The 72,089-nt window shown below is 30.7% G+C and overlaps 2 protein-coding genes and 1 long non-coding RNA gene across 18 annotated transcripts; all 3 read right to left on the reverse strand.

The window, feature by feature from the left end:
• Window positions 1–13,407: 13,407 nt before the first annotated feature.
• Window positions 13,408–17,680, reverse strand: LOC121120735 (uncharacterized). Of its 14 annotated transcripts, none has more exons than XR_011780731.1 (7): window positions 17,570–17,680; window positions 17,311–17,373; window positions 16,478–16,716; window positions 16,282–16,407; window positions 16,061–16,205; window positions 13,977–15,967; window positions 13,408–13,880 (listed from the first exon to the last, which is right to left on the reverse strand). It is a non-coding gene; the product is annotated as an uncharacterized lncRNA (long non-coding RNA). The 14 variants fall into 14 exon arrangements; XR_011780723.1 differs by having other exon boundaries at window positions 17,311–17,467; XR_011780726.1 differs by having other exon boundaries at window positions 17,453–17,680.
• Window positions 17,681–32,939: 15,259 nt separating this feature from the next.
• Window positions 32,940–50,052, reverse strand: LOC121120263 (MKRN2 opposite strand protein). Its single transcript, XM_040715111.2, has 2 exons — window positions 49,466–50,052; window positions 32,940–33,844 (listed from the first exon to the last, which is right to left on the reverse strand). Exons 1-2 carry the CDS (start codon window positions 49,837–49,839, stop codon window positions 33,358–33,360), a joined length of 861 nt encoding a protein of 286 aa, XP_040571045.1. The 5' UTR covers window positions 49,840–50,052; the 3' UTR covers window positions 32,940–33,357.
• Window positions 50,053–68,282: 18,230 nt separating this feature from the next.
• Kap-alpha1 (karyopherin alpha1) lies at window positions 68,283–71,461 on the reverse strand. 3 transcript variants are annotated; one of them, XM_040715114.2, is made up of 5 exons: window positions 71,320–71,461; window positions 70,995–71,173; window positions 70,147–70,566; window positions 69,480–70,080; window positions 68,283–69,399 (listed from the first exon to the last, which is right to left on the reverse strand). In XM_040715114.2, the coding sequence occupies exons 2-5, from the start codon at window positions 71,169–71,171 to the stop codon at window positions 68,999–69,001; spliced, it is 1,599 nt and encodes a 532-aa protein (XP_040571048.1). In that variant the 5' UTR covers window positions 71,172–71,173; window positions 71,320–71,461; the 3' UTR covers window positions 68,283–68,998. The 3 variants fall into 3 exon arrangements, with proteins under 3 accessions (XP_040571048.1, XP_040571046.1, XP_040571047.1); XM_040715112.2 differs by having other exon boundaries at window positions 69,474–70,080; XM_040715113.1 differs by lacking the exon at window positions 71,320–71,461 and having other exon boundaries at window positions 69,474–70,080; window positions 70,995–71,313.
• Between the last annotated feature and the right edge of the window lie 628 nt (window positions 71,462–72,089).

A 72,089-nucleotide genomic window follows, 5' to 3' on the forward strand; every position in this document is an offset into this window, starting at 1 on the left:
TCCCTTTGTTCTTACTATGTGATCTCCCAAATACATATTTACATTTATTTTGTAACACTTGATAGGATAATTATTAAAAATCGTTGTAAATAAATAGTGTGAAAAATCTTGAGAAATGCATTTTTCAATTCGTTAATTTGTGTACCTATGCAAAGTAAAAAATAGGACTCAACAAGGATGCATGTTGATTGTATCCTTCAACAAGAAAAATATATACTTCAGTGATTAATTAATACATTGCTCTTCGTTTAACCTATACATATGTTACATTAAGAACATTTTTCTTATGAATTTATTAGGTAGTTGTAATTCAATTAGAACAAATGAGTGCATTAACCAAAAACCGTGACGATGATTAGTAGTTCACGATTTAATATATTATATAGAATCCGTTAATTATTCATGGCTAGGTAACTATTAGCAAATAAATGTAAGTAAATGAGTATCTTTTAATTCAAAGAATATCAAAAAAATAATAATTGAAAATTCAAATAACTCTATATAGCTACTATGTGGTTTAATCAGATCTTTGTGTCTCCCTTATAATGAATAGATCAAAAAATATTTAGTATCGTGTTATATAATATTGTAATAGAAGAACGAAAAACCTCACAATCATGTTATCTTTGTTGTATTTATCAGCCTTTTCTCTTGAAAGGGTTTGTTAGTATTGCTGTGTTACGGAATCAAAATTTTAGACTGTTATTCATTTTGTACAGCCAAACTAATTTGGTTCTCTTTATCCGGAACGTTCTCATAGAATAACTCGCTTTCGCTCAGTTCTAGAAAAAATAACCGATGTTGTTCAGTCTCATTTAAAACTCGGTAAGGACCAATTTTGTAGATTAGTTTGTAGATAACAACATGTGTCTTTCGAACTTATAAATATCATTAAAGTTTTTCATGTGTACAGCTCAAATGACTGGGGATGGGGAGAAAATCGGCCTATAGAAAGAGACACCAAAAATACCTAAGACTTAATATCTTCGATATCAAAATGATTTCGATCCAAAATGAAGTTCGATCCAGGGCTTGATAGGGTATAAATCGGTGAACAAATAATGAACTAAGACCAAACTAAAAACTCCTGTGGGGAGTAGCACACCCCCTCTCTTCTAGACACACCCAGATTGAGTAGCCCAAGGGGTACAAAAGTCCGTAAAATAGTATCTCAGAAAGGCCAGGTTCTTAGCGGCGTGATGAGACAAAGCTCGGCCTTGAGTTAAAAGAATGTGTGCCCGACCTTTTTCTCTGGCCCAAGGTACCACTTTCTTATGAGTTCAATGCATTGACCTGCTCCTTCCTCTCTACAAAAATGGAAGGGCAAACTCCACAACGGCCAAGACCATGATTAGGGTGGGACTTTTTGGATGAATACATTTCTTACTGAAGCTGTGCCATTCTCTGCTCGTTCGAGTGTCATGTAGCGGGTGTTTTACTTATGCACAGTGGTATCAATGGGGAAATTTTTTTTTATGATAGAATAATTAAACTTTGCCTGAATTTTTGTTGGGCTTATATTGTTAAGGCAACCTAATAATAACTAATTACACAAACAATACTTAGAAGACTAATGCGAGGCAATAGTAGTAGAAACATCGAGAGCTGATAAAAAGAACATAAGATCAATTATCATGCGAGTGGAAAAAAGCCGGGAAAAAAATAATATTAAAATGAAAATTCAATTTTTATTCATGCTTCAAATGAGTTCCATTTGCTTTAAAAGTAATTCAAAATGTAGGGTGCACCCTCAAGAAAAAATTATTATTCGATAATATTAGCATCTTCCATTATAAAGACAAAATAAAATTTATATCAACTCATAATTGAAATTAGTATATCTTTTTAGGATAAATACGTTTATTTTGTAGCGTATTTCTGTATTTTGTCTCAAACTTACAAAAAAGTAATAATAGGGGGTAATGTCAAATCTGTTATGAATTAAGTTATTTTAGATTTATAATTAACATATTAAATAATTTGTACTAGTACCAGAGTATTCATTCGAATTAATTCAATTATGTTACTTCAAAGCCAATAGAGAATCATTTATATATATATATACAGGAGTAGGTTTGCCCGGCGTTGCCCAGGCATTAAGAAATTAAAATTTAATTCTGAATACATGTGCTTCATATTTAAAAATATTTAATATTTCTCACATATTGCATCTTGTAAAAAATGAAATAAAATCTTAAACCAAAATATATAGGGTTTAACTTTAAAAAAATCATTTTTTTACATAATAAAAATATTAAGTAAGGTAGATTTCAAATAAATACTCACAGTGCCCTTCGTCATCTACGATTTCCTTAACACGTCATTTCCAAATACGATCTTATAGCTTGCACAAACACTACTAAACTGAGTATAATAACTAATTTATATAATCTACCTAGAGCATAACAAAACTAATGTACTTTTTGGTTAAACAGATTATATTTCCACAAAATACGAAACAAAGAAAATGATGGCATATGGAGTCAGTGGCCTTTGAAGGGTCAAGTAGGTGTATTTATTTCCCTTAACAAAGGCAAGTCACACATAGCCGTCCAATAACAAACCCCTGATTACGGGGCTATTAGGGAATTGTTCACAGCTTAACAATAATAGACTTTCATTTGTAAGATGGTTTTGAATTACATACATATGATTGAATTGGATTAAATGTCATTTACAAACTAATGGGCTTATGTATATAACTGTTTTATAAAAAAGTTATCATATCAATGAACAATAAACTTACTTAAGTTTATATATATATCATACCTTTGTGGTATGTTAATACAAAAACAATCTTGCACAAAAATTAACAAAAGGGGAAATGTACAATATATTTTTTACATCATCAAATGTAAAGTATTTCATAGACATATATTACTCAATTAAAGGCCTTATTTGTACATTAATGGAATGAATTAAGATACCTAAGAATGTGAACAATAGTTTTAAAGCTTCATTTGATTTATAAAATTTAATTTATATATTCTATCAATGTTTAATTCCTTTATTGTGACGGTCAATTTTTGCTTCGAAAGGGTTAGTAATAGTGATATACACAAACAATAACTAGTTGAGGAGTTACTTAAATCTATTCCATTTTGTGAAAAGTCATTTTAGCTTGCTTTTGTGTGGAGATTTTGGTAAATCATACGTATGAAGTACACTATAACCAAAATCAAAAAGCAAACAACCACATTATCCAGTTTTGATACCCAATTATTTATAAATCATTTTTAAATAAACTTACTAGAACCTTGAAATTGTACATCCTTTATATTTTGTAATCCTTTTTGCAAGTATGTGTAAATATATACTAGATAGGCTTCATGCTTAATCCTCTTTTTCCTTTGTTGTGGTCTTGTGGTAACCAGAGATTCAATTTAAATTCACCAATGCATTAAAAATATAACATTTCATAAATTTCAAAAAATTGCTTTTCATTTTTTTGAAGAAAGTATATTTAAAATTTAACTTTGAGTTAATTTAAAAAATACCAGAAAAGCAAAAATTGTCATGGTAACCCTGACAATTCAAAGAATGTTTGTGAGAAGATAATCCTAGCGGTCGTTTCATAATATTACCTGCAAGTCAAAGCTATGAACTAAGTGGTAAAACAAAGACTACGTGTGAGCAAATATAATTGCCTACGCAAGAACTTTTTTCTACTAGGTGCGTCGAGGGTACTTGAATATTAATCTATAAATAATTATGCAACCTCCAAGGATCCACCAAGGCACACTCACACGTAGTTACTTTATACTTAAATGTATTAAAAAAATCGCTCGAACAATTCAGCAATTGTTCGCGCGATTTTACAACACAAACCGAAAAAGTATTGGCCCCGTATACATTGCAAGTTTTCTTGGTCCCTCCCGATTTGAATGGACGGAACTGAGATCTGGAATCCTTCAAGAAACTACTTGATTGATTCCTTAGAAAAGGTGCAAGACAGGTTTGTGTCGTTTTTTTCTTCATTGGGAGATAACGAGAACTACGAATGATAAATCAAAAAACTTGGCCTCTTCAACTTTGTCTCATAGATAAGCAGTTAAAGATATGATTACACTACACCAAATTTTGAGCAAAAATATTAACCTATCTCTCCCAACCTGGATACTAAATAAAGGCTATCGCTTCCACAAAACAAGACTCTCCACTTAAAACACTATCAATCTACCAAAACCAAAAATTGACATTTTTAAGTATAGTTTCTATTACAGATCTATTAGTCTTTGAAACACAATACCTTTTTGATTTCGCCAGAGAAGTGATTTTTAGTAATTTTTTGTGTTTGTGAGACACTTATTATTTTTTTTCCTCTGCACTGTCACGTTTTTTATGCTTTTGTCCTTTATATTTTAATATTTGTATAATAAATGCATCACTATTATTAAGAACAATAATTGTTATATTTTATACTCTAAGTTGACCTTTATAGGCATTGTTTATAGCTGCTGATAGAAACAAAAAATAAGGGATCTCATAACTTCAGTAGACTTATACTGGAAAATAATAATTTTGTTATAGATATTTCAAAAATTAGTGAGTCGGGAGTTATTTTCTGAATTACTAAATTACTCGTGATCATATTTGAATATCACTCTTGTAAGGATTTAGAATCTCCATATCAATATTTAATAAATAAATTACCAATTACAAAAAATGCTTATGATGTAACAAAACAGTATAAATGATTAAAAACTATATGAAAATAATAGTAATCTCGAAACAGGAGAGTCTATTGTAAGTAGTGCTGTGTCATTCCTTATTTAGGGGTGGAGACTACAGTCCCGAGTTCAGTTTAGTCCTGCTTATCAGTGCCAACAACTTATAAAGTTCGGTCCTTCATGATGTCACTCAAATTATTTTTTTTATTTTTGAATCGGTTCTAGTAATGAGAGACCGAAGAGCCGACAGTCCTAAGGACCGGCCCTAAAAATGGACTGGACCGAATAAATAAGGACTGAGACAACCCTAATTGTGGCTAATGTTTGTCAGGGGTCGATTTTTTTACTGTTTATGTCCATTGATAAACGTTGATTTGTTAAACTCTGATTAAATCTGATGAAACTATTAGTCATATCCTACTATTCAATGAAAAATAACTATACAGTCGGGAACAATTGGCCTGGGATAAAAAGGGATGGTAACAAGAAGGATGTTGTTTTTGTTGGATAAAAAGAAATTTAAAAGAAGTAAATAAATCGACAGCTCTATATAGTAAATATTATATTATTTCTAGAAAAGGCATAAAAAAACTATCAATTATTGTTTTTTGAGGCAGTTTTTTTTTATTATAAACTGTAGGGAAATATATTTAAATCATCAAATAAAATAAATCTCATTTGAATCGAAAAGCATGGCTGTCTTGTATTAATCTACAAATATTGTTACTAAACTGTTGATAGATTTTCAATAATTTTTTTAAAAATATGATGTTTTTTTTGTCTGACGAGTTTTTTAGCGGGCAAAACTGTTACAGTGAGTAACGGGTACTCAAGGGAGTAACGAGTAAAGCTCGTAATTCCTCGAGTATGTTTCTGAGAAACTCGCAAATACTCATCAGTAAAATTTAGCTCAGTGCATCACTAATCATAAGGGTACTCAATCTGACGGAGAGAGGACATTATAAATGTTGGTTTTTTTTTGTTTGATGCAAACATATTACATATCTACTATTTAATTACCAGTGATGCATTAAATATGTCCTCTCGGTATGCAAAAGTAAAATAAACCGAGAACCGACATGGTAAAACCTAACAATTAGAAGAATGTTTGAGAGGAGATTACCTTAGCTCTTATGAAGTTTCAATCAGCTATGAGATAGGGAAAATAAACACAAATCCCACTCTATATATAGAAAGGACATATAGAATGGAATTACTGAGCGTGAAGAGTACGTTGAAAAAGACGGCCTTGTTCATACACATATGGAATTATATGATGCATAAAAAATTTCACATAATTCAAGTTTAATTTAAGAACGCATTTCGTAATTACTAGGACATAATGTACATATAGATATTGTTAAGAAAAAATACTTTGATTTTCGTCATTAGTTCGTTGATTTGAAATGTTGGAAAAGTCAAGGCTGTGGATTTTTTTTTAATGTACAGTCTACATACGTATGCCAAGTCGTAATTATAAAAAAGATATTGAATTTATAAGATTGAAATGGATGGAAGATCCATCTAACTACCTCATTTAAAATACATACTTCGTTTGTTGAACTTTTATTTCTGTCTGCTACAAAATAATGGGTAGTATTAGAATATGAAATATCCTAATTTCATATATTTATTTGTGAATAAATAATATTTTTATGTAAACATACATAACAATTTATTACTACTAGGTATGCGCATATGAAATGAGACTTTCAGCCATTGGTCCCTTGGTATCGCTAATTATTATAAACCGGTCCAAAAATATTAATGCTTATTTTGACAAGTTTATTTAATTCATTGTTTGTATAGTTTTATTCAACAGCGCACTTTTTTCGCTCGTAAAATTGAATAATTTGGTGCTTACAAACTACGATGTTGGGACATCATTGATTTTCTGTTACCAATGGAAGAAAAACGCTTCTGAAGTCCATCAAATCCCTGTGGAGGCTTACAGTAGACATGCTCTAAGCAGAGCACAGCGCTTCAGGTGCGCCAAGGCCAAAACGACTCCAAAGCCAGTTCGCTTCGGAAAGAAGGCAATGCTGTGTGTGTGTTCTAGGACCAGTATGGTGTGACCTTCTACATCCCGGTCAACCCGTTAATGGTGATCGCCACCAACCAAAATTGGCCGATTTGAACCATGCTATACCCCAAAAACGCCCAAAATATGAAGCCAGGTAACACGAGGTAATTTTCCTTGATGACTCTTGCTCATGCGGCTTACTCACCAGACCTGTTGCCTTCCGATTATTACTTGTTTGCATAGATGTGCCACGCACTCAATGATTAACGCTTCGATTCTCACGCTGAATCCAAAAAATGAATCGATGGCTGCTTTGTACTGACAAGAAAAAGGCCTTAAGACTTTACTCTTATCAATATATATATATATATATATCTAACAGCTAGATATTATGTGACAGGCCCAAATATATTTAATAACTAAATATATTCAAGCATATTAAATACAATCTTATTTTAATAGAGTTCCCAATAAAGAGTAGAGTAGCCAATTTCCTTTGCAAGGATCAGATATTCTTCTTCAAGTATTCTACTATTCTCGTCCTTATTATATCCAAACCAAAATTAATTTTACAAATTAAACCATTCAGTAGATATTTTCTATAGTTACTAATTTGATTTGATTCAAATATCATAGTTTTTCTTTGGCCTCAAATTGTAAACATTAATATATTCAGTCAGTTTTCTTTTATAAAGACATTGAATGAAGTTTCTTTAATATTAAATAGAAATTTGTTTATTTTATTTCATGCATTTGTCAACTCTAGGCCTCCAACATGGCGTTGACTTGGTTTATAATTTAATCTGTTTCGTCAATGAAAACATTATATATGTATACATTATTCGTCATAAGAAGCACACCTACCTGCACTAAACGCATCATATTTTTTTTTTTTTTTGAAACTTGGATAATTTGAAAACTTTTCGAGAAATTAAGTAAATAATAAGATTGATGATGATTTGTAAAAAATAAAAAAATATAAATGACAAAAAAAAAGTTAGAAAACAGCATTAATAACAAAGATATTATTAAATAATATAGGACATATCCTTCATATACTAAAAAAATATTTATAATGTACTATTCAATTTTGATATGTTTCTTTGATTAGTTGTACAATCATTCCTATCAATATTTTTCCGCTTATTACATTGCCAAACATGACAGGGAGAATTTTCCCAGCAACCATGACCAAATCTGCATTTTTAGCAGCATATATAAATTGATTACTTTTCAAATATATAAATAATTTTTAAAGGATTGTTTTTCTCAAATGTATTTACAGAAATTACTAGCAAATATAACTACTTTAGATATACCTACAACATTAATGATGATGAAGAGAGACCACCTAACTCTCATAAATATTTTAAGCAATTCAGCAGTAAAGGTGTCTTGGTATTTGAAGGATAAGTCGACTCGGACCTAACTTTTTCAATGTCTTTATCCATTTCCCTCTCTCCTTGATGTTCAATGGGAATTTATTTGAACATAATAGATTTGCCATTTTTTATAAACCGGATGACCTGTACATCCCGGACATTGTACGATCTGGCATTTCCTCAAAAAGTAGAGCCTAAAGTTTAAGAAATGTTAAGAATGGAATAGTTCTGAATAATAATAATGATCCATTCAACTCAAGGGAGTAAGTAAGTTAAGTTATAGAAAAGAAGTAGAGAAGGTTATGACAATTAATTTATAGCTTGTGGAAAAATATATCTTTTGGTCCTATCCTTTTCTCGTGTAATCCGTTCGTAATTCATATCCCCCGATAATTTAACTGTATTGTACAAACTCTTCTTTACCAAAAAAAAAAATATAGAAAAAGTCCTAAAATAAATTGGTGGTTAGCCACATCTTCCCAATTATGGAACCATTTAATTGCTGGGAAGTGTGTGCAAATTAACAAAACTTTATTCTAGTTTAACCAATCAGAACATTGACAAGGGAAAAAGAAGCAGACAAATTGACAGGCAATTATAAAATACATTATACATGATATTCTATAGAGGTCGTGTACTAATTGATAAAAACCTATTTTTCTAATTTCTCACTGAATCTCTCAGCCTCTGTTTGCAAAAAAAAAAAAGTAAAAAAAAAAAAGAGCCAAAAACAAATGGTAGTTCGCCAATTCATCCAAACTCTGAAAGAATTCTACATTTTATTGAAGGTATGTATTTGTTACAGAATAAAAAGTATTTATTTGAATTTAGCCAATCAGACCACTAATAAGAGACCAAAAAGTAGAAAATTCGACAACTTACAAAAAATGTCTGTAATTTTTTTTAGATTCAAATCATTCTGTCAAAGATTTTTAAAACATCCTCATTTCATCAAACAAGTAATTAAGTTTGTATAACATACTTTACAATCTCTTGTATTTTTGTCCAATTCCTCTATTATTATTTATTAGTTACTTGTACAATGTACAACCATTTAAAATGCATTGTTTTTCCAAAAGTGTTAGCAGGAAGTTCATTGTTTTCTATAAACAATGCCATTATATTGTATAAAAAATATTATTTCTAAAACACTTCCGAATTTGAACTTGGCGTGGGATAATTCTACCAAGTCAAAAAAAAAAAAAAAAAATCACAATATTTAAAATAAAATCCGATTATGCAAATATGTTATCCAGTTGTAATTCTGATAGAGTAACAAATAAGAAAATTATTTTACGAAATAGTGTATCAAATTTTATATCTTAAACATATCATGAGCCACCAAATGTTATTTGATTCTTTTTAACCATCTCTTTATGATAAATACTAATAAATATATTACTGTAATTATGTTCTTTAAAACCTTTTTGTTTTGAAAGTCCTTAAAATCCTTACTACATTTTTTGTAGATTTAATTTTGGAATTCAATGTATTATTTAATCATATATACAAAAAGGATCAGATAGGCTCCTGTTCTAATCATGAAGTTGGTAACACACATCAATAAGAATAACTTTTGTGGGTGCATCTTTTAGAAGATAATCATAAAAATGTGATCTATTGGATGTTTAAGTTTTTCTTTGACAAGTATTTAATTTAGTTAGTATTAGTTTTTAAGCGTGGATCCAAGTAAACTTTTGTAGAGTAATAATTTGGAAGATTTATTATATTTCTGAATTAGGGTTGTAGTATGTCTTTTAGATAGTGCTTTAAATTTTTTTATCCTGCTTTGTCTCAAAAGGTGTTCTTGGAAAATATCCCTAATCCTGTAAACAGCTTCTATTAAGCAGCATTAATACTGTATGCCAGGACTTTCTTTGGCGTAACAACTAAGTAATAGACCATATTTCTTTTCTTTTTTAATTTTATGTTTGTGAAACTTTGCAAAATTAAGTTTATAGCTCAAATTTCTATTGCCTCACATACAAAATTTTTAATTTTAAATACAAGTTACGGTAACAGTAAAGATAAGTAACAGGTAAGGTCATCTTATACACTGACTAGCTAATGGGTAGGTTTGTGAGTTGTAACTGACGATTAAAGTAATAACAACATATGATAAAGAATGACCATTTTCTTCATACTCCTTCACATGTCACAAAAAGTACTTGATAAGAATGAAATATTTGTACAATGTACATTTAACTGCGCCTTAAAATATTATTTTTATTGTAAATTAAATCTGCAATTATTACAACGTTACATAAGCAGTGAGAAAAAATCAGAACCGTCATTCTTTATAAGTATATAATTATGATACATATCGTTTTATTGTATATATACATAATCGTACATGCTTTGTTTTGAAGCTTACTTTAATTGACAATCATAATTGCTAAATACCTCACCTTACCTTTATTTGTATCCCTATGACTGATAACTTTTATCTCGTATAAGTAATGCTTATCATACATATTTGCACAAATAGGTGGATAAATTATAAACTGTTAGTGCATAGGGCCGGTTTTAGAGGGTGCTAACTTCAGGGCCCACTTTTCATTGGGGGGGTTATACACTAAAAAAACCATACATATAGACAAGGAAGACAGCTCCAAATTATTCTGTTTTCTTTTTTTTCAAATCTTATTTGAAAATAAAATAAAAGGCCTGTGTTTTTTAAATCAAATATTAAAGAAGGAAAGAAAGAAACAGGGTCCCGCTCAAACTAAAACTGGGCCTGGTTGTACATATGTCTTACATAAAATGCATATATACTAAGTTGATCATATGGATTGATTCTATAATTGTTTTTTGATATAGGTACTCAATAAATAAGTTATACTCCCCTAAGATGCATTATTAATTACCAAAATAAGATTAAATACATTAATATATAAGAATGCCCTTCAATTCATATAAAATGAGTTTACTCATTTTTTATTTAAAATATTATACTCAATTTGTATTTAATGAGCTGCATTAATTAATAGTGACACATGATGAAATCCAGAAGAATTGATTTTCAGTATATTCAACAACATCTATTTAAGTGTACTGGATAATTATAACTAACGGTCCAAAGTTATTGATGCCTTTTAACATTCTCATATTTGTGAGTGTATCTTATTTTTTGTAACATTAGTAAAAAGAAATCCATTATGCAGCCTAGCGAAAAATTTAATTTGTGAACAGCTGTGGATTTTTGATCTTTTTTTAAAAAAAAATTAATTTTAATTTTTTGTGCAAAGGTATGGATTTAAAAAAAAAATCAAAAAAATTAATTTTTGGATTGTTTTTTTTTGTTAATTCCAGAAGCCAAGTTCCTCTCAAAAAAAAAATGTATATATATATATACAGAGTGTGACAGGGAAATTTTTCTCGTCATTAGATTTTTTTTCTCCTACTTAAGGTTTCAGGTGACATCTGAAGTAATGTTCCGATATACATGTTTTGTTTTTCCGTGCGTATTGTTTTAATTTCATCAAAATCAGACAAAAAATTTATTGAAGAGGAATCAACATAGGCAAAATGTTTCAGATCTTCTCGACGCGGACGTTGATCCAAAAATAATTTTGGATATTTTCGGCATGACCGTGAGTATAGTCCGGAACATCAGGGTGGCGAAAGAGAAAGAAAAATGATTCAAAAGAAAGGCAGGAAGTGGAGGAAATTGTTTAAAGTGAGATGAAGCATTTCTCAAGTCCTTTGAGGCCAAGATCAAGGAAGATCCAACCGTATCAATGCGCCACTTGACTGACGAGTTCAAAGTAGACGAGATCACAATCAAGTGGGCAGTTCATAATTACCTCGGCCTTAAGAGCATTGCCAGGATACCAAAACATCTCTACACTGACGGAGTAAAGCCCTTAAGGCTTGAGAGATACAAAAAGTCCTTGATTACTTGAAGAGTCCTCCGTCGACTATGAAGATCTTCTTGCCTGAGAAGATCTTCATAGTAAATCAGATTTTGAACCGCAGTCACAGCAGATTTATAGCAGCATTACATGAGTAAGTCCAGGGATCCTTCAAGGACTAAATATTCAGCCCAAACGATGTGCTTGGGAGTTGTAGCCTCTGATGGGAAGAAAATGGATCCCTTCTTCTTCATCACCATTGAGAAAATTGGTTTGACGCCTACTATTTCTACTACTACTGATATAGAAAATCTGGCCCTGGTTGAAGGCTAACTATCCTAAGACAACTATTTGTGGACCAAAGACGGTTCCCCAGCCATACGGTCTTGAAGACACAGAACTTCTGCAACCAACACTTTGCTGACTTCTAGTACAAGACCTTGTGGCCCTCTTCCAGTCCAGATCTCAATGCCCTCTACTTCAGTGTGTGGAGTGTCTTAGAGATCAAGGCTCGGAAGACATCATACAGAAATGTGCAGGAGCTCAAGGCCAGCATCAAGAAACAATATGCCAATATGTCCGCCGATTATATTGTGGTAACTTGCACCAAGTTTTAACCTCGTGTGAAGGCTGTTAAAGAGGCTGGAGGCGGCCATATTGAATCACTCTTGCCAAGAATGATTGCTAAAAGTTTTTTCATTAATATTTTTCATTATACTTTTCTAATAAAAAGTTATTAAGGGTTTGGTTTTGCTACTTGATCGTGGAAAATTTCCCTGTTGCACTCTGCATATATAATCCTGTGGACGCCCCTGTATTCATTTAAAATATGCCGTGTTCATATTTATAACTTTCAAGAGCGGGGTCTAAGAAAGGTGTCTTTATTGCCGCACCCCCTTAAATTCTTAGTGTAGTGATATACATGTTCATGTAATAATACTTTTAACCCTACGGCCTTCATACTTAATCATACAGAATATTGAACCAAAAGAATATAATCGATTCATATGATAATTGTAGGTGCTCTAACAATCCTTGAAAGAATGCATTTTTACTTACCTATAATGCATATATATCAACCTATGTAGATTGGAGCAATATATTGGTGCTATAATGAATGAGTTCAATTTTCTCATGCAAGGTCGTAACAGTAGTAAGATAGACTGAGAACATTTGTAATACTGTTTTTGAGAAGATTACTCCGAACTGGGTTCACTCAGAATTGTCCAATTTTAACAGAACATATTTATATACCAATATCAGCTATTGTTGGAATATATTCAAAAGTTTATTACCATCCATAGTTTCTCCATCAATTGTATTTGAATGCTACTCGAAGATCAAATGTTGCAACTGATTCCATAGTCTTGGATGGTACCTCAATTTTAGTATGAAATTAAGAAAAAAAAATCATTTTTTATGAATAAATAACTATACTTTCCATAATAATGAACTAAATATTGATATACTATAGTAGATTAAAATATAATAATGTTTATTCTATATATATATTTTTTTTTTGCGGAAGTACAATAACTTTAATCTAATAGGCTAAAAACAATAAAATGAATTAAAAACAACAAAAAATGAAATGAAATATAAACAAACAAAAAAATAACAAAATCAACAATATTAGTATTAAAAATTATTTTAAAAAAACCCTCCCAAACTCAAAAGTCTTCGATAGATTTGTATTATAGATCACTGATCAGGTGTACAGATTGAAAAAAAATCACTCTTAACAAAAAAAAAATGTTTAAACTGACTAAATCATTATAAAAATAATGGGGCAAACTCATAGAGAAAAAATATATAAAGTGACCACGCTGAGCAAAAGCAAAGTATATTTTTTGAAGCCGAAAGTTAGTTGACCAAAATAATAGAAAATATAGTTATGTATACATCAATCCCTCCTGATCTCGTATGGAATCATCCTATATTTCTATAAAAACTGAAGAGTTTTAGAAATAAAAATTTAATCAAATGTAAAATATAGAAAAGGTCGTACATAAAAATATGTGAAATGCACTCAATGTTGTTAACATACCTATTCATTACACCAACAATCTGAAGGTTTTGGTAAACAACGACGGCGTCAACTTCTTCTTCACGTCATCACTCAATATTTTTTTTCCTTATGGATACAGTGTATAACTTTGTCCCGTATCATACTTTCTCTAACCATCTTGAAATTGGAGACCGTGTAAGCAGAAACATGAAATTCAATTATCCCAACGTTTTAATAATATGAAAATAACTTTGCAACATTAAGAATATATTATTGGAGTAGGATCGACTCTGAGTCCCCACCCCTCCCGAATACTCCATAAGAGACAAGCTCAGGACTTCGTTTAAGTAATGAGACCGTTTCATCTACTTTAACGATCTTCCTAAGTCCTAATTGTCGGAATATCTCGAAAAAGTTGAGACCCCTCTCTTTCTACTTCAATAATCTATATATACATACAGTGTACCCAATTATTGTTCTCCAAAAGAAATTACCTCTCAAAAACAGTTTTAATTTAACACTTCGAAGAAAAGTTGACAAAATATCTTACTTTTTGTTACAATAATTTGCGAAATATTATACAATTGTGATGTAAATTTTTTGACGTTTATGAACAAGGAACTGCTACAATTGTTCCAAGTATCCCCTACATGTTCAATATTTAAATCCTTTTGAATCAAGGTAATAAATATTTTAAATACACACAAAAGTTATAATCTATCAATGTCAATAGTCATAATAAAATAATAAATTTCCAATTTAAAAAAAAATGAGGTAGAAAAAGTCCTTGAATAAATATTTTAATTTGCAATTGTTTTTATGTTATCTCTACACACATTATATGCAATTAAGTAACTCCTACACACATCATCTGTAGAGAGGTTCCTCATAAAATATCTTTCGTAATTATTGATGTAACTACTAGAGTTGTAGAAATATGACATGTCGGTATGATAAAAAAAGAAACTGAAAAAAGACATGGAAACTCTTAACGTTTTGAGTAATATTTGAAAGGAGATGAGCTCAGCTGTCAATTAACTGCAAGCAGCTGTTAGATGAAGGAAATTAACAACAATTTTACTCCATATCTAATAAGAACATCGACAGGAATAACTCCGATGTCTTAGATAACTTAGAAGTTTAATTATACTCTGAGTGCAACAAAGCTTACACTTCTAATTTATATATTAACCCTAATGGATGGATGTATTTCTGCCGAATACAGTTTTGTATTATCTCTGCGCCAGGGTAAAATTAATTAGTGCCGGTAATAGATTTGAATGGAGTATTTGTGTTTTATCATTGGAAATTAGAGCTTTATTGCAATAAAAAGGTCCCTAAAATCGTCTGAGGATTTCCTTCTGGAACCCTTGAGATCATTTTTTAGTTCTCAAAGGTCGAGAAATGGTTTCTTCCTCTGTGATTGACTTTATTAGTTGATTACGTAACTTCTGATGTCAAAATTATCTTCAAGGCAATATCAAGTAGTAGGCAAAGTAATTGATTTCTTCCTTCTTTTTTTCTTAAGGATATTTTATCAGCCTGCCCTTCAGATAAACAACCTGATGAATGAAAATAATTACATAAAAATGACATGAGAGACCTTAAATTAATATATAAAGATGATGCTGAGCTTATCTTGCAATGAGTGGTACTGAAAGTCAAAATCGTTTGTGCTTTGGAGCGCTCCTAGCTATATAAAGAAGGGGGTGGGTGACTTCTTCTTCGAAGTTTGGTGCAACAGATACAGGGCAGATCAAACAATGACACATACACATCAGATGTTGAAGAAACTAAAACAAACGAGTGTCAAAGTTTAGCGGCATAACATGAACTTACTTTTTCAAGCCTACACAGGTCATGGGCCATTTTTGGTCATCTGATTAAATGGAAAAATAAACGTGCAATGTGCAGTATGTGCATGGAAGAACAACAAAGCGCAAACCATCTTAATAACAGATGTCCCTCGCTTCCATATGAGAGATACCAAGCCATGCAAGTAGAGGATGAAGATCTTCGTATTCTTAAATCTATGAAATTTACAAAAATGAAATAAATTATTGATAATAACTATAAAATTAAGTAGGAGTTAAGATCAATTTCTGCTTTAGTAGCACATATACCCCTTTGTGTAGTCGTGTTCTTTGTCGTATGTATGGATAGTTTTGTAATGTATGGATATCTGTACTATTTTGTAATGTATGTATGTACTTTGGTAAATAGCAATAACTTCTTCACTAACTTGTCAAAAACGAACTTGATGCTGAGCTAATGAAATTATGAGAGACAAAATAAATTAAATAAAAATATGAATGGCTCCTATAGCAAAATGAAATCCAGTTACCTCGAAAATGATATACGTGTTGATTTGATGGAGGGGAAACTATATTTGGATTGGAAAATATAGAAAATAAGAATCATACAAGGCTTGTCCTCAGGATGCAACACTATATAAAAACATTTTCAAGTACTAGATATTTAACAAGATGAGATTTATTGAATTAATGGCTGTACGAGTGGGGGTGGATTTATAATTATACCTTTTAAAAAATCTGCGGATATACTTTCAATGTTAAAGGGAAGCGAAGGACAGTTTGAAGTTGATGATGCGGCCCTATTCAATGTAGGAGGCTTAGAAAATCTCATAAAGGCAGAAAGTTTCGTTGAAAAAATTATCCGAAATTGTTCATAGACGGATATTACCTGCTTGATGGAGATCATCATGGGTACATATGGAGAAATTCAAAGTTCAAATGTAGCCATCCCTTATCTTTTTAAGCTGGAAAGTGAAGAAGATGTTGAATATTGTTTGAAAAACTAAATCAAGTTTAACCAAATAGTGTCAGGATAATTAAAATTCAAAATAGATCTTAAAAGGAGTTTATTCTTTTAAGTTGTGTTTTTGATGCACTTTAGGAGGTTCTTTGCATTTGTTTACACTTCCGTGAAGATTATATTCATTATAGGAGTATCATGAGTATACCTACTGTGTATACAAGTACCTTTGAAATAATCAAGTGCCTCATACTTTTGTTGTGTGCATATGTACAGTGTACATATAATATGCCATTCACATAAAGAATTATGTATTGCTTATAAGTGTCCGTAGGTACTCCTTTTTCTTTTTAAATTCCCCATTGAAATCTTGTAAAGTGTTAAAATTTTGTATTAAGGTTGTGAATCGTAAGCATTTTTGGTGAGGAAAAAAAAATACATACAGCAAATATTAATTTTCAACTATGACAGTTTGAAGAATGTTTGAGAGGAAAGGAACTTAGCTGCCATGATGTTCATTAAATCAGCTGTAAGCAGCTGATTTAATGAAGAAAATAAACACAAAACATCTGCAATGTATATCCTAAATTATACTCACAGTGAGTGTCCAATAAGGACTTATACTAGATAACCGTGATGAAAATCTTGTGTCGAATGGGCACTTAAAAAAACGAAAATCAACATGATAACTCTGACAATTTGAAGAATATTTTGAGGAGAGAAAGGATACTGCTCATTACGTTTCATTCGATCAGCTGTTAAAAGAGAGGAAGGAGAAAAGGATATAAACAAGGACATTTGCTAGAATTAATCTGCTTTCGATCCCCAATTCTACTCTGAGACCAACAGGGACTCACAACTATGACTGCGCAAAAATTCTTCAGGGTTACGCTCCGCCTTTGATGAGCACACACGAACGTTCAATCAGATTTTAAATATAATTGAATCTATTTAGGAATTGAAGTTCACTACTTAGGAATTAAATAATTGCGAAGGAAGAGAAAACCCATTCTTTATACTACCAATTACAAATTAACGGGCCAGCCAAAAAAAAATAAAGTGGATTTACATCACTGCTTATAACTCTCCAACAAAATATCATTGTTACTTTTCGTCTTTGATGAGAACACACCCTTGTGGTTATACTTGATATCTATAGGTCCTGTCTTAAAAAATAATCTAAACTTGACTGTTCAGGTAGTCAACAAAAAAATCTTGCATGTTAATCAATGCTTAGGATATACAGCACTAACTATAATTGCCAAAGATGTTATAGGGATATTTTTAATCATTAATTTAACATGAGTTTAAAATTTAAAGCACCCTAACGTATAAAATACCAAGAATTTAAGGGAGAGAGAGAAAATTGAATTAAAAATAAAATAAAATAATTATTCTCGCAAGAGATGTGAACAAATTACTTCAAAAATCATAACTTTTGCATTCGTTGAATATACCTTATGTATAATAGTTTGTATTGGACTAACTGTTGATATACATAATTAAGTAACTTTGTTCATGAAATTATTGAAAGTTATTCTAATTAATAAAATCCAAAGTAATTCTGAACTTCAGTTTTTAATTTGATATGTTGTAGAATTTGAGGCCAGACTTGAGCTTTAAAAACTATAAAATTAGCAAGGACATGCAAATGAATGATTTTGCCACACCCCACATGCAAAAACATGCCATGAAAATAAATTGATTAAGCATGAGTAGACAATAAATTTAATTACAAGAATAACTTAAGCTGTACCCAATTAACTAAACAACAAAAACACTTGCGTACTGACTTTTTTCTTCACAGTTTGCCCGACGTAATATTTTTCATGGGAAAATTGTCATCAAGGGAATAGTGACCGTAATTATACTCTAAAAGTAGTGATTCACCTTCCAAGTTTTCCCATCTACATAAGATATTAATCAATAAAATAGATAGTTGTTGCATCTGTATAAAAACTGTAGATGGGACAGATCGGTAGATGAATCACTATAAACATAGAATAATTATAGGCAATTTTTTGATGGCAATACTCCAGAGGTCAATTTTTCTTCGGGGAATCCTTCCGCACGAATAGATGAATGAATATAGTAACGAACCCTCTCGACGAAAGTTGCTACATAAAAAGATACTTAGTAATGTTCAATAGGGTATTTTCTCTTATAGGAAAAAGAAGTATTTAAGAAATTAATCAGATTTATGATGATTGATACAGTTAGAAGAAAAAATGGTTTTGTCTCAGACAGGCAAGAAAAGTTTTATGTTCATCTCCTATAGGATCTTTTGGATAATTTAGCACACGACTGAATGGAAGTCTCCAATTCTATTAAAATGTACATATCATTGAATGTGTTACAATTTTTTCATGTTCTAAGATTTTTAAACATTTGGCATATCGATGTTTATAATTTTATAATGTTTTGAATGAAGCTGGAATGTGTTATAAATAACAAACGGTAACCTTAGAGGAGAAAATAATAGAGGGTAAAGATTTTGAAAATACTAATAAAGGAACTTTATAGTTCAAAAAATACAGAAAAATAGCTCAAAGAGATTAATATGCTCGGTAAATTCAAACAAAGTATAATATTTGTTCTTGATTGTATTGGCACACTAAATAAACTAATATAACACAGATACGTATTTGACACAATTATGAAAATGCAAATAATTTAGCTTTTTAATAAAATGTTGTCATTTATGTAAATTTAAGATTTATTAGTACCCTTGAATACCATATTAATGTGCAGCAATTTGTGGGATGTGTAGTGCTCTTTTTTTAAATATAAATTCTTTGCTGGTGATCCCATAAGGGAAATATTTTAAAATGAAGATATGTCTAGAATTAAAATATTTTATATATATATGGATCATTAACTCGCTAAATACCTAGATTAATACATTTTTTCCCCTTTATAACTTTTTCTAGCGTCATTTCATAATAACAAATGAGAGTTACAAGGTGTTTATGAAAATCATATTTTTCACAATTATTTCGAAGACGGCGAATTGTAGAAAGTCAGCTATATTTCATTTGTACTATTATTTATATTGCATATTGGCTATAATATTACCTTTTTTAGGTAACTATTATTCGATTGTTGTATTTTTTAAGCCTTTGCAATAGTTTTTTCAAAGTACAAAATGGGTTTCAATCTAGTGGTCCCCTTTAGAATACGAATTTATATTTTTTGAAAAGGATACTATTTATGAACGAAGTTCTTGATCTATTATTTGAGAATGAGGGGGAAAATGATGTATTCATTGAAAAAACTGATGTTTGGGACTTAACGGATGATGACTCGGTAGATGAGAACATTGATAGGATCCTTAGAGCCGACAACTCGTCATTATCTCCTGTAGAACTATTTGAAATATTTTTGGAGATGATATCTTTATATATATTTAAATTGAAATTAGTAAATACATCTCATTTGTTACTGAATGAACTTCAACGTAGAGGATATGAGGGAACATGACCCTTACGGGCTAATCGACTTAATAAGCTATGTCCAATCCTACCTCCGAAAGATTTTGATAAATTGCCAAGAGGCACATATGATACAGTTACAGATATATTAATAACTCTCAAATAAGGATTGCAAGATAGAAGACAATGCTTTTGTGACTGCTGCATCCACCAAACCTGGAGAAAATCCGCCAGGCAATGGTTAAAGGTTTTGAAGAAGCATATACAAGTTAAAATACCTCATGTAATCAAAAAGTATAGTGATCATATGGGCGGAACTGATCGTATGGAATAAGAGCTAAAAAATTGTGATGGCCACTTTTTAATTGGCTGGTTGACGCTGCAGTCCAAAATGCATCATGGACTCTATCAAGAGATGATGTTCCAAATTTTGATCTATTGTCATTTAGAATATAATTGTTATGTCGTATCTGCTAGAATATCAATATTGTCCAAGAACTACTGGAAGGAAACCATTGTGGAAACTGGGAGAAAACGAAGCAGCTCGTTATGATCAGGTTGGGCACTTCGAAGAACCAGTTCTCAAAGGTGGAAGAAGGAGATGCTCTTTGGAAACTTGTAAGTCACAATCACAATGCTATAAATGTCTTGAAGGAATATGCATTCAATGTTTTAAAAAGTTTATTACACAGTAATTGTTAGAGATAATAAATAGAACTCCAAAAATATAAATAATATTTTTTCCATTCTTTGCTATTGCCAATAATATAGATACATTCCATCAATAGACTTTATTATAAATGCTAAAAAAGCATTGCTGTTTTACTCATACTCTTCTAGCGGTCCCATACGGAACCATACTGTATTAGCTGAATTATAGAAGTTAAATTATTCAAAAAATATCCTGCCTACATCAATATTAAACAAATGTATTTATTTTTTTCAGGCACATGCATTTTTTTGTTGTTGTACATGCTCTAAGATTTACACTTAGGGAAATGGGATAAAAAACAAAACTTGTTTTTTTAGCTGTTGTTTGGTTGCGTAATAAAATCTCATAAATTATAATAACTGGAATAAAATCGTTATTAAATGCTACTCTCTGTTACTCTAAGAAAAAACATATGCAGATCCTTTTAAAGCTAACTAATCGATGATTATACATATATTGAAGTATTATCCAGCCTCAAACTTTGAGCAAGGGCGGGCAAATTTTCCTAAAAACCTCAATTTTGTCCTTATTCATTTGAAAAATTGAACTATTTTAAGATATTTTGGTCAGAATGATCAACCATGGTCGAAATGGATAAAAAAAGGTTATATCTTAGCAACTTCTTGTACAATTTTACGGAAGCGTTTAAATAGGATAAAATATGTACACTTTCAGGAAAATTCCAGAGCCAGATTGAGTTTATTTCATCAAGTTATTGAATCTTCAAAGTATGGAATAGCATCAAGTAGATTAAAATAGCATCTTGAGTACAACACCCATGGACTAATGCTTTTAAGTAAATGGTGTTACCTAATTATTTTTTTAAATTATATTGTAAGAGTAAACTATTATTCAATTTAAGTAAATGCCCATTTAGGACTTAGATACATATTCAACAATTATTTAAATGTTAAATGCTCTATATATACCCTACTTTTGTATATATTAATAATGGAGGTTTGGCTATTGCCCACGAATTCAGTTTACTTTTAACACTATTAAATAATATTTTACAATACCCATAAAACCAACTAAAACGAAATGTTTAATGGAGCAAAACCAAATAATGATGATTCCTTTTATCTCTGGTGCTTTTACTAGACTGTCCTTGATCCAAAAAGAGTTGAAGTAGGCATTGCTATCTATCATAATAATATTGGAATATATGTATGTATACATGTATTTTTACTATGACTAAATATATTTAATATTATATTTATCATAGATTTCGCAATGGTTGTCGAACCTTAAAAAAAGAGTCATTTCTCAGAGCTATGACACAATATAAACGTTATAGGAATAAAGATTTCTTGTGCCCTTGCTAATATTAGTTTTCAAAAAATATATTTTTGAGTTAAAAAAATTGATAGTAGAAGATTTTGAATAAAAATATGTATTTTCTTTTCGTGAACTTCTCCTCAAAAAAGCAACTATCCTCGAAGACAAATATTCATAATATAAGTTACTTTATAATTATGTAAATTGTGATAATTCCAAATATTCCAACTCTCACAGAATTACAACAGAGTGAACTGAATTAGCTATGTGATGGGTACAGAAAACTAATTGAAAAGATAGAAAACAGGATATATAGGCCTTAAAGAATAATAATTAAGTCTTATTTTTTTGTTTTTGACAATATCACGTCAAAGGTGAACAATGTCTAGAAAATTAAGAAAAATGTGTCAAAATAAATATTGCATGTGTAATTAGCTAATGATAAGCGTCGTTTACTTATATTAGATAATAAAAGAAAGCGACAGAAAAAGAATACAACTCCCTGAATAATAATTTTACTTAAATAAAAAAATTATTTAAGTATGTTACTCACATAAAGGTCCCCTTTATGTGACAATTTTTCTCATCATGTGTTATCTTTTGAAACTAATAGTTTAGATAAAAAGCGACATAATATCACACCACCTTGTGCATAATACATTTATTTATGTTTGGAAATTCTTTTTTTAGAACTAATTCCAATTTTTGATGTTGATCTTCATATTGGTCTTGCTCCCCCTAATAATAAAGCTGGGATAGCTCAAGTTTTTCTATAAATTCATGAAATGTCCAGTTTTGTATGCGCTAAGTCAATTTTCAGGATGTAAAAAGAAAACATGTTTGTGGTAAAGAAGGCCAATTTAACATACAGTAGGAATTTCCTATAAACATAAAACATACAAAATATGGTCCATTAAAAAAAAAAAAAAAGAATAAAAATCAAGTTTTATTTATTAAAATTATATACAAAACAATAAATAAGAGTCAAGATTTGACATATTTTTACTCATTTTCAAATATTTATCCTCTCGAAAACCAAACCTTAAAGAGTCACTAGTCCTTATTTTGGAAATTAGAATATAGACACCCTAGCTAGCTATATCAAGTTTGTAAATTCTCAAAAAGCTGAGTGGCCATGTATCCCACATCCCCTATTGCGCAGCCCCTGCAATGTCAATCCATTCTATGTATTTTAAGATATTGATCTACAACAACAAAAGTCATTATCGACACAAGGGTACTATGATTAGTGTTGGGTCTAATACTCCTAGGATTTTTAGTGGACCAAACTCATTTGGCCCTTTAAATAAGTTTTGTCTGAACCAGTTTCAAAGAAAAATTCAATTTATGGCCAGAGATGTCAATTTGAACCGAAATATCAGTCTGGAAAAGGCACTTAAGAGCCAAAAGAACAAAAAAATCTGTCTTGGAGACAGTCTCATCGATAATTATGATATAACTATTCCTTTAGACCATCTAATACTATACATTGAGAGTGGGCATCTGCATTCCTTCTTTTCCTTCGTCTCCCTTTTTTTTTTTAATGGAAACGTCATTAGTTTTGTCATTCATATTTCTTTTTATTAGTGATGTATGCTGCAGGGTATTTACACTTCCTCTGTATTACATATGAACGAATATACATAAGTATAAATGAAAGTAATGGCTTTTGATATTATTTCACGTCAACTACAAGGATATTTTCATATATTTATTTGGGTATATTATATGACGTACGAGTATATATATATATATATATAAATATGAAAAAGCCTGGGGATCATATTTTCACTTCTTCTTTTCTCAATCATGGAGTAGAGTAATCTGTAGAGCATAAGATGTTTGCTCAATTATAATCATTACATAATAATCCATCAAGATACAACTCATCAATATATATATATATAGAGCTAAATATACATATATATATGTAAATTAACAGTTGATGTTTAGAAGCCTCAAGCAGGTGCTTCAATCGAACCATATTTATAAGATAAAATACTCATTAACGTTTTGAGTATTTAAAATGATGCTATCTAGCTATGGAATAATTATTATTTTTCGAAGACTGCGTATGCGAGTACACATACCTCAAAATCTAATTTACTATTATATATATATACTAAGCATTGCATTAATACTTGTCCAACCGTCCATGACTGGCTATTTTTTTTGACCGATAGGTTAATATAGTCTATATGCTGACCGAATGGCCAGGTGGTCCCAATTAATGCAAACTAAGTTCGTTTTGACATGTGACATAGTTATTTTATCATATGTTTACTATATTTTAACAAATTTAGATGTACAACCATTATTTCTTCCTTACAACTATCCTGCATGAGTAAAACACTTTTTTTTTCAAATATAGGACAAGTAAAAAAAAAAAATGCAAAGCTCTGATGTAATTATTCATTTAAATGTGGTTTCATACCTGTGTATAAAATGGTCTGATATATTCGATTATTTGTACATCTTTTGATCAGAATATATGCAGCTAACTATTCAACAAGTGGTGTTCATTGTTCTAGTGAACAATTTTTGAAGGTTTATACTTTATGTTCTTCATGCAATATTAAATAATTGTCCACAGCTTAACAGTTCAACTAATTCAAATTCAATCAATCGACGTTCAGTATAATAATATAAGGAAGAAGAGATATAGAAATATCGACAACAGACAACAATACTTCATAGTAATGCAAGTACATTAATACCGTATTCCATTATTACAAATGGCGCCCTACAAGGCTTCAAGTTCTATATTGCCATTTTTTTTTGTTTAACCTAGTCATATACCATGGGTATGTAAAAAATTAAAGTGGGAGCTCAATGGAAAAATGTCATATTGGTAAATTCTTTATTTTTCTAAAAAAAAAATTGATGATTTTTTTTAGTATGCCGAAGGTGAATTTGTTGACATTGAAGATTTTTCTGAAAATTACAGCTTTGTAATCCATGATATTTTTTAGGGTTGTCATCAGTATTTCTAACAGGCAAAAATACACCATTTGGTCTTCTAATAAAAAAATAAAAAATGATAACTTGTGTAATAACTCATGTATTATTATTTGCAACTACAACTGCCATTATATCATATCAGTATATTTATTCCAGTGCCAACTAACAACTAATGATATTATGCCATTAGGAAATAATATTAACACATTCATCCAACAATATAACGCTATTATAACATCAAAAACTATCCTTAATACTAAATCAATGGAAGCCTTGAGCTTGTTTCTTTGCAACTTGATAGTACCATCTAGGGCATGTTTTTTTACTCATTCTGCTATCTGCATTAAACTTTAGAGAATGCGGTTATTTCAAAATATAAGACCACTCGACTTGGACTGGAACTACTCTATTTAAAGTTGTAGGAAATAATATATATTGTAGACAATATTAAGTATATGAATGCAAATAATAAAAGAAAGGCCCAGAGAATACATATGTAGTAGGCACTGTACCTTGTTGCCCCTGAAGTCTAATGAGTCAATTAAAAACTATTAACCCGGAAATAATTAACTATTATCTCACACAAATAACATTGTTTATAAATTCGTATTTATACTTGATTTTTTTCTTTTTTTGTCCTACTCACTGTAGATGAAGTGCTAAAAATAAATAATTAATTATTGTGCAACCCGATATAGATTGATTCACAGACTAGTCCCGGTATGCAGACCGGTGGTTAAATTAAGGCACTTGCTATTGAGACTATTTTATAGTAAATATTTTTTAAATCGACAAATCGGAGAGGAGTTATCTCCCACTAAAGTTTGAAGTATCCTTTGTAAAGGCTCAAACTTTGAGATACTCCAAAATAGGCCCTCGTGCTCCCATAAGTAAAAAATTTCATAAATAGTGTTCCTTTGTTGGGATAAACACCCTCAATAAAAATTATGTGTAAATGATGTCCTGGGAGTGTGTACACTTGAGATGAAATACCCATAGTTGAATCTCCCCTTTTTTTTACAAGATCAAATAAGATACAACCACAAATAAAGCTGATTATGAAGATTAAAATTCATTGTTGGGAGGAAAGATATCATTTGAATGATTGATTATGTATCAATCAGTAGTATAATTTTAACAAAATTCAAAACTCAGTCATTTAGAATAAATTTGAAACTTTCTTATGCTACTACAAAAAGCAGAGCCTTTAAGAAAATTGATTACTTATTTTTTACAAACTAAAATAGATTGATAGTTAATTAAGTCCACAATTATTACTTTTAATATTTGTAATTCCACATTCAATTCTAGTAGTACTTGACAAACTGATCATAAATCTCTAATTGGTTATTTTGTATACAATTTGGTTTCAAGAATAATAATTTTAGATCCTTTTTACCCATTTTATAGGGTTGAGACAACTTTTGAGTAAGAAAAAACCAAAAACCCACATATAAGTAAATATGTTATTTTTAAGAATGTTATGTCGATTTCAAATATGTGCTTATACTTTAAATGCGATCATACAATTTTGAGAAAATGCAATTCAAAGGTTAAAAAACGAACAGATTTTAAGGGGTTTTAAAAAAAAAATATGAACGCCTCAATAAATCAATTGCTTGCACGCTTAGGAATTTGTTTCAAGCATGAATAATTAGCGTTACCTTTAAAAAAGAGTATTCGGTACTATAAGTTTTAGTTCAGCATCAATATTGTTTTTTTAGGTGGAAATATGTCGAGGTGAAATGATGAAAATTTTAAAGCTTTGACCTAATGTATTGTAATAAATCAAAGTTTTTCTGTATGTTTGCAATATCTGTACATTGATTTTTTAGTTAATCTTAAATATGAGATCAGGAATCATTTTTAACAAATACCAAGTGTAGTTAAAGCACTTCTGGGTAGCGCTCTGCAGACTATAATACTTCCTGGCCCATCACATCATATTGCATTTATTTTTTTAAGCTGATATTATTATTCTTCCATTCTAAAAGTGAGAAACCCCAAGTATTGAGTAAATACGTGTTATTGGGCTCATAAAAAACGTAGAATAACATTGAGGATTTGTTGGGAAGTTATATTCTATATTATTAAAGTAATGTTAGCACGTTCGTAGACGACAAATAACTCTGTGGAATGCCGAATTTATTTTCCTAATTTCCAACTTAAACTCATTTTGTTTAACTGTTCCGAGTACGGGTACAACATTTGATTAGTCGCATTCCAATGCAGGGAAAATACTACTAGCTGCTATAATCTTGAAATAAAATCTAACAATAGCAGACATTTTTTGGGGCGTTGTGTTCAAATTGAGTGTGTTTGAGTCAAACCAACTCTTATCAATTAAGCCTAAAGAAAAACAGTGTAGCATCTTTTCCCAGTCTTTCTCGTTAATTTTAGTAAATGTAATTCCTTAAGCAACTTTTAATGTAACATTATGATAAAAAATGCATGTTATTATATCCTTAAAAATCTTCTTCAGAGAACTGCAAATAAAATGCATCTTGGTCTCAATAATCTCTTGAGAAAGATTCCCCCCCGCCCACACAATTTTTCCAATAGAATACAAATGTTTTTCCCATATACTATCATTAATTTGTAATTAATGCATCAAGTTACTTACAAGTTCATAGTAACCAAATACGGAGAACGTAGATATTTTGTTACGTTCTAATGGTACTATGTTATTTCTGATTAATGTTTCCAATTGATAGTAGTGGTAAAAAATCGATGTATGTATGTCTCTTACAAAAAATAAGTTTAAAAAAAATAATCAATCACAAATTCATATTCATATTTGTTAGTTAATTAATGTTGTAACTATCAATTATTGAATAATAATTAATTTACTGAATGAATAATAGGATCTGCCAAAGGGAAAACTTAATGAATCAGTGAAAAATCACAATTTATAATTTATTCATAAAAATATTACAATAAATATAAATTATTTTATACTTAATTGAAAGGTGTGTGGCGTGGGCGTTTACATATTCATAGATTTGGAACTCATTCCGACAAATACCCAAAAAGAAATCACAATAAATTTAATTTATAATGAACATAAAAAGTTTGGTAACTATAAAGTTTTAAATGAAAAAACTTGACCCATTGACACTTTCTTGAATTAAAGGTATATAAAAAATCAAAATAATGCATTTTATTGAAATTACTGATGTATGGAATATCAATAAATGGAGATATGCAAATATGACCATTTGAAATTTAAAAGTATTAATAAATATTTGAGTTTATATAAATATTTTCTTATTTATGCCTTCCTTTTCCGATAGTTGGCTTATTTTTGACAGATCCCTTTTTCCTTCATAAGCAAATATCAAAATTTATAACTTTGCAGATATGAATATGTATAAAATGTGAATAATTTAAAGAAGCCATTGCAATTATTTAATATGTACATCACTTATTAAGAAGTAAAGAAGTTCTCACTGATTTTTCATCTACATTAATGAAACAAAGTTTGTCTGTCTGTTTGATTGTCAGACAGGAATTCATTTTTAACAACGAGCGTATGTAGAAATTGTTCATCGTGTGATATTAAAAAAGAAAAGGGAGTAAATGTATGCAGGGATCACTATATATAGTGATCCCTGATGTATAATATATCTTCTATAATTATTAAACAAAGTTTATCTGGATATATGTACTCCGTAATTTCATTTTTGATTGTATATTTTAATACCGCATAGGTATTTGATCTAAGAAACAACAATGCTATCGAGCATGTGCGCTGTATTAAAAAAGAAAATAAAAGGAATTAAATATGTATAAAAATGGTATTAAAAAGTGTTATGGTAACCACATATTTGATATTTATTGTCTGAGAAGGAGAAATCTACCAATTAGGAGTCTCTTCTTTATTGTCTTGATTTTGTGAAATTTCTGACACCTCTTGCTTATTTTTGTTTCTAATTTTGAAGAACCATTCTAGGCACTCTTTATTAGGTTTCTTGTTATAACCCTTATAGACATCAGTAAATGATATAAAGAACTTTCAGTAATGTGTGTATTTCCCCAAACTTGTATCTCCCTCAATTTCTTGATTCATTGTGGACAGTCGTTTGAATATAGAAACTGCAGCCACTATTGGGTGGCTGCTCGTAGCAGTTTTGAATTTTTCTTTAGATTCAATAATTTGGGTTAACTTTTCTTTAAAATTTCTGGTATAACGACAATCTCTCTGAATATTTCTCGATCATTAACTCCAATTTTTAATATTATTTGAACTATCTCTTCTGTCAAATCAACGTTCCTATCGCATTTGTACTTTGTTGAGAAGTAAAAGATAGCCGCTTTGGTTCGAACTCTTGATGCGAACGCTTTAATTGGTTCTCCATGAAATTGTCTCATAGTGAAACAATTTGTTTGTTTTACACAGCAAATTTCTGGTATGATTTCCAGGGTGTGTAATAGCTGACAGAACAACACTTTCATTTTCTTTTAAAAAATTGGACTTGTTCTAAGCAAATCATTTCCCAGTGCAACCTCACAGCATTGAAACAATTGATCTACTCTTTCAACTTTCTTAATTCTTGTAAAACATTCCGATCTAGCTAGAAAACAATTAAAGCCTTTTTCTGTCGTTTCAAATCAATTTTGGGCCTCTCACAAGGAAGTGGATTAGACTTACGAGCCGGTTCTAAGTCCTGGGAAAGTGGTTTATAATGACTCAAACTATGAGTATTGAATAGAGCAATCATCGCCATTGCCTCTTAGTTGCTCTCGATAACTTCATCATCATCTAGGAACGCACTATTGATAAGTCCTGGTGATTTAGACATTATGTTGAATTTGTTGAAGTCCACGAGCAGATAAAATAAATAAATTAAATGTAATCATGAATAAAAATCCTCTTGAACAACCAATATATTTCAAGATGATTACATGCTAAAAGAGATTTACAATTAAATATTACTTACTATTACTTAAATAATCAATACACTTGCTACTAATAAAATATATAATTATGTGAACAAAGCCTCGATATGGAGTCTCTTTTAAAACCGAACTCAACTCCCTTCAGGATTAACTCTCAATCAAATAACCTGTAAGGCTCCAAGTTAAAGTTACAATTCTTCAGTATGCTTTGGTATGACGGACAACAGCATCAGGATAGTCACTAAGACCAAACATTCAACATCTGTGATGATATTGGGGGTTGTAGCATCAACTGTTGAAAAAATGCCTCCAATTTGGTTTCCTATTGGATACTGATTATCCGCGGGCGACTACTCGATGGCGTTGAAGGAAAATGTGGTCCTATAGATCACCAAGACCATAAAGAAATCCAACAAGGCCATGTACGTATTTCAGAAGGACGGGGCTCCAGCCTATACTGTTAATATTTTTACAAGAGTGGATGGGTAGCAACATGAACTTCTGTTCCAAGAACCTTTGCCCCCCGCCCTCAGAGCCCAGATTTGAATTCAATGGCTAACTCCATTGAATGTCAAATTGAGAAGAATAACTAGTTTTGTGTCAGTCCTGATTTATTTGGTCGAGTCCAGTCTTAGGACCATTCCTTAAAAACGTAGGTACTTTAGACTGTCAGCAGTACTAGAAATGATTATAAAAGAAGAAATAAAGTTAAGTGACGTCATCAAGGGGACCAAACTTTTTTGTGGTATAGGACTAAACTTGACCAGACGGAGACTGAACTGGGCGTGTCTGCAGTATTCAGTCCTAAATAAGGATTGGCATAACACTATAAATAACTGAGTGAGAGTGAGATTCTACAGGGTACACACCTAAAAATGGATGGGTCAAATGCTAGGGCCAATTTAAGCCATAAATGACTTTCATTTACTCCCTACATACATAAATGCAATTGTTTTCACGTATAAAAGAAGAAAAAAATTGTCTTACTTCATCATCTGTTTATATTAGGTATGTGTTAGCAAATGACAATTATTTATAAGCTGAAGCTTAACTGATAAGCACAAATTGATTATACATACATTTGTGTGAAAAACAATCTTATTTCTCCACATAATATGTAAATATATGTATATCATATCAAAGGTGAAAGAATAACTTTTAAATGCTGTTTATTAGAGATGTTTATCTTTATATTTTGAAATATTACATTTAAAAAAAATCTTTTATAACAAGGGATTTTTGATTTTGCCCGGAGAAATTACCCCCAATTTTTACACACTGTTTCATATCTGTCCTTAGCACTAACAGTCCCTGTAATGAGTCCTTTAAACTGTTGGTACTTGAACTGTTAATAAACTATATCGATAGATTAGGCGTCTTAAGTCAAATAGGTGATATCAAATACCTAATATATCTTTAAAACATTGCAAATACCTTGCCAAAAATATTTTTGTTTTCAGTATTATGCTTTATCACATGTGCAAATGTTATGTTTACATATTTAAAGAATTATTTATATTAAATATTGGCACAAAGTCTGTATCTAAATTAAAATTAAAAGCATAATTTAAAAATATTGAAATAAAACAACACTTTTAATTATGCTGATTTTTCAATACTAGGACTGGAATGAACAACAGTCCTCCTTCCGAGATAAGGACTAACACAACTCTTTTGTTGCACCTTCTAAAAGCAGCCTAGGAGAGGACTATAAAGTAAGGATAGGCACTTATAATCTGGCAGGGAATTTTCCCTCGCCCTCATTATCAACTCTGCACCTGATATAAACACATGTATATTTTTTTGCAAATTAATTTGATTAACCTCGTTATTAAAATATGTAGATAAATAATATGAATCTATGCCCACAGTTTATGATGCCCTTTTAACAAAAAGAAAACCTGATCTTTGACCTTGAAACCTTGGCATTGAAGAAAGTTTATATAGGTATAGTAATAAAGTATTTAGTTAAATAAGTAGATATCTACTGTTTACCTGTGACTCTGAAGAGAAGAAGTAGACAGAATAAAAAGTAGACAATAATATTTAGGTATGATTTTCCCATGAGCAATGACTCTTTTAAAAATAAGTAAATAGATCGTTGTCAAAGGTCATAAAAGTATATGGTTTATGAATATGTATACCGCAATTAAAGTATCAAATATCTGTTTCTATGAGAGCATTATTTGAGCACAACAGTTCTGAGGGAATTTTGGTAAGTTTTAAGAGCATATCCAGGTTTGAAAGTGAAGCATGAAATTATAATGCGACGTAATCTGTTTCTCTATTTTATTTAAGATAAATTGGTGCAACAGGTATAACAAAAATGGTAAATTAGACAACGTAAAACACCTTGTTCAACTTGCTTAGACCGAGCCACACATATTCTAAAACCGCTTCAGGTTAAATAATAACTATTTTTTGAAATTTTACTACTAAATGGAAAACATATTTTTTATTTGTCCGATTTATAATTTTGAAAATGTTGGGTTGTATTAACTCAACGTTTGTTTTAACTATGAACTTATGACGTCACTGCATTTAGGCTAACTCGAATTTAAGTTGATTTGGTGCAACCGTAGCATATAGTTAGGGGTACAGAGGCTTTATTTTTACACTTAAGTGTGGCATCCGGTCACTTGTCTGCAGTGTCACCATAGAACCGGCGTTGGGACCAATTTATGGATTCTAGGATGGAAAATCATGTGTGGTTCGAGGTCAAAAAAAATTTTCAGAGGCTTTGCAATATTTGTATTTACTACATTTTATATTTTTTAAGGAATTTTGTACTCATTTTTTTGAGAACCCTGTAAATGTTGTTGTGGTGACTTAATCCCCCAAAGCTTCCATTCAACCTCCTCCTCTCTTTAAATCAAGATTGCATGTAGTATGGAGAAGAAAATATGTATCTGTTTATTAGAAATTGGAAAGAAAAAAATAAGCTCATTTGAAGCGTGGAATTTTTGGTATATTTTTCAATTTTTAATTTCCATTTAGAAATAACGATGCACATTTTGTGAGGTAAAATTATATAATTTGTAGATATATAGATATTGTAATGCTTATCATAATAAGAAAGAAATAATATACATGAATTAAGGTAATCTAATTTGAAATTTAAAAAAAGAACATCAAATAAGTTTTTCATAATGTACATACTGGATATCATTAACATTTAGACCGTAAGTACTTAGCTACTTTATTATAAAACACAAGTCAAATGCCTGTTTAAAATCCATATAGCTATGTAAATTGTACACACAAACATTTATCACAATTTGATATACATATTTACACGTCATTTAAAAGCTGTATTAAGACAATTTAAATTTGTATATTTTCCGCCCTTCTCTCCATTACATAATCAAAATATTTCATCTGAATTCGAAATGCCCTTGCGCTCCTCCAAGTGATCATCTTCCTCAACCTCCTCTGTCAGCGTTTTCTCTCTTTTCAATGGCAATTGAATGCTAAAGGCACCTCCACTTTGAATGATTTTCCGATAGAGTGCAATGTATTTTGCAGCCACCGTGGTTTTGGGAAGAATGAATCTCTCACAGAATTTGACCTTGTTACGAGACAAGGAACTGAATGGATTTTGTTTGAGGGCTCTCAGAAAGGAGAGGACAAATTCAAAACAATTATGATTTAGCTCATCATAGGTATCCACTGTCCAAACAGGAGAAGCAGAGAGAAATTCATAGAGGATCATGTCCCAGTATTCACCCCAATCAGGGTCAGATGTGAGCTCTGATGAAATATCGCATAGATCTAGTACAATGCAGCGATTCCATTGCTTGGTACGATCCTGATGAATCCCTTCTTCGTCATACTCGACAACAGTTCCACGGCTGAAAAGGAAGACGGAAAAGATGGATTAAAATATACGGAATTCAGATAATTATCATCTATGAACTTGACATTTCTATATATATATAACTACTTTCCAATTGGAACTGATTAAACATTCAAAAGGTAGATAAAAAGTCATCTTTAGAACAGATGTATCAGATATATATGTGAAGTAACCATTGGTTATATGAAACAATACAACCGATTCAGACTCAAATCCATGGGTACTGAAACCATTCAAAAATGACATCATATAATGATAACGTCCTAATTACACAACTTTTAATTGTCTTTCTAAAAATACTCCCCTTTTCCTTGCGTCTCAATAAACTGTCACTTTAGATTATACTCAAACATAATGCTTAAAACCTCAAAACTTTAAATTTCAGTCTTTAATATGACTCAAAAGATCGCCATCTAAATATACTTTCATACCACAGAATTTAAAATATTGATAATAACTGAGTCAGAGGTGGGATCTTGAACTCAAAGTAAACTTAAATTTTAATAAAAAGATATTTTAGACTCAGCCTGGACCCAAAGTAAAGTACCAAAGGCTAAGACTAGTAAAAAATTACTTGGGGAGAAATCAGCGTCGCAAGAATGTATTTGCAAGTGGGGGCCAAATTAAATGAGCCTGACGTACTTGTCAGTTATAAATTATTAGCATATTCTAATGTGCAATTTTTTTTTTGTAGGGAGCAATATGAACAGTGATTTTTATCTTCCAAAGCTGATACCCTTATTCTTTAATTATTGATCAGAGTCCATTATAAGTATGATGTGATAATGAATGATGGGTAGTGAGACTGATGATTTGTTGGAGAGTTATACATACGAAACTCAAAGTAAAATGGAGGATCGACATCTGAATAGTTATCGCCTATTTTTTTGCTTGATACGGAATGTAATTTGTATTTATTTCCTTACTATAGTAGCTGATTATCTAATGAAACGTTATGACTGGTAAGCTGCTCAACCCTTAACATTCTTCAAATTATCAGTGTTACCATGCTCCATAGGGGATATTAATTTGCAATTAGAATCCTAAACATAGTATCTTACAGAATTAGCAATGAATTTTTTTTTATAACTACATTATTACGAAACTTATTCATAATACTACAAGAATAATCTTGAGCATTCTTATAATCGGTACTGTTTATATATCTGGGGGTTTTTAAAAACCAGTATTATGATAAAGGTAGGAAAAAATATGTAGGTCATTATTAACATTAAAGTTAACTTTCGTATCGCCCCTCACTAAATAATCAAGGGTCTTTATATTTGTTATAATCATTCCCAAGTCAAATTAAAAATTATCCACCGTCGCTTCCCTGAGCATCTAAAAACCCTCCTACTATCACAAAATACACCTCAGCTCTCAGGTTATAGAGGTGAAGTACCAGGCCTCAAGGCAGTTTAAACTGCATCACCACCGCGTCTCTAAGTCTCTTCAAATATGCTACAATACACCTTTACCCACGGGTTTAGGACTGTTGGACCTTGAGGAAAGTTAAATTCTTCCACCGCCGCTTCCCTAAGCATCAAATAACCCTTATAATCTCTGAAATACACCCCAGCCCTCAGGTTGTACAGACAAAGTGCTAAAAATTCTATTTAAAGGCCGCCATGATCCCAAGGACCCAAAAAAAAGGTTACTAAAACCCTTTTTGGAACCATAAAAACCTACATGAAAAATTTCAGCGAAATCCATCCATTGTTTCGACCGTAATTGAAGAGCATACACACACAGACATTCACATTTAATAAATATATTATTATGTATTAATATTCCCTATACATATATGTATGTATGGTTGACTTCTATTAGACTTGAATAATTATATCATGGTATTTTCAAATAAAATATACAGTGATAAATCAACTTGCGAATATTTTGGGATCTGTCAGAGTTGTCAAAAACGAAGGATTCCATGTGTATAAAAAGGATGTGGAAAATGATATAATAACTACAGTGATAAAAAGATATGCCATTGGACAAACTACAACAGTGGACACTGATGTGATAACCATTCAGTTACTAGTGACTTTTCAAAATGATAGCTATAATTATCTAGCTATAATATATTCCATTAATTTTTAAGAAGCATGCACTCCGTCAATTATAGATTACAGACGATGCACGTAATACAAAATAATTCTGTCATTTTTATAAATTCAACTTTGAACAAGACTATACTTATTTTTCAAAAATTTGACTGAATATTTGCAAAACTAGCTTCCCCCATCGTTAATTCCATCCCCAAAGACAGATATATCCTTCTTATATACTATCTGCATCCTATTTTTGTTTGGGATGATGATATTCAAATGTTTTTTGAGTTATTAACAAACTCTAGAATGAGTCATCGAGGTTTCAAATAATATTTTTATATTTACCTTCTACAAAATTTAACACTCTTTTCTCCAAATATTATTTATGATTATAAACTAAAATAAAAATTATATAAAATGTTCATTGGTACTTACAATATCATATGTAAGTACTACTAAGGAAGAGTAATGTTTACATTGTTAAAATATAAATTTTAATATATAGGTGGTAAATCACTCGAAGATGAAATAGACTTGCTGGTGAGACATTCTCACATGATTTAAGGAACATTTTACTAATGAGTTAATAAAATTCAATTTTTCTGCTAATAAATTTATCTGTACGATCAGAACTACAAAAAGAAATAATTTGGCAGCAAAGATGTTTACAAACACACATGAATAAGTAAGTAACTTAAGAATTACAATTACATGTAAGTATAATCTATTGTCGGTACTATTAAATACATAATATAAATATGTATTTGAAAAAAAATTATCTTTACAAATATAATTTAACATATTTTAAAAAATATTATTCAAAAATAGACTGGGGTATTTGTTTGAAAATGACTTTCATATTTAACTAAATAAATATTATTTCATATGGGTACATCGCAAAGCTATAAACCAAGTGACGAAACAAAAACCGTGTGATCAATATTTATCCAAATATAGTTGGCTACGTGAATACGTTTTTGTCCATTAGGGGGCGCCGAGTAAATTTGAATGTTACTCTATCACTAACTATGCAATCTTATTTTAAATGAAATAATTCTGCAAAGGGAAAATATAGTTACATAAATCTTGAGTAGATATTGGAAAACGAGCGCATTCGGCTTGAAAAAATTAACTCATCTTCTTAACTTGTACAAATTGTAGTAGCTTAATGATAAAGTGATGTTATTTGTGGTGTCATAAAAAGTGGCTGCTTTTGTGGGTAAACGGAGTTTACTTCAGCTAATAAATGCGCTTAGCCAAGTTATTTTATGGCTTGAGTACTTTTTTCCTACGTAAGGATGATCATGGGAAATTATATACGATTATAATGTATAATTTACATTATTATGTAGAACGTGGAGAAAGTTTGAACCTTACATAAAAATAATAATGATTCCCTAAGAAATGATATTAATTACACTTAAGATGAAATAAGGGAACATTCTACATAATTTTTTTTGTTCTTAGTAGTATTACGAAATTATTAATTTTTTTTTATATATAATCATGATATAATGACTTAGAACTTTTTTTATAATTCTTCTATTACAGAAAGTCAAGAGTAAGAAATATGTGTACTTTTATAGTATGTATGTAGAAATATATGGATCTTAAGGATCCTCAGATAATATGTTTTTTTTCTTCTTAAAAGCATATTACGTCATAATAAATGTGTAAGTATATCATAGGTAAATCACGAAATAAATTTTGTGTCGGACTCAATTTTATGAGTTGACGAAACCTCCCACCTAAAAATAATTTACATTTCTTAATAAATACTACATAAAGTCTTAATCGTTCTATGTTAATGATAGTTTTAATTAACTTCAGGTTGGTTCTATCAACATCACTCGATATTATAATTTATTGAATGAGATTTTAAATAAGGCATGGTTTACCTTTTAATTAATTTTCAATATTATTGTTCTTTAATCGATATAGAAAAAGTATTTTCATTATTATATCAGAGAATTGATCAGTTCTCAAACCCTGACTTATACGTAAATCATAAATGGACTCATTACAGCCCACAGAGCCCTTGATTATACACATTTTCCCAATAATGTTCCCCTTGTTCACGACTAGACCTATAAATCATACTATGACCCTCGAAGAACAAACATGTGAGGTATAAGTTGATATTTGTTGTCTATTTGAATACTTAAAGAGGTTAATTGTAATCAAAATATACCTGAAAGAATATTTATACATAAGAACAGTACTTTTTTTTTTTGAATTTTTGACTCATTTTCATTATTATCAGGATGCCGCTAAATATATTTTACAAAATATTTCTGTTCAAACACTGCATATTTTTTTTTTTTTTTTTGAAGACATATCATATTTTCCACTTTTTGGGGAGAAAAGGTTAGATTTTGTCTTTTATGGCACATTTAAAAACATTTAGTTTATATAATTTTTTTATAGTGTTTATGAAACTTTCCGGCTGCACTAGCCATACTTGTTTGACTTAGTCTGTGTAGCTAATTTCGCTTCTCGCTTTAACAAAGCTTTAACCCGAAGTGGTTATTCAACGACCACTTGATGAATTTATATCCAAATTGACAATAATACTTTTTTTTCAGTAGGGGCGCTTAGCTTATCATTAATTACTATATAAACAATATGAATTTACCCTCAAAAGATGAATTCTGCAAAGCAGAGGAACAATTCTATGTGTTCAAAGTTTTATAATTATAAAACTAAATATTTGAAATACATTTTATAAAAAAACTATAAGAATGACCGGGACTTTACTTAATATATTCCTAACATATTCTGCTAAAAAAGAGGTCAATCAAGACAATTAATATTTAGAACCCCTGAAGACTATATGTACCCAGGTACCTTCAAACGTTGGCCTTAATACATACTTTACTAGAACTATGTACCTATGATACTCAAACCAGTTTTTATTATGATGTTTCATTTTACGTTGTAGATTTGTAAAAAGAAGAAAAATTAACAACAACCAAGATTTGATTCGTAAAAAAAAAAATCCAAAATACTCAAGTCCTATAGCCCATTCGTTTAAAGTAAAGATGAGGTCGTGTATAAGATTTTTCTTTGAGAGGCAAGGAATTACCTTGCTCAAAATTTTAATAATCGAGATAACAAGTTTAATTTTTATTTTAGGAAAAAATTTTATTGACTTATTTTTTAAAAGAAAGAATTTTAAAGTTTGAGTACAAGTTGTTTTTGGACAAAATAAATTGCTTGGATTACGTTGTTTTAATAAAAGATTTTTTTTTATTCCCTTTGATGATAAAATTTAAACAACATATTTTAATTATTTACTATTTATCATGCATTATTTTGTGTACTTTGACAAAAGAAAATTTGAGATCTTGTTTCTTATTCTTTTCTTTTTTTGGCTATTACAAATGGCATACCACCTGAGAAAATATCAAGATTAGCAAGTACCATCATTATATAATACTTCTTCCAATTGACGCCCCTCTTGAGAAGAAGATATGTTATATAATATTTTGGATGATCTTTTAAAAATAAAATAAAAAGAAAAGACTCAGTTTTTATTTCTGAAACAAGTTTTAAAAAATATATTTTTAATTTTAGTCGGTAGGAGATATTATTCCTTCCTCTCTCTCATTGACGACTTTGTTCAAGCCTCCCCTATCATAGTTTGAAAACCACAGAGCTATAGAGAATCAATGTTATTATATAACAATTGATGTGTCTATAATAAATACGAATGTGATTAGTAGAACCATTCTTCTTTGTACAATATGTTTTTTTTCATAACCAGAATTTATTTCAAAGATTTTGAAATACTTGAAACACATTACATCATTTTACAATAGAGTAATAAAAATGTACAAAAGACAAACAAATACTCATTAAAATATTCAAGATCTAAGCTTAATTGTATTTAAAATGCTAATATAGTTTCTTAGAATATTCATCACCCCACCGTTAAGCTTGGAGCTGGTTGCTTTCATGGTGTAGATGCAGAATTGGATTTTTACGATCACTGCGTGATGATATATTTTGTCATTGGAAGCTAGTGTGAAAAAATCCTTTCTGCTTACTAAGTAATCGAAGCGTTCCTTTACCAGCTCTCCAAGAGTAGAGTAAACAGGTTTTAAAACTGACACTCCCACAGAGGGTGTGAAGCTGTCTCTCTTCCTGAATTTCAGAAATAGCAATTAGGGTTATTTGGTAGGTATCCTGATACCTTCAGTGTTCCTGTCACTACTCCATACGCGAATTATTTATTTTTATTATATGTTTATGAGGTATATGTAAAATGTTAGATTCCCTCTATACTTTACACATATACGAGTATATATTATATAAATATATACTCGTATATAGTAGAGCCACACAAAAGAACCAGTTTCACTATTTTGCAATAAGCAACATTACCATATTATTTAGATATATTCGCATAAAAATAATATGAATTAAAGATGTATATTATACATAGATAGGTCTGCTATGGTACATAAATATATATACGATATACATTTATGTAATAAGAATAGTCATTCTAAAATGCCACTACTAATAAGTAAACGATCTGCAAAGAAAAGTTACAAGTAGGGATTGCAGCCATTTTCAAAACAAGTTGCCTTCATCGAAATAGAGATATTAGTTGAAAACTGATGAAGCTGTTCAAAATGTGTAAACAAATATTTGAGTTGTATTGGTCCTTAATATCTTAATACTTAAAATCGCTCCCGTTCTTGTTATTAGTCATTGAAAAACGTTCCACATTTAAACACCCCTTCAAGAAGACACCATTTCCACTAATATTATAGAAAAAGTGTTTCAGTTTACCATCTGAATGAGTTAAGTAAAACTCTAAGATCTTCAATTTTCCATCATGCTTCCTTTATATCTAATGAAAGTATTTATTATTCTTTTAAACATTGGTGAATAGTGATTGGTGATGACGTCACTGCCTTATATACATATGACGTCGTTTGAGCGAAGATTGTTTTAATGGACGGCTTTTGTGTCAGATTTGGAAGCGTCCATAAGATTTAAGATGGGATAGAACAGACGTCATAATTTTTTGGGACAGATACATCCTTAACACGCATAATTAAGAAGGACCCTAAAGTAGGAAAATATATTGCAAACAAACTCTTTGTTTAAAGCATTTTTGTCATCAGGGCCTAATAAGACTTTGAAGGACTGAGACCAAAGCAAGACCGAGACAAAACCAAGACTGATGGTACGAACTGCATCCCCACTAGAAACGTTTTAGACAGGCTAAATAATGTCTCTGCGACAAACTTACCATGCTATAGGAATTTCAGAATCATCTGTACATAACACAATACGTAGGAATATGAAGATATAACGTTCAGTTATACTTTGTTTTTTTAGTAAACCATAACTATCATAATAAATACACATTTCCTACTACTATACTCTTACAATACTCTCTATAACTATACGCCCACATATTATGTACTTGATTCTAACAGGTCGCTTGAAAAGTTCGCAGGCTAATATAGTAAAACAAATTATTTGACGAAATTGCATTTATTTATTCAATGTAGTTACCTACGAGGGTGATACAACAATTATAGCTGTCATACCCGTTTTTATAGTAGTACTACTCCTTAGTCTCAAGACAGCCCTCAGTTTCATCAACTCTGAACTTTGTACAACGAGCATTCTTTTGAGGTCTGCAAATAGGAAAAAGTTATTGGACTATATTTGTATAATACGATGGATGGGGAAGTAGTTGGTAGTTTAATACATGGAATTTTCCCATCGCTTTCAAAGATTGGTAACATTGGTGAAACAACAGTTTTTATTCTTCAAATGGTGCTGCTTGTATTTAATTTCATCAAAGAAACTATCAATCAATGTTATGTAATATTCGCTATTAATGGTTTGGCCCTTTTTGAGGTCATCAATAAATATTATAACATGCCCATCCCGGAATACTAATGTCTTAACCTTCCCAGCCCACTGTTGCGTCTTTCCACACTTGTAATTCGTTTCATCGCATGCAGTCCACTCGGCTGATTGGACTCTGGAGTGCAGTAATGGGGCCACGTTTCAACCATAGTCAAATATCTTCTACAAAACCGTATTACAGTCGAAATCCCCTAAAAATTGTTCCGAATCATGATCACGTTTAAATTTAGCAACCCATTCTTTAACAGTTGATTTTGCAGGTGCAGATTCCGAATAATTGTTAAGAAGCCAAGCCTTGAATTCAACAGTTATTCTTTTACCAAAAAGCAATGCTTCATTAACACACACCATTAATTTTTATCGATTTTTTAACCATAACTAAAGTTGCTTCACGAACCAATTATCTGATAGCTGACAAAACTAGTAAAGGAATTGTTTGAAGGTTGATACTAACTAAAATGCATGTAATTTAATTCTAGTAGCACTATCTGTGTGTCTGCCTTCGAACTTTTCAATCTACCTAATATAATCATACTTGTGACCATATTAACAACCTTCCACTATGATTAATTGCTGTTTTTAGATATTTCAATTCTTTCTAAGCTCCATATTATTGGAAAAAAATTCTTTATCAATTTATGAAATAGTAATTAATAAATCTATATCAAAAAATGACATCATATGAAATAAATGTTGATCATGTATTTAACGTTGCAAAATGTTTTGCATCATTATCTTATTTGAAATGTAATCTAGAGGCAAAAACTACCTATTAAAACTAAATATTCCATATTTGGTTCAAAAAACAAATACAAAAGGTTACTTCGCAAGTAGTAGTATTAATTACATAAGTAATGGGTTCATTCCCCTGATGTAAAAATAAATTGGTATATACATGGGACAAATATTGGCATCTGCCGCATTTGTAGCATCAAATGTCATCACAATGTGATCTTTATTGTACGATTATCTCTGAATCTTTCTCACAGAAAATAGAAGGAAAATATATTATAAATTAGTTTGTATTTAGCCAATTATGAGCTTCTTTCCAACTTCTGGACATTTGTTTGTATAAAAATGGGTACTCAACATACGCAAGATTTAATTTGAGTTTAGCACACTATTTAGGAGTAAAAATATTTACAAAAATTGGCGACTGACAAAAAAAAAAAGAAGAAGTTTTAACTGCAGTTGATAACGAACAACGAAAATTACTTACCTCTATCGATGTGATCTCTATAATATAACTCAATCTTTCTTTCACAAAGAGAAAGAAAATAGGGTCTTAATCAGTCAATGTTTCAGAATAGGGCATAGTGTTGTGTACTGAGTTGTATGTTTACTAGACTCAGGATCTCTGAGCCATCTTACGGTTATTAATATCTTGTTATTTAGTTCATATCCTAATAGGATATCAGCGTTGTTCACTTGGTCGTTTCTTTACTAGACACAAGATTTTTACAACATTATTTTGCTGCTATCTGTAATGTATTTGTGTCTCCTTCCCTCTGATTCTCCTTTATTGTGTTTTCTTGTATGTGTATATATATATATGTAAAGTACTGATTTTACCTTTTTATAAGTATAAATAGTTTTGTAATATATGTATAGACCAGAGTAGGTTATTGTATTAAAAGAATATCGATGTTCCTATAAATAAGCCCTTTCCTTATTCCTCCACGCCTTTCCTTCTCCTCATTTCTCTCGGTCGTCCTGGATCCCTCCTCCTTATAAATAATTGGTACCTCGGCCACCTTCGTCAATACGCAACACTATCAATATCTTGTTAGTTAGATAGTATCATAATAGTATATGACCGTTTTTTACTTGGTTCTTGTTTTACTAGACTCAGGATATATGCCCCTCTTGCGGCTTCAAATGTGTTTTTTATATCAATCATACTCAATTATTTCTCAACTGGGGACTATTGTTGAATAATACTAGCAGGGGTGGCTGCAGGCTTATATTTGGGAGGCGCATTAGTGGTTCTTCTTTTGAAGAAAATCAAAAATTAAATTTTTTGCTCCGCCCTGAATTTGATCAAATAACCTTTTTTTGACACAAGAAATCATTTTGATATATTTCCCCCTCTCTTTAGCCAATATATATATATATATATATTTTTTTTTTTTTTTTTTTGCAAAGTTACGATTATTCTTTTCATGAAGCCCAGAAATTATCCCCTCCCCTGTGGATGCCCCTGATGAGGAAATTGTTCACACCTTGACAAAAAATAGAAGACAAATAAGGTAGTAGAAAAAAAAAAAAAAAAAATTTTTTTTTTTTTATGTTATTGAGATTACACAACGCTCACTAAGCCTTCCCAACCTGTGTGTTTTAGTGACATTGCAGAATCATTCATGCATCTCACTTCCTTAGATATTATTTTAATTGTAAAGGGTTGGTATGTGTATGTAGATTCGAACCTACAGATACCAAACATAGTAATTGGATATGTAGAGTTACCGATTTCCCACTCTTGTGTTATTATGTACATACCCTTTCACAGTTTAATAATGATTAGAAATGAGTCATAGACAAATAAACATAAATTATGAAAGTATCAGACTTCCGTCCTAAAGAGGGAACAAAGAGGAAAATAGGATCACTAAACTCTGCATGTATACATTAAGTGGAAATGGAGATAAAATCTTTCCTTATTTTATGCTCCATTTGTTCTTTCCAATGATTTTAACAGGGATAAAAAATAGATGGATTCTGAACATAGATAAAAAGATAATTTATCATTTTATGTACATAAATGAATAGGGAAATTAAAACATATGGCCTATAGTAAAATAAATCAAATCAAAGAGTGGCTAAGTTCAACAACATTAGACTCATCTAACAATTTATATTAACTAATAAATCATTTATGAATATAATTTGTGAAAATGGAGGAGTCAATATCTATAAGGTTTTTCAAGAAAATCAACACAGTTGGCAAAATTATGGAGATATCTTTACTTTCATTTTTGTGGAAGTATTTATTAGCCTTGAGGCTTGGACTGATTTTTTTCCCGGTGTGGTCTTAAATGATTTTTCTAAAACCGATTTCGACCAATATTTAGGTCCAAATGGGAATTTTTGACCGTAGACAAAAAATTTCGGTCTTATAATATAAACTGAGATTTTTTGGTCCAAATACATATATGGACCAATTCATTAGATCATGAAATACATTCAGTAAACTTTCAAAAAAATACAATTTTTGATCCGACAAATACAAGTACGTAGGAGACAGTTTTTTCATTATTTCATGACATACTTTAATGAATAAATATAAACAATTAATTATATTTGCATTAACTGAGTCATAATTAATTGAAACAATTTTAACAGTGGAGTCTTTCTACCATCATAATTAGAGCGAATATTTAATAAAAATGTTAAGTATCTTTCAAATTTGGTGTGAAAACAACAGATCCTAATCTACATCATTTGATTCAAAATTATAGAGGGCCAAATACTTACATATACCTATGTGGTGAGTTAACAAAAAAATCTTAAACAGCCTAACATTTCAGGAATATATTTCCGTCAATTGTAAGCTTTATATTCAAATATCTGGTATGAGTTCAGTTACCCAATAATGTGTTATATACTTTAAATTACTCATTTGATTTATAAAACTTAATTTATCCGCTATTTAGCCTTTCAAATCCATCACATTATTCTTCTTTAATTATGACAGGAAAATTTTGAGATCTGTAAGTGTTACTTGTTGTACCTCCAAAGGGTTAATCAGATTATTTTATTAACATAAACGGAGAACAATTATTAGTTGTTGAACACAATGGGAATTCAGACTCAATTTTGGGAAAAATCATTCTAGCTTACTTTAGTATTGAGGGGTCACATATGTAGTTATGTCAAGGTTATATTACATGTTCTATCCATGAGGAATTTGCTCAACTGTGCACTCGGTAGTAGATGCTTACTTACACGACACATTAAACAAAGGAAATAGTTCTTTTTAATTGTAAATTATGTACATAATATATGGAATTAACAAGCAGCTTCAATAAAACCAAGCAAGGAAGCAAAGGATTGAAGGTAAAGTAGGCGTAAAATGGTAATACACTCTTCTGACTTTTGGAGGCAGGCTATAAATTGAATCTAAACATGTCATAGGACTGGCCATACTTGTTTCTTCTTAGAATACCTATATAGGAATTCCTTTGATGGTTGACTCAATTAGCGTTCTTTTGAGATATTTCCGTATTATCTCTATGTACATATGACTTTAATCATTTGGTTTTTTCTGAATTAAAACTGTTAACTTAATCAAATATATTTTAATATGTATTTACTATGTTGTGTACAACTTCCGATTTCTGTACAAGTTGTAACTTATATTTGCAGACTTTACGCATTACAATTTCTACGTCCCATTCAATTTTATTTTATAACATCATCACTCTTTTTAATTGCTATCATTTCATTTTTATCTATTAAAACTACGCATTTATTATGTATTTACAATTGATGGAACTGTGTACATTTTAAAAAGCCAAGAAACACACTATTAATATATTGACCATCCAACGAATATTTAATCGTTGTATTATCTTCATCACAAATACTGTTAATTTTTCATTTAAAGTGCTTAAAAAGCTTTATATTTGACTTGGACTCGAGACTTGAATTGAATAAAATAAAAATTACATTTTAACAGCCATAAAGCTATATACATATAACCAAACCACCATTCTTTACCTCAATGACGAATGATTTTTAATAGAATGGGCTATATATTTAGCTGTATACATGGGCTTTGTATATTGTATATTACTAGTTAAAACAGACTCATGTCTGCATTTTATATTGTACCTGTAAAAAAGTGTTTGTTCAATCCGGTTGAGTACGCAGCTACAAATATGGAGACTGTTACTAAATATATACTAGATACGTACATAGGTATGCAATATGTGTGGAGGAACTATTGGTTGAGTTATGTACATAGAAATAGGATCTATTTAATCCCATGATGCATTTTAATTTTAAGCCTAGTATGTACCATATTATGAATTAAGATATGCACATAGATTTGATCTTTTTTACTTATAATCTATGATTGTAATAATGGCAGTACGGCTTTTAATATGTATGTACTTACATTCTCTGATCTTGAATCACAATCCATCTTAACAAAGATTGAATCACGATAAACCATCACGACATTCGTTAAATAATAAACAGGTAAAAGCTATTTTGTCGTCATGTAAATTCATTAAGTTGTAATGTTACTAACATAATGTCTGTTTATTCATTTGCTATTGTTTTTATTTTTAAATACTTGGCTCTTGGAGATAAAGATTTTTTTTTTTTGTATGATTATTAAGATCTATGGCATCTACTTCTAGGTATGTCTAATGTCTATAGATGGATCACTATGAGTGAAGAGGAAACGTTTTCTTTCGCTATCATGACAATGTAGATCATTTCACATGATATCCCTGTATAGTCCATGGAATGAAGTCATTGTACGAATGATTTCATTAATATGTGAAATCTGTATTCTTATATAATATGTGCCCTTTACGTATTGGTACTATATACATATAGACGGATCAGAATTGAACGAAAAAGTAGGAAGGAAAAAAATATATTGTTTGTTGAATTAAACAGATGCATTTCCTTGAGGATCTAAAGACTCGATTCAAAAATATCTAATCATAATAGCGTATAATTGATTAATTCTAACCAAAAAAAAAGTGAAAATCGAGACGAATATATTTGATGACCATGGTGAGGCCCGGTTGTACCAACTCGACTTAAATTATAACAAGGAACTTATGACGTCATAACAATTAAGTCGAATTGGCACCCTTGAGAATTTGTTGGGGAGTAATAAGTGGAAAACCTTCTCAGAGTAAAATTGAGAATCGATATGGGAGTAATTTCTGACAATGTTCATGATACATACGCATTGGGTTTTTCGTTCATTGTCTTCGTCTCAACGCTTCTTGCAGCTAATCTAATAAAAAGCCATGAGAGCTGAGCTGCTCTTCTCCCAAACATTCTTTAAATTACCTAACTTATCTTTCAGACTTTTTTAAACATACGAATTCAAACTCTAAGTATGATTGTTCTCAGATGTCAAATCAGTGTTCCTTAGATACATAGAAATTGTATTTACATTAGTATTAGTTACATATACTTAAAGTTACTCAACCATGGGTAGATTAATCCCCCAAAAATACCTACATACCTAAATATGTTTATAGTTAAAAGTAAATCTCATTATGAGACTAAAAAAAATAACCAAATTACTTCAAATAAATAACTAGAAAAGGTCACTTTTTTTGTTGTTGTTTTTGTTAGAAAATAAGTTTTTTAAGCTTCATTTTTAGGTATTTTTTTTATGTTCTGCAAAGGTTAAGGTGAATACATTGAAGTTCAATGGACAAAAAGAAAGAACGCATTAAAAAAAAGAGTAAAATGAGAAGTGAAGCCTGCAATCCACATAGTTACATAATTAACAAAGAAACATGTTAATAGTCCGGGAGGGAGGGATGAAATTTTTTCATATTTGTCACTTTATTTAAATGCTTTATAAGAAGTATTACAATCGTGTTAGCCATGGACAGGAACAGGTAGTAGTCACTTGGTGCCATGTCCGGACTGTAGGGTGTATGTGCAAGAACTTCCTAGCTAATCTCCCGGACCCTTTTGGCGGGTCATCAAAGATGTGTGTGGCCTGGCGTTGTCTTGACGATGTTTTGTTGTCTCCTATTCACCAAACTTGCCGCTTCTGTCCGATGGCCAACTTTAAATCGTTGAGTTGTTCACAGTAGAAGGCAGAACTACTGCTGGGCAAAACGAACATGGTGCTTTCAACATGTTTTCCCCTTTCAAGTAATACAAATGTAAAATATGGCCAATTTCTTCCTTTGAGACCTCCATACTCGACGCACAATAATTCACGACTGAACATACTAAGAGCAATACTGTCCGAAAAGTGTTTGTAGTATACACTTCCACCTTTACAACACCTTATCGTACGATCTGATGTGACAAATAATGAACAAGACATAGTTAGGTTTTAAAAAAAGGGCGGGGAAATACAAAAATACCTTTTTCCTCAACATTATATATGTATCTGAGTTTGTATTCATAAATCATAACAAGTACAATACACATTTCCAAACGATTGAAAATAATTGCATCGAACAGGCATTTCCCGAATATCGAACTAATATTTTTGTGTCTCTCATTCTTGAGCAGCTTATTATTACATAACGAGTTAATTTATTTGTTTTTGATGATAAAAATGATGTAATATGGTTGCACTCTAGCGGTAAAATAATTTGCTCTCGTATTTGTAACTAAGTAAAAGATAATAGTTTGGTTGGTTGGTCAGTACATTCAATGATGTCATATTATACTAAAAATAACCAACTTTACAAAGACTTTGATTGATACCTATATGTACCCATATATGTACATTGAACACAGTCAATTCTTAAAAAGTATATTCAATATCACAGTTTTTGTTGCAATAATTTAACCTTCCGCAACTGGTTTTTTCAGCTACATAAATTCAAAAAAAGGGAATTATACAACCCATATCAACGGGCCGTCCTTGTGGAGTGTTACATTTTATATTAATGATAGATAGTTACAACCAACAAAACAGATATTAAATAATAAAACATTACCTATCAGTTAGAGCGATATGCAAATTAGTTCCATTTCGATAATCCTTCAAGAAGTCACCTTGTGTGGGCTTGAGTACGACAGAGCATGGATAATCTCTGGCTTTTGAAAAAGGAGATGGGACTTCAAAGGGTGGAATGTTCATTGAGCACTCTGTCAATTTAGTACGACACTGTGTACATTTTTCTGGTAGAGTTAAAGCAAATGTTTGAACACGACAGTGTTCAAAACAAAGGATTTTTTCTTCGAAGAGTGGAGAGAGAAATTCACGATAGAGCGGTGGGAGATTTGCGGATAAAAGAGAGGATGATGAACTGGAGGATGAAGATGAAGATGTGGAGGTTGTAGAGCGTGGGGACAGGGTGCTTGGCATCATGAGTGCGGTGGTTGGTTCTTTGTGTCTCTTAATTAATATTTTTATCAATGAGCCTCTTGAAGTATATTTGATCAATCCGATGTACTATTAATAAATGTTTCTATTATGAGAGATACATTCTGACGCAGCAAAGGTGATTATGTTACTAAAAGAAATACACTTTATTAAATCCATTCGTAGATATTTACTCCGTTGCTATTCTCAGGTAGTAGTAAGGTATGATGGTCTCTGGTATGAAATCCCACACGCTCGTATCGTGTTCATATGTGTACAAGATTTTGTATGGCATTTTGAGCATGGCGGGCTTTTTATTTGAATTATAATAAAGGAGTCCTTGACATAAGGGCTACTCCTTTATCCAGTTGATTAGATTACTACTATAAGGGGTAAAAATACATTTTAGAGTGTAAAATTGCAAATGTATCATGTTTGTTCAATCCTCAATGTCAATAAAAAAAGCTGAGTCAAAATATATTAAATATTAAAAACTATACTGATTTTTTAGTAGGTATTTCTATTCATATATCATCACTACTTGTAGTTGTTTTTGTTTGGGGGAGGGATGGGGCAACATATATTTGTCTATAATAGTATATATACGTACAGAGTACATTTTATCATTCCAGGTAAATGAGAAAATCCATAGTAAGTATAAAAAGACATTGAATCGAGCTGAGACAAGTTCAATGACACTGCTAGAAATTATATTTGGGGACCTCTACCCATTTATATATTTCAATTTTTATCATGCATGCCTCCTCATATAAATTCCTTTGCTCCCAATGAGCAATCCATGATTTATCAATCTAAATATTATTAAAAAAGTTATTCAAGGGGCTTTGTAATAGTGATGATGACCAATCAGATTGTTTCATATCATTAACAAGAAAAAATCTTTCAAATATGATGACTATGTAATAAATTGAATCTAAGAATATGAAGACTTTTATGCCAGGATATGTACTAGGCAACCTTAGTGACTGGCCATAACTCATAGCTAAAGAAGAGATCTGTGTAAAGAAAAAACTAACTATAGTGATTAGAAAATGAAAAAAGGTTCATGTGTGTCTCTTTATTTTGATTTCTTTTTATTTAACAAGTCGTGGGTTGTTAACATCTCCTTCTAAAAGAATAATTATCTTCGTTGTAAATTGATTTAAAAATGCATATTTAAAAAAATATATTTTCCCTACACTAATTCATTTTCATCCACCAAAATCATTAAACAGACAGCTGATATTCTGGTCTTAATTCAGGGAAACCATATATCTCGCTCAAGTCTTCTCCTTGCGCTCTTACAAAAAACGTATCTCTACTAATAACAGTCTTGATATAGAGGGTCAAAGAACCTTAGAATTTTATGTTATATATTACGATTGAGTTATATTGCTTATTTATTTTTAGGGGAAAGGCGACATAGAAAGCTTTTGAAGGCTCCAGATTGTACACTTATACTTTAATAAATTAAAGAAAGACGTATTGAAAGCACATCATTCTGTTAAAAATATAAGCATAAATGTTACCTCTACAATAAAAAAAAGGCCCCCATATGTTATTTCTTTCAAAAAGTCAATAGTTCAAAATTATTTTGTTAAAAAATGATTTGAAATTTATTCTCAAAAATCAAATTCGAAATTAAATTTAGATTTTTAAAAAGCACCTACAAATTTATCTTTGCCATGGATCCTACGTACAAAAAAAGGCCTTTGTCCGTGGGTCACATCTTTGAACATGTATTATCATCTTATTTACTTATATATAGACAACATGAACATAAATTTTGGGACGCCCAGTTTGAGAAACACTAAACTAGAGAGATGGATTCCTATAGATCCCTACGACATTTTGGTTGGAATAAATAACTTATTATTTCAAATCAAGAGAAAAAAATCATATCAGCTTATCAGATATATCGGTCCATTATTGGCAGTTGAAGAATATTAAATGAGGGGCCAATTTACAAATAATTATTATAAATTTTAAATTATATATCATTTTATTATCATCGATAATAGTGTTTGGTTTAGTTTAGTCTTAGGACGTTCTTTAGGACCAATCCTAGGGGCTGGTCCGAAAGAACGTTGGTCCTTAGGATTTTCATTACTAGAATTGATTTTTAAAAAAGAAACAAAGTTGAGTGACATCATCAAGAACCGAACTTTATAAGTTTTTAGGACGGATATATTGGCACTGAAACAAACTGAACCTGAGCTGTATAAGACTACGATCTTCCACCCCGAATTTAGACAACCACAACTCAAATGATCAAGGCACAGCTGTAGCGGCCATTTTTTAAAGTTACATTTAATCCCTTCCCGTTAATAAATCTTTCTTGATTGTGACATTCTATAATTTGAAAAGAACTGTCTATTTGCTATTCTTTGCAACAACGAATGCACAACTTGAAAAATTATCAGGAGAAAAATTTACTGGATATAACTTCTTAATATCTTAATAGATCAGTTACTTTCTTATAATGAGTTAAATTACCGTGGCCAAAATGGTCATTCTTGGGATTTTGGGTGTATAATTTTACTGGGGTTTCAAAAGTTAATTTGAAAAAAAATAGCAAATTATTCGTTTATCACCTTTTTTCGCTCCCCACAATAATAGTTTTCAGACCAAAAAATAAATATCCATCTTGCCTTAATAATTATTAGATTAAACATTGTATAATCAAGAAACATACAATTTCTAATTTATGAATTGATTAGCAATAAATTATTTTTAGGACACGTTATGTTTTTATCTAATCAATACACAAATAGATATCGCATTAAAATAATCCCGTCGTGTTATCAATCTTTAAGGAGCATCAGCTTCTGAGTAGAAGATAAAAGCCATAAAAAGTAAAGTAGGACATAAGAAGGTTGCTACATATTAATAAACAAATATTGTTATGAAAGGCAGAGATAAGGCTAAACTAAATGTTATTCGTCATTTATCATACATAAAACCTTTTCGATATATAAAAGGTACAAAGTATTATGAAACAGCCAATAAGTTGGCTAGTCAAAGATAAAATACAGAAAGGTAACTATTTTTAATAGTTAAATTTTTATGATTTTTGACAGCCTTTATAAATCTGAAAACGTAACTGCGTCATTGAATTCTTTGTTAAAATTTATCATGAGAAAAACTCCAGGATGTATTTTGGCAGATTTACTATGGTTAATTATATAGTGGCCATGCTTTTGTGTGATTAATTATACTGGTTTTTAAGAGTTAATATACATACCCCCTATCCCACTCACACCGGGATAAAAAATGCAAATTTATCAATAATCGATTTCCTCCAAAATAATCAATTTTGGTCGGACCTTAATTTGAAATGCAACAGATTGTTATATGAAATTTGTAAAAAATCTTTCTTTTACAACATTGTGAGTATTTGTAATAGGTAATCACTGTCATACCATCAAATTTTTTGATAATCAAAACAATACTACATAATACATTAATGTTATTTTTTTAGTCTACCACTCTAAGGTTACATCTCATATTGATTAATAAAGTCATTGATCCGTGTTGGCCACTCACTTGAAAAAAAATCTGCAGTCATAAATGATTTTGCTATTACAGTAGAACCTCGGATCTCGCCGTCTCAGTACTCAACATATTCAAAGTTCGACGTACAACAGCAACTATGCCCCTGATTGGGATTTCCTACAAAGCTTTGGAACATAGACAATTTGGTGTTTTTGTTTAATGGGATTTAAACTACCGGGTGTAGAAATAGTAATGAGACCATCTACAATTCCAGTTTTGAATAGGTGTTGTTGATTAAATCTTTAAGTTCCGATTATTTTGAATAGCTTAGATTCTAAGCCTTTGATTGATGTACATGTTGTAAATAAAAAGAGTCATAATAGGCAATTTAATCCTTCCCGGGAGGACCACCTTGGACGTCATGTACGGCCACAGTCTGTCGTATCAAAAATCGTTAAGCTGATGTGAACAACCTTAAGGACAATCCTAAGAGTGGAAGACACGCCAAAGGGAAGCCTGAAGACATCGTAGAGGCCTTTAAGGTCGACCCAACGATGAAGATGTCAGAGTAAGCCAAGAAAAAGAAGGTACATCGGTATACTGTAGGCAAGGCGATCGAAAGGGTGGAGGAAGGTTGCTTACAAGAATTTAGAGGCCACTCCTGTCCAACGTCAAAAATAACTCTGCCTTCAGCGATATCGACAACTCTTAAATGATCTAAGTACAACAGCAACTGGGTAATTTTTTTCTCTGATGAAAATATCTTTACCGTTGACCCCGTTTATAACCAGCAAAATGATTAGGTAGTATGAATTGGCAAGGCTTACAACAGCATTAGAACAGTCATCAAGACCACACATCCAACCTCTGTTAGGATGTTGAGGGTTGTGGCATCAACTGGAGAAAAAATGCCTCAAATTTGGTTTCCTGTACGATACTGGTTACCCAAGGCCGACGCTAAAATAACTATACAATCATATTTTATCTTATATTGTCACCCTGGGATGTTATTACGCCCCTGTAGTGGTCTCGTAACTTTTTAAGTAGTTCTAAGATTTACTTTTCTGTCACATTCTTCATCACCGCTGCATTTCAGACAGAACCTTTTCAGGGCCATCAAAGTTGTCCTCTCAGAGTAGATGTTTGATCCGCCTGGACAATAAACGGTCATTCAGTCTTAAGTCAGAGCTGTAGGTTTTTTTTAATGCTCCGGGCGCCTCTACTAGTCAGGAAATCCTATATATCACTATGTTTGTCTTGTTCTTCTACAACAATTTGTGTAGTATCAATATACTCAAGAGCTGTGTGTACCCTAAATCATCTGGTAGGGTCCAATGAACGGTTTTTTATTGTACATACACGTCTGTAGCAACTTATTGAGTACTCAGCTAAGGATTTGAGTCAATCAGGTTACGAACACGGGGGATATTGTTGAGGCTACATGTCTCCTGGGGACGTCGTCCTGTACCACCTTTTTCTCTCAAGAGTGAGATGCAATCTTACATGGCTTTAGTCGAGTTGAAAACAGTCTGCCGTGTAGAGAAGTGTTCTGACTCGGTGTTGGAGAGTTTGGTGGTGATCCCCTTGACTTATTTTCCCATCTGATAACGGAGTTTTATATTTCCAATAATGGGCATAAAAATAATGTTAGCAAAACATGTAGAAAATTTTTTGCAAAACTTTTTTTGACTCAATATGATTACATTCATCATCCATCACAGCCTTTACACGTCGCCTGAAGGCCATGCAGGAGTTTATGACAAACTCCTCTGACAAATTGTCCCATGCAGCCACTATGTAGGACTTCAATGAGTCCACATTTTTGTGTGTGAGGTCCTGTTGGTTTTTCTCACTAAAGTGTCCCCATATAGAAAAGTCCAGTAGGTTCAAATCTGGTGAGGAAGGGCCATATCTCTTTGGACCAGAATCAAGCTATGATATCTGGGCAGAACTTTTAGCACTTGGCGGACGTGTGGGAGGGGGCACCGTTCTGAATACACATGTAGTTACCCTCTGTGTAGCTGGTATTCAGCTATGGTAAGATGGTGTACCTAAGTACCTTACAGTTGGCCTCCTGGCCGATTTTCTGTCCAGCATTGAAAAAGAACGGATGCATCTTCTTTCCATCAGAGGTCACAACGCCGAGGGCCATTATTTGGACCAAATACTTGGTGTGGTAAACCCCTGGATCTCTTTTTTTGTTTTTGCAAGCCAATGGCACTCCAGCGGTCGTGGAATTGATCAACTGTGAATATCTTCTTGTCACCAACATATAGTAGTATTAATAACTTTTTTTTTAAATATAATCCGAATTAACATTCCAATTTTTGTAGGTAGGTACTACATCAGACTTATAAAAACTTGGTTGCCCTGTTCGATTAAAATTTGATAGTGCTTGTACCAAATATGTAAGTATGCTTCTTAATTAAAAAAAGTTGATGGATAAAATAAAGCGAATAATGAAAAAAATCATTTGCACATCAATAGAATTTGACATAATACAAACTAGGGCCAATTTTTGGAAGACTATAAGTATTTTTTTAGAAGAATTAGAGCTGAATACTGAATATGCCCATTGTAAGGGAAAATAAAATTGTTCTACATATTTAACGCTCTTTTTAAAAAAATCACGTGTAATTCTATATATTTAACGTAACAAATAATTTAATATTATAAAAGTATCAGGTTGATTTTATTTGCATTAAATAGGTTCTTCATCCGTCCAAATTTTAAAATAATATTTATTTGTTAGTGTTAGGTTAGTAGTATTCTACAATTATAATTTTTGTATTGTTTGGCTCCTACGATTGCTTTAATCTTTTGAAACATGGATTTTGCAAACAATGTATTAGGAGAACCTCTTCTCGTTTTTCATTTTGAACTATAAAACATCCTTCATCTCTAATGCTATACGTATATATTTAATCGTTTGATTACTATATTTTGTAACCTTTCATAATTTTTCATTTTTATAGGATGTTAAGAAAACACTAAATGACATTTTAATCATTGGGTTTCTCAAGGCTAAGTAATGAAGACGTATCTCTATGACTGAGGGAATACCGGTTGTCATTAATTTGTTTCCACTAATAATGAGTTCTAAGACCTTGTTTAAGCTATAAGATATATTATCTTAATAAAGACCTAATGGTAGTAACAGAGATATATTATTACTTAATATATCCTACTCTTCATTTTCTGCGTTTGATACATCCAAAAAGAGGTGTTTCACTATTGATTAAGAAAATGACACCCAAAAATCGAATACTGTTATTCAGATGGAAATATTATCAAGGTCCGATACCCTCTCTCCTATTTTAAAGGTGCACGGGTTTTACTACTCTGTTGAGTTAGTAAAAGATTATAGTCATACTTTTTTTTTCTATGGATGGATTTTCTAGACCTGTGTCCTCGAGAATAGATCTTTTTCTTTTTAAAGGTTCTCCTTCAAACGGATACATTAAAAGTGATATACGTCTTACCATTGTCACTTATTTATTCAAATGAGCTACATTTCAAGGAAATCAAGAATTAGAGGTCTTTGGATGCTTGATTTTTTATTATTGGAGAAAATTAATGTGAATGGTGGAATAATTGATAAAATTGAAAATGCAAAATAAAATATTAGGAATGGTAGTGATGATTTCTCTTAATTTCAAATATCTAAATAAAAGGTGGCTGTCGACATACAGGTGCAAGACGTGCTGGGAAAATAAACAGACAACTGAATAAAATACATAGAATATGTAAACAAAACCTTAAAATGTCGAAAAACATTTTTTGGGCCAACTTCATTGAGAAGTAGACCTTTTTAATAGAGTTAAATTGAAAATAACGAGCATGGATGATTTATCGAAATCAAGATTGCAATGTTTGCTGTTCGAAAAGAAAAATAACCTATTCAATAACTTGTCAATCATGCTTAAAACTGGTATGAAATCGAATTATCCTAAATTGGGGGTTACAAGGTGGTTTTTTTACTCCAATATTTATAGTTGTATCGACTGCAAACATACATTGAAATGTGTGAGATCCAATTTAAGAAATGCTTCTTTCTGAGAAAACCTCAGATGTAGGCATGATAAAGAGTTTTCACCATCAAATGAAGATTACGACATGGTTAAGGGTCAACTTTCAATTGATGAATTATGTGTGAGGTTAATAAAAATGCAAAATTAAATAAAACTATCGGGTTTCACCTTTAAATTTTATAAATAAAAAAATTATATCTCCGATTTTACTGTAGTTTAATGAAAAGGTTTTCATTATTGGTTTTCTCCCTGAATTAGCTTCCGATAGACATATTGGCTTGCTTTTAAAACAAAACAAAAAAATGCAAGATATCTTAAAAATTTAAGACGTTTGCTAATACAAAAAATTTTCATTTGTGGTCATTAATAGCATAAACAAAGTTTTCAGTAAAAATGTATGTATTTGGATCACAATATGGTTTTGTAAAAAACAATATCATGGACAGTATCCCTTTTACGATACAGACTCTAGTTGAGTCTAACTGTGATTAAATGCAAAAATCAATTCTAATATTTTTCAAACAACAGGAGTATTCGTCATGGAGATCCTCTGTCCACGATACTTTTTATTACATGCCTTGATATTGTAATACAATAAATAGATCACAGAGATGGAATTAAAGACATTTAAGGTCTTATGTTAGTTCTTTAAATTATCTGGTCTGCTGTTGAATATAGAGAAAACTTAAATTATAAGTCCTTATAATAGTTACTTCGAAAGGGTTGGTCTCATTTTAAATAAAAATCAAAGTTACAACTTTTGGGATCCTGGATAGGCAAAGGAAGTTGCAAAATGAATGGTAAAGAGATAACAAAGAGAGTTCAGCTTCTTACTTCTCTTCTTTAAATTTAAAAGTATGGGATATGATAAGAGCACGGAATATTTATATTATTCCTAAATTAACACACCTCTTCCGTGTTACACATTTCAGGAATAGTATTGCTAAAGAAATATAATTTATAAAAAATTCCTACTTCAAACTATTAAAAAAAAAATAATAATAATTCACCAAAGAGTCAATAACCCATTGAACTTCAGGGGCCTGGTGGTTATGGATTTCGTTTATCTATGGGAATCTTTTAATTTCTATTGGATACAAAAGTTATGGGAATACGACTACTTTAAAAAAATTCATTTGAATTATTTTTTAAAGCTAAACCATGTGGAATTTCAGCTAAGCCCATATTTAGGACTTTCAAAGAGCTATCATTATACTCCAAGCGTTCTATGATTTTTTTTTATAGTGCTACTAAAATATTAAATAAGTTATCTTTTGAATGAGAAATGCCAACTAGGGTTACATTAACAAGACAATTGTGTGTCCGATAATGTTTTATTTAAAATTTAAACTCCATTTTTTTTATTTCAACGTCCAATAAATGCTATTCCTAGATATTGATTTTTAATATTCTTGATTGTGCTATACTTTATAATAGTCTTTTTAATTTTGATAATTTTTTTAAACATGTTTTTGCAAATTATTTTTCTAGTATAATATTTTACATTATAATCAGACTGTAAATGTTTAAATGCATGCCAATAAAGACCAATACAAGTGAAGTCCAAGTTTCTTCCTCTGATAGTAATACACTTGAAGCTCTCGAAAGTGTTCCGTCGTTAATTATTTCAAATGTATATTGCCAATTGACATAGTAATATTTTTTCTTCATACCCTCTACCAAACCTGTTTAAGGTGTCACTTTTTTATCAGTCCAAGTATAGTCTCGTGTCTTTTCTCTTCGAGTCCAAGTTGAGTCGAAAGTCACATTTTAATTAAATCTAAGTGCAAATTGATTTCGATTTTTGTGTACGAGTCCCTCACAGCCAAGATACGGGCATCACTTATCACCAATATCAAACATACATAATTAAATAAAAAGATAAATTGAATTGAATGAATAAAAATTTGAAATTGAGTACCTTTGTGAGTCTCAAACCTCTAGTATTATTCTTTTCTAAATCTTTTAACTCTTAAGTCTAAATTGAGCCACGAGTATTTTCACTTGGATTATGAAATTGCAGTTTAACAATACATCAGTGCGACTCTATTCTGAGCCCCTAATTCTGCCCCCTACAACTCTTTAGTTATTTGATAAGTACTTATTTTTTTAGAAGATATTTTTTTTTTGTTTATATCTTCCAAAGAAAAATGGGATGAAGCAAAAATAGAGAAAAAACTATCAGAATAATTTTGTACATATCCTGATTCAGTGTTTCAATCCCACAAATGAAAAGGTATGCATGGGCAACATCGATGTGATAGATAGAGGAAAAAGACAGGACAACGTGTTTATGTAATTTTTGTTCACTTTCCCTGATCTATTAATAAAATCCGGAATGTTCCTAAAAAAAATTACAATCCAAACCAGGAAAGTATTATTGTGAAAACTCGATCTGAGAACATTTTTTCGTCGGTTCGGTTGTATTTTTTTCTATACTAGCATGGACTTAGATAGGTCCAGAACTCTGTTTGAAAACTTAAACCGAATGTAAATTATATACCGCAATTCAATTAATAGGTATAAATTCAAATTGTGGAATTATTTCCAGAGGTCATAGATCAAGACTGATTTTTGTTGTAGATCGAATGATATTACAAACCAGCCCAAACAGTAGTTGGACCGCAATAGTTAAAATTATAATGGTCTCAGATCGATCTAGGATTTCTAAACCGACACCAAACACTAAAAATATGTATTTTTATGGCCCCACCTGAATGAAAACATTGTTACACCACTGGGTGGGGATTTTCATTTAACAATAATTCAAATTTATGAACAAAAAGCAAAGAGCCAATCTACACTTTAATTTTACTGTATGTTAATTTGAATATAAAAATATACAATAAAGTATATCTTTTATAGCATCATACAAAACATACTCATGCTCCATGTGAATGGACTTCCACAGTTGGTTTTTCAATCCAATCTTTACGTAATTGCAATGTATATACAAAAGTTAAAGTAAAACCATGGATTTTATGTACGATTTCACCAATTCAAAATTATATTTTTTAGGATTTTGATATGTTTCCCCATTTTTTCCTATACTATGAAAAATGAAAAGCTCGAAAATCATTGTTTTAGATATCTAAATATGTCTTATACCCAATCCCATTAGCTTTAAAGATTTTCAAAAATTTCATTTTTGATGATATAATTTTAAATAGTTTTTGAACAAAAAGTAGGGATGGAACACGCGATTCAATGTCAAAATAGATATTAAACTAAAATATGATTATTTTGGAGTAATACTTTTAATATATTTTATCATCCAAGTATCAAAATTGCCCAGTGTAATGGAAGTAAAGAAAACAATTTAGTTGCGTAGACAGCTGTACTAAAAATGTATATTCCCCTATATCAATCCTATTTTTTCTCATATTTACCCATTTTTTGGTATAAAAATATAAATATTTTCGAAATATTACATAATTACCCTAACTTTCTATTTTTTGATAATTTTTCAAATAACAATTTCAACCTAGAATGATATACTTTTTATACTATTTTATATATTTCCTGAGACTTCTATAAGTAAAAATATAAAAAATTGGGGATATCACTTTAAAAAATATATTAAAAGTTTTTTTTTGTTTTTAAGTCATTTGAAGACATAATAAATGTTTTTTTATTATCTAAAAAAACGAAAATTGGAAGTTATTGCCTATAGAAAGACATTCAAAATGTGTTTCTCAAAAAAGAAAGGGGCACCCACCTTTAGGTTTGCCTATGAATTGAAATTAATGAGTGCTACTCATTATTGATTCATTTCATAATACATCCTTATTAAAGTAATACGCAGTAAACGTAATATTACGAGTAATTTATATATTCTTGGAGATTTTTTTTTTTCATAGTTCCTTTCTCAATCATTTCTCCCTTTCTATTCAATAAACCGTTTAAGAAGTATTTGATCCATTCAGGATTACTTCAATAGAATGAAAGCTTATATAAAGTGCTTAATCCGTTAGAAACGATAGATTAATTAATTTAATACTACATATAAGTATGAAATTTGTCAATCTACATGCAACATTTATTAATTAATTTATCTTTATCTGTCATTTACACTACTTAACTTTATGTTATATAAAAATAAAAGCATAAATTATTTATTGGGCCGTGGTGGCATTACTCAAGAGTCATTTTTGAATCGGTAAAGTATAAGGTCTACATCTTAAATTTCAAATGAAAATGTTTTTTTTTTATATTTGATGTTGCTCTAGATCAATTTAAAAAAAAATCCATTCATCTTTATCACTTTCAAAATGATTTTTTTTAAATTAAGTGTTTAAAAATTTCATTTCTTACCTGTAAGGTTAGCAAAGGATCCTCACATTTCCCTTTAGCGTTTTTAACCTTAAAAAGTTTATAGGAGAAGTTGATCTCTTGGACTGAATGACATCTTTATATGAAGGGATTATTTATGGAGGGAAGGGTAGTGGTCTATATTTAACAGGGTAAATAATTATTCTGCTTTTCAAGCCTGGTGACTAATGAAAGCTGAAACAAATATATCTATGTTTTATTTATCATTCCTCTGTCAGATTATACAGGATACTCTAATCAAGCATGGAGAACAAAGAAAAGGCCCAGTACTTGTCCATCTTTAAGAAAAGAAGCAAGCAAACTCTTGAGAGGTGACGATGTCCCTTTACTTTTTAAGTTTACCTTTCAGTTAAGACGTTGTAAATGTAAAGACATGATTTTTTTGTAAGAGCATGCGAAAAAAGCAAGTGCGAAACGCCTGAAATTCAGACCTTTGTTAATATCAGCTACCTTATTTTTGATTTTGGAGGGAGAAAATGAATTACTGTAATAAAGAGGAGAACCTTCTACATTCAAAATAGAATTAGTGTATGGAAAATTTTATGATTATATTGAAATTCATTTATATTTATTTTTGTATGCATTTTTGAATCAATTCTCACAAAAGATAGGCAAGAATGCTTATTTTAGAGGGATAATTTAACACACGCACGATTATTGAATACAGAACAAAAAGGAAGATAGAGCACACACATCAAATGTTTTTCATTTTCTAATCGCTATACTTAGTTTTTTCTTTACACAAATTCCCTCCTTACCTATGTGTAAAGAAAAGGCATAGTTAAAGTGTTGTAGATCTAATATTGGACTACACCCACATTTTTTCTATAATGATACTAAACAATAGCAACAACACTAATATTATTATTTTTCTTTAAATTTTGGTTATATTCAACTTTTCTGAATATGTCTTTTTAATTTTTTTCAAGTAAAAGTACAATAATTAAATAAAAAATATTTCTCCAAACATATATATCTTTTTTTACGTATAAATACAATTGATACTGACGATAGGTTAATTAATTAACCGTCCCTTATTTGGGCGCAGCGGTCTTTTAGAATTTTTTAAATGAAATTATCTGATTTAAGTCATAACTAGATCAATCCTAGAATTGTTTCTAACTTCCCTAAGTCATTATCGCCCTTAATACCCTTAAATAATCATTAGAGTTGTAAAAAAAATATGAGCTGCCGATATGTCAAAAAAGGACTCGAACATTAAAGTGGAATCCAAGACTATTTGAAGAAACTTGAGAGGTGAGTAGTCTATATATATATATAGATAGAATAGATATATTCGCAGCTTTTTCCGTGATTTTTCCATTTTTATTTATGAAAAATAGGAAATTGAGGTAATTATATAATCTTTCGAAAAAATTAATATTTTTTGACAAAAAAATAAGTAGATATTGTGGAAAATAACATTGAAAGATGGGAATATACTTTTTTAGTACAGTCGACTGGGCACTTGATTGTTCCCTTTACTTTTATTGTACTGGACAATTTTGATATTTAGACAATGCAATATTTATTAAAAATTCTCAAAAATAATAGTACCTTTTTCAATGTCTTTTTTCGACATTCAATCCCGTGTTTCTTCAATATCTTTTGTCCAAAAACTACACAAAATCATGAAAAATTGAATTTTGGAAAATCTTAACGGGCAATGAAACAGGTTATATTACATCTTTATATCCTTAAAAATTATTTTCGAGCTTTTCAAATCTTAAAGAAAGGAAAATAATGAAGAAACATTTCAAAATCCAAAAAAAAAATATTAATCTTTTTTTGTATATACATTGTAAATATGTAAAGATTGGAATGAAAAACGCGGTGTGGAAGTCCATAGCCATGATCTAATGCGCCATGTTATTATTTCATATATTTTTCCTCAAAATAAAGAAAAATTACGCTTTTTCAAAAATTAATCAGTAGATTTAACTTAAAATACATAATCTAATTTACCACTTATCTTCGTCAAGAATCTATTGTTATTAATAATAAATTTATAATGGACATGGTTTACAAGAGGGGGTCTCAACCTTTTTCAGACTGATAATCCCTTGAACGAAATTCTAATATTTTTGTTTTTTATTATTTATTCTCCATTTCTCTTTATTTATTTTTATTTATCGCGTCATTACTTTTGTTGTATCTCGCAACCTTTTTTCTGAAAAGAAACAAAACAAAGGCCCAAAATCAGTTTGTAGTCAATTTATTCTTTCTAACTATGAAACTACTTTACTATAATGATTCTTAGGAATTGTTTAAGGCTTAACAATGGCTCCTTCGAATACAACTAATCAATGTTAAGAATTCCCATAAGCAGAGAAATTCAAAACTGACAACAAAGGCAGTGTAGATTTATATGTTGATAAGGAACGCCGTGTACTCCTTACTTTAATGAATGAATAAATAAAACAAAATAAAAAACGCTTCATGTAGTGTGTGCCAAAAATCCCCCAACCAGATGTTTGCAGTATTTTTCTCAAAAGAAACACTTGATTTCGTAAAAAAGGAAATATTCTATAATGAGAGAAAACTTCAGGGTTCCTTGTATACAACTTTCATTGAATCATTCTATTGGGCAATGGTTCTTAGCCCGGGGAGGTGGATTGAGGTTGTATAAAACGCTATTTATACAAAAAAAATTATACTATAATTTTTTCACAAAAAAAGGCATTTCATTTCTTGACTTTTATTAAAAAAGAACATAAAATTTATGTGTAAAAAATCGAGAATAGAATCCTTTTATTGAAATTGGATACTGGAGGTAAAAAGGTTACGAACCTATGTGAGAGACCTTATAATATGAGGTTTTGCTCGAGATGGAAAATATCTCAAATATTACTAATCTATACAAAACATCGAGGTTGGTAATGAGACCCGTGGTGGTAGCATTCAAGGCCTTTAAAACCTTAGAGAATCATTGATCCTGGTTGTTTTGTCGGACTGGAGTGGGCACTATATAATGAATAAAAACTAGTAGGCGCTTAGTTCAACTTGTACTAAAAAATTTAAAAAAAGGGAAGTACTTCATATCAATTTTAAAAAGTGAATGTGACTTTAGGTGAGATTTCTCAACTAGCTTTGGCTCCATAATGTACTGCTTATCAAAGCATATATGTATTTTTTCTCAAGCTGTTATTATTATTTTTTTATTCCTTAGAAGAGAAGGTTATGTATTGGCTGAGAACCTACGTATGAGGGTGCTCATGCAAAACTGGAAGTAACACCCAAGATTTGTTGGGGAGTTATCCTTTGTATTATTAAGCAAAATTTGTATGTTCGTCGACGTCTAATAACTCCGGGCATGGCAGGTTACTACCACCAGTAACTAATAAGTTTAATTTCCTTAATAGGATTGTGCTAAATGCACGGAGAAGGAGACGTTTGAATAAATTACAAAATAAAGAAGTTATTTCTATATTATAATATCATCCAACATTGTCACTGAGAAGTATACATATATTTATATACTGTTATATTTTGTACGCATATTGGAATAGTGTCTAAAACCATAGGAGCTGTTAGCACTCCATATTTTATGTACCCTCCAATTTGTTCATCCCTCCATTACTACAATTATAAACTCATTGACATATGTTAAATATATTTCCAGAATAATCATCCCTTCTTTTCTCGAGATCAATTTTTTGAATGATTCTAAGTGCAAGTGAACAGGGACAGTACGACAGGGGGGAGGTGAAGTGGAGATGCTAGTCCGAAAAAGTGGCATATCAGTAGGAAAGTTTGAAGTAATGTAAGCAAAATTAGTTTTTTTTCTTTAAAATTATGTTTAAATAACTTTCTATTAAAAAAAAAATTCTTAAATAAAAAAAGTTTCAAATTCAGTTTAAAAATTAAATAGATAATTCGGACTGAAATATCATTCCGATTATAATCCATCCAAAAATACGACTAGCAAACACCATAGAGTACCTTATAGTTATATGTTTAATTAATTATCGTTATATGTCTCTTTTGAAAATCAGTTCAATATTATTTTTGTAAATTATGACACTTTTACCTTCGGTTGTTATTCTCTTAAGTATAGTACCAAACCTTTGAATTCAACTAAAAATGAGATTTTTTTTCTGCTGGAAGTAAATATCTATACATCAATTTGAATCTTATTGTCTTTGATTTCTTGTTTGATACAACCTCTCAGATGTTTTCCTTTGAGAAGATGAAAATCTTACATTTCGTGGAAAATTAACTTTTTCTCCTTCAATAATTTTTTGAAACTTTCGATGGAAGAAATCTACAATGTTCTTATTATTACAAATAGATTACTCAATATTATTTGTAGAATCTTTTTTTTTTAACCGAAGTTCTTAATCCTCTTACTAGTACTAGTTTCTATTTTTCTTTTGTCCTCTGCCTCGTCTGAAGTAATTCTGTCGACTTAGTAACATACACCTATCATAAGATTACTAATTGATGGTATTTTTTATTTCTTTTTTTTTAGAGTTACAGTTTTACTTACTACTCAAGCGCTGAGGTATTGGGATCCTTAAATTAAAGATCTTTTTTCCCCCTTTAACCCATTTGCATTACCTTGTACTCTTCAATATACAATTTAAATGTTTTAAATGAAAGTAAGATGAAAGTCATGATAATTAAGCTGAAAAATATGTTATTGTTTTCATTTAAACACACAATTGTTAATCGTGGGTATTTATAATAACATTTACTCTTGCTTTCTTTAATAGGATGTTCCATTAAGGGAATTAGGGCATTTCATTTTTTGTGATCATGTTATACAATTGGAGTATTCAGTGAGTTGATAAAATTTGAATGAATTTGTTGTTCATTTAGAAAATCCGAGCTAACTGTCGTAAAAAAATCTTTAAAAAGGAAAATTGATTCAATTCAAGAGCAATCTAGAGAGTAAAAATAATATTTTTAAGTCTGAATGTTTGTGCGCATAAAAAATTTATTCGAGTGCTCCATGATGTATATCATATTGATATATCAATACTTTTAAGAAAAAAAGAAAGGAAGTAGGAAATACATTTCAGGAACGACCTAGCTCAATGGACAACACACTCGGGAGCAATTATTCTTTTGAGCCCCATTTACGTAGATTCGTATCTCGATCTTTCTAAATGAAGGAAATATCCTCTTTTTTTTTGTTTATGGACTTCAAAGAAAATTCATAGGTCAGACAGAGTAAATGTAATATTATAATGTTCACTTATACTTATTCAGTGCAACTCCATCTGACTAATTGAATAAATATTATGCAATTAATAAATAAGGGATAAAATAAACTAAACTAATTAATGCTAGGATATGATCGCGATATTTCCAGTAGATCCAGTATTCCTTGCTACAACGTATTATTAATTATTATGCCATCTAACTATCATTCATTATTTTTTGAGTTCCTATATTGTCAATCCTAGCTATGAGTGAAGAGAATAAAATAAAGATAGCTAGGACTGAAGGACCATATTATCAGTTCTTAGGACAGTTTAATGGTAAAAAAGATCGGACTGATTTGAGGACCGAAATCGGAGTAATATATGCCAATATTTTTGCTTATTTCCTTCTTCCTCTCTCCCCTAGTCACAGCTGATCTCCTCTAAAGCTTTAAACCCTAAACATTTTCAAATTGTCAAGTTCACCATGTTAATTTTTGGTTTCTTTTTTTAACATGTCCATTATACAGACAATTTTCATCACTAGTGATAGAAATCCTATATTTTTTAGCTGATCCACTTTTTTAGAATTTCCTAATCTAAAATATGAATTTTCTATTCCTCAGCTTTTGTTTAGCTCATTAGTTCTATACTTACTTTCCTACTACATTCCATTATATTCCAAACCTCATTGAACATGCGTGTATTTTTCATAAAAAAGACGGAGAATAACCTTATGGATTTATTGGACTTCGAGTAGAATGAGGATCGGTATTGGAGTAATTCTTGCCAATGTGCTTTTTTATTTGCTTCTCCCCGATCTCTCTTGTCCCAGCTGATCTAATGAAAGATCATGACAGCTTAACTGCTCTCCTTCAACACACTCTTCAAATTGCTAGAGTAGCCATGTTGATTTTCGGTTTCTTTTTTTTAACATGCTCAAAATACACTCAATTTTCATCACTACTTATATAAAAAAATTGTAAAAGTTGCAAATAAAAAATGAGATGAAGAATTTAGAGTACTTGTGATGAGGATAATGCAATAAATTATTTCCTCCATGGAATATAAAAATATTGGCAATAATTGAATGGATGGTCGAAAATATTTATAGTATAATTTTTGACTATTTTGATGGCAATTACTAAATTGATTAATATTATCTAGCATATTTTAAAGTTCAAATGCTCAAAGTTATAACCTTTAGCATTATCCCTAAGTACATCATTCTAACAGATTAAAGGGAGATGATAATATTAGTAATTATAAGTTGATAATTAGATAAGGCATTTTAAGACAAATAAAAACAGGTTGTTAAAGCATGTGCGTGACATTATATATTTATATATATATATATATATGTTCCATGAATCACCATTTTATTAGATAGCTTTTTTTGAATAAAATATCTTTGTATAGACGAAATAAAGTACAAATTGACACATTTTCGCAATGTAAAAACCCAGAAATGTTTATTTTCTCAGTATATAGTATATGCATTATAAAGCTTCAGTTCAAATACAATGCTTAACAACAATAATAATTATAATTAGTATAATATATTTTAAACTAAAGTAAAATCGTTTTATTCCTTCATTCTTACTTTACAAGCTAGTTACATTTATTAGTAAGTTGTTTTGTTTAGACTATTTGACTCTTATTTTGGTATTTGGAGGTTTGAAAAAAATATTCTTTAAGGACGGTTATAATATATTGTAATAGATATTATCTTTTACAAGTTATCTTATACAAAATGCTACAGAATAAGAGAGCTTCATTATCTATAAACATAATATAGTACAATATATTGAAAAATACATTACGCTCACCCATAAAAATGTATCAATGCAAAATCCAGTGATTTGCTAAGACAGTCAGACAATTAATGATTAATAAAAAAACCCCAAGCAATCAGGAATATAATTTGAAAAAATGTTCAAACTCTTGATAGATAAATAAATGACTAGTTCTTATTAAGTCAAGAACGAAATATACATACATATAAATATATTTATCTATATACCCGAAGATTACTTTATACGTAATTTCAAAAACGTTTAAAGAAAGTAATCTTATCCTCTTTCTTTTAATCTTTGCAACAATAGAGTATGTTTCAATGTTGATTACAGTAGCGATAGGATGTAATATTGTGTACGTAACTTAAAAATTAAATCTTTCACAAGGGTCATTGGTTGACATTGGAGCATTGATATTGGGGTTAAATTGGTAGTTCGTACCATCTGAATTCATCTCAACAGGGAGTGCATCTTCTGATGAATTGAAATAAAGTTCAATGATGTTAAAAGCTTTTTGATAGATCTCTGTATTTTGATGGGTCTGGAGAAATTCAATTTTGTCGAGACCAGCGCACTCTTCGACAATCTCTGCATAAGGATTGTACATTATCCCAATATTTTGTTTACGTTGTTCCCCAAAGTTTAATATTTTTTCTAGACCATTCAAAGCAACTTCTACAGTCTTAACATCGTAAACTGACAATAAGAGACACAAGGGAGGAATGCATCCACTCTCAACCAAGTAATGAATCTGATCAGGAGTACCTACATAGTTGTACCAAAAAAAAAAAAAGAATTAATAATATAATTGATAAATTAAATATGAGACGTTCTATTACAATTACCTCCTGTGGCAGCGTTGGTAATGGACCAGGCGGCTTCTCGACGAGTGCGGGACTCTGCTTTATCAAGTAATTCGACTATAGTAGGAATAATTTCCGCATCAATAACAGCTTGAATTTGTTGACGATTTCCAGCTGTAATATTTGAAATCGTCCAGCAAGCTTCTTTCCGTATGTTCTCCATGGGTGAAGAGAGAAGTAGTCGGAGGGCCGGAAGAGCAGAGACATTGATAATAATTTGTGTTTGCATGTCATCTCCTGTAACAATATTTCCAACGGCTCGAACTGCAGCGGCAACAACTAACGAGTCAGGGTGATACAAATGGTCGACTAGACGTCGACATACTCCAGCATTTACAACAGCCTGAATTCTATCATTTGTAGAGTTACACAAGTAGCTAATTGCCCAGCAGGTGTCAGAAAGTACATCATGATCCTTGTGAAATAAAAGTTTTGAAAGAACAGAGAGAGCAGGAGAAACCTTATTAAAGTCCGGTGGAGGTAAGTTACCGCGACACAAATTTGAAAAAGTCCATGTTGCATTTCGCGTCATGGGAAGTTGCTCTGTTGTATTCAATATCCTTAAGAGAGGATCCACAATTCCCTTGAAAAAAAAAAGAAAACATATAACACACCGTTATAAAGTAAATGCGAAATGTATTTGTCTTACATGATCAAGAACTATGTCTCTAAATTTGGGAGAGTCTCCAGCAATATTTCCAAGGGCCCAAACTGCTTGTTCCTGAACTTGAACATTTTCAGATGATAAAAGACTAATGAAAATAGGGATGGCACCGGCTTCGACGACAACAGTGGTTTGTTTGGAGGTACCAGAAGCAATATTAGTAAGAGCCCAAGCTGCTTCAAATTGAAGACTCGTATTGGTTGCCTCTTTAAGAAACTCTATAAATAGAGGCACAATCCCAGCAGCAATGACCTCATCAATCGGTGGATTGGGCTCATTGCTCAGGATCTTCCTAAATCTTTTTGTGGCTTCAAGACGATCCTCCATGTGTGGACTCGTCAAAGCTTGGATCATTTGAGGTGTGATTTGATTGTCTGGGAGTCCCGTGCTGGAAACCATGTCATCCTGAAAAGTACACTCATTTTAACAAATGTGTTGTGTCAACGTAAAAATAATCTTCAACAAAAATAAAAAAGGGGGAAATCCTTATTTTGTTTGTTTACTTCCAATTTACATAGAGCCCAATTCTTCATCCACATATTTCATTCAATTCTAGGCTTATTATTCAAATTACTGGGATGAGTTAAGATAGGGAAGAATTGGAGCTATAGTTTAGGATCTCTATATGATTTAAAAGACTTCTAGTAGCCCCGATCTCGCTCTTTTCAACTATAAAATATGTCAATTTGAGTCAGGATGCAAATTGCACAACTTCAAAGTAATGCCATTTGCAACGTACACAAAGGGTACATTAGAATATTTTGTTGATAGAAATGGACGATAATTCGTTTAGAGGTGAGAAAAGCCAATGTGAAAATGTTTAGTCCACTCACTTGCAGAACCTGCTCCTCCTCCACATTCCGCCTCTTGGAGAGCTGGATATCCCTCTTTTGCTTCCGCAGCTGGACTCCTTCCTCCTCCCGTCGACGTCGAAGTTCAGCAGAGTCTAACCCCGCATATTTATAGCGACTCTTGTGTCCCTCAATATTATCTCGGCCTGAACCACTCATTTCTAGTAAAAAGAAAAGACAAACACGAAAGGCTATTGATTAATGATGAAGCGAAGAGTATTAAGTATTAAGGATGATTAATAATACTGATGAATCCAACAACTGACTGTCACTGACTTATCGTACTAATAAATAGTCCAATTCTTACTTTCCAAATCCCCCGATCTCAGAAAAATTAGCAATTACACTAAATAATATAGCAACAAAAGAAAAAGAAGAGAAAAAATGTATGTTAAAAAATTTTATATTATAGTATTTCTTCCTCTTCACTTTATAGCCAAATCAACAATAACATGCTTCAAAATAGCTAGAATAATTTTCACTTTCCAATAAATCACAGAACCTTTTTCCACGGAACATTTCCTCATTGTTTGTGTTAATGTAAATTGTTAGGGGCTTGTTTAAGTTGTAACTTGTACAAACATATTGTACAAGAAGATTATTTTATCGAAATTACCTGCTATTATTTACTGAATACTTAACATTTCATTTTTGCTTATTATTTATTTACGAGAAATAGAAATCTGGGTACTTGAATTTTTACTAATTTAGATAATTAGTATCAAAAAGAATAGTCAAGTATTCAGGGGCGTTCGCAGGATTATATTGGAGGACTTAGTTTTTTGATTTTTTTTCAAAATAATTTATCTACTCCATAATTTGGGCGAACAATCTTTTTTTTTTAATACAAAATAAATTCTAAACAAAATTTTATCATTATTTCCTCATTAAAATTTTATCTTCTATTCGAAAAATGTTTCTAGTGCAAAACAAAATTCATGTTGGACGGGATACTGCCCCTCTAGCCCCCTTGTGGACGCCCCTGCTTTTAAATGTCAAAATGGTACCAACAAATATCAAAAATATATCCCTTTAATGCATTGTTTTATAATATATCTTATCCTAAAATGTATTCAA

Source organism: Lepeophtheirus salmonis, chromosome 6 (genome assembly GCF_016086655.4).
Source record: "Lepeophtheirus salmonis chromosome 6, UVic_Lsal_1.4, whole genome shotgun sequence".
Taxonomy (NCBI): Eukaryota; Metazoa; Arthropoda; class Copepoda; order Siphonostomatoida; family Caligidae; genus Lepeophtheirus; species Lepeophtheirus salmonis.

Bases quoted from the DNA above. Each gene is read 5' to 3' on its own strand.
- LOC121120263 (XM_040715111.2), bottom strand. From the start codon at position 49,839: ATGATGCCAAGCACCCTGTCCCCACGCTCTACAACCTCCACATCTTCA. The intron at 33,845-49,465 runs GTAATGTTTTAT...CTTCCTTTTCAG, and splicing joins CATATCGCTCTAACTGATAG to CCGTGGAACTGTTGTCGAGT.
- Kap-alpha1 (XM_040715112.2), bottom strand. From the start codon at position 71,171: ATGAGTGGTTCAGGCCGAGATAATATTGAGGGACACAAGAGTCGCTAT. The intron at 70,081-70,146 runs GTAAGACAAATA...TTTTTTTTCAAG, and splicing joins GAGACATAGTTCTTGATCAT to GGAATTGTGGATCCTCTCTT. The intron at 69,400-69,473 runs GTAATAGAACGT...ACAACTATGTAG, and splicing joins CGCTGCCACAGGAGGTAATT to GTACTCCTGATCAGATTCAT.